The sequence below is a fragment of the Amblyomma mixtum genome, chromosome 6, assembly GCF_055824585.1.
Source record: "Amblyomma mixtum isolate Tamu chromosome 6, ASM5582458v1, whole genome shotgun sequence".
Taxonomy (NCBI): Eukaryota; Metazoa; Arthropoda; class Arachnida; order Ixodida; family Ixodidae; genus Amblyomma; species Amblyomma mixtum.
The window spans coordinates 48837373-48909461 of NC_143017.1; the positions used below are offsets into that span (position 1 = coordinate 48837373).

Below are 72089 nucleotides of genomic sequence, written 5' to 3' on the forward strand. Positions count from 1 at the left end.
GTATGTATGTATGTATGTATGTATGTATGTATGTATGTATGTATGTATGTATGTATGTATGTATGCGTGCATGTACATGTTTATATGTTTGTGTATGTGTGTATGTATGTATGTATATATGCATGTATGTATGCATGTATGTGTGTATGAATGTGTGTATGTGTGTGCGTGTGTGTGTGTGTGTCCATGTATGCATGCATCCATTGTTCTTAACTTTTCCATCGATACCAAAACCTGAGGTGACAAACACTGCATCTAGAAGTTTGTGATACCTAAAAGTCTTGACAAGTTTATATACTGGCTTTCCAATGTGTCCTCCTGTCATCTTTCTGCGCACTTGTTGCGTGCACTAGCAAACACCCTCAGAGCGTGTGGGAGAGCGGTCCCGGTCGCAAAGGAGATGCGCTGGACTCGGCGCGGCAAGCTCAGCCAGAGACCAAATACCAGGTGACAAGGAGTGTGGTCGTATGGTGCCCGGCTTTCGCCGGTCGCAAGCCAGAGAATGGGTCGGAGCCAAAGGTTCACAAAGAAAACAGTTTACACAACAAAGAGACGATACAGAGGATATAACAATCACTCGTACGAGCAGATACAAACTGATTTACAATACAGCGCAATTCGGGCAAAGTAGCATTCGCGAAAGATTGTTGGTACAACAGGGATACTACACCTAAAGTGCACTGATACAAGAGTGATAAACAAACAAGCGAACAAAAAATTTCTTCACCAGGTACTGCGATAGTCCGACGACCCGTCCCGCCGCAGGACTGTCCCGCAGGCTGGCTCACGTGTGCTGTGCTTTATGCACAGCACACGGGCGCCTCTTGCGTTTCGCCTCCATCGAAATGCGGCCGCCGCGGTCGGGTTCGAACCCGTGCACTCCGGCTCGGTAGACGAGCGCCTTAGCACTGAGCCACCGCGGCGGGTATTCCTGTAAGCGTCGAAACTTTCCGGTGCATACGCCGAAGACAATTTTTGAGTCTAGCTCTAGTAAGAGCAAGCTTTGAGTATTAATGCATTTGCGCACCATTTCACGACAAGTTTTTGTGTTCACTCAAAAAGATTTGAAAATACTCCCAATAACTAGTGAAGTGTTTGCCAATGTCAGCCTGCAGTACTCAAGCGGCACTAGACTTGTTCCACTAGCCATCTGGTGATTCCTTCCTTCTACCGCTAGGGCTGCTATAAATGCTTGGACACGTTAAAGATCATTGGTGACTTGCTGTTTGGATGATAACATTCCTTGTCTTGTTTCTCTCGATGAAGTCCAGTTAGCGGACGCAAGCCACGTAATGGCTTATGCCTATAAAGCGAATGCTTATGCCCCTAAGAGAAGGCAGGTGGCGTAGGAAAGCACTACGAGTGCGCCTAAATCTTATTCCTCCTATCAATAAGCTATGTATTACTGTGTTCTTATCGACATGACAAGCTTCAAAACAGTCTGTCTTTTACAGCCGTCAGGTTGCTCCGGTTGCCGATGTGCACGAGACGTTTCGAGTCAGGAGAGAGTTAAGAGACAGGGTGTGGCTGACGACAGCGGTAATTTGAAGTCATACGTTCCGTGACGTCGCGCTGAATTTCTCTGCACTCCTCTGGTGCAGCGAGGAGAAGCGCAAAATTCAATCGTCGTTTAAATCACTTTTTTTAAATGCCAGTGCAAAAACACTTGGCATGCTTTACCTACAGCCCATATAGATTTGAATCCTTGAGTATTGAGCAATCCTCAAAAAGGTGCCGCAGTTGCCCTTTAAAGTGCACACCCAGACGAGAGAGGCAAACAAACAAAACATAATTTGTTCACTGAAGTTGAAACGGCCGCTCGGGTGCTCAGCGCCCTCCTTATATAGGCTAGCTCCACGTCTGTCTGTTCTTCGCGCCAAAGCAGGGGTGCACGTACACAGTGTCGGCTGTGCAGACCCCTTCTCCTTCTCGCGCTGGGCGGGGGTCCTCATTGGTGGAAAGCCGGGAGTGGCTTCGAGGAGCATCTGGAACTTTCTGTCGTAGCGCCGCCGCCGCCGCATGAGTGAAGAGGTGGAGGATATCTCTTAGCGCACGCAAGGCTACGCCCTCTCAGTCAACATCACTTAGAAATGACTCGGAGAGTTTAGAACAATCGACGGCAATCCCCTGGCGCGCCATGTCCGCGAGCGGTGGGAGAGGGTGCAGCCACACACAAAAGGCTAGTCGCTCTCCAGGGGTTCCTTCTACCCCATTTTATCACGCGCGCCGGCGAGAGCTGTCCGAGCGGCGCTGTTTTTTTTTTCTGTTTCTTGCTAAGGAGGGGAGGAGGTTGCGCTTTTGCCCTCTCCAGGTTACAACGGACAACGGCGATGCCGCGAAACGCAGAAACGGGCGCCTAAGAGCTGCGCTCTAAAAAAAGGCAACAAGACTGTTTATTCAAAAACTAAAATAGGCCATTACTTATCTGGGCTGAGGAGAAAAAGTTTTACTGGCACATGATGTCCAACTGCTGTAGCACCGTCTAAGATGCTTTGTTGCAAACAGCTGCAACGAGGCCAACCACGGGTGTGAGCTGTTGTATTAATGCCACACAGGCATCTTTGAGTGCAACAAGACGTAACGTCTGCAATTTGGGTGCAAAGTCTAGAACGTGCCGATCCGCCAGCTCCTCTTCGGCGAAGTGCTAGGGCAAGGCAGGCTGTCGATCTCCTGGAGGGAATTGACCTACTGCGATAGGTTTCGAAGTATGGCCACGAAACAGGAATACCCTTGTTCTCAATCCCACAGCAGGCATTCAGCACTCTGGCACAAGGGCCCGTTCGCTTAGGTCTCACTTGCATCCAGCAAGACGCCCCTGGGTCGTACTTGCACAGATCTGCAAACAGCCCGATCAAAACGCACGACAGAATTTTTTGTCGCGTATCTGTCGCGCGACAAAATTTTGTGTCGCGCGACAAGCTCTTTTGTAGTGCATTGTGTCGTGCGACAGGGGCTCGTGTCGTGGGTTCTTTCTCGCGACAAAAGTGTTTGTAGTGGGTTCTGTCGCACGACAGTCATCATTCCTGTATTTTGTAGTGTGCAGAAGGTGCCTGTCGCAGGATTTGTCGCGCGACAGGTTTCTGTCGTAGGTGCTGTCGTGCTTCAGGGAGGGTCGTGCCGCGCGACAGGGCCTGCGTGCCTCGACAGAGTTGCCTGTCGCGGGTTCAGTCGCGCGACACTACAGCCTGTCGAGGTATCTGTCTTGCGACAGATACCTGTCGTGGGTCTGTCTTGCGACAGATACCTGTCGTGGGTTCTGTCTTGGGACAAATATCTGTCGTGGGTTCTGTCTTGGGACAAATATCTGTGGAGGCAATTGTCGTGTTAGAGGTTGCAGTCGATGGTAATTGTGGTTTTCTACAGAAATCTCGAATTTCTGTAGCGCCATCGTGGGATAGTGATAGGCGGACATTCACCAATTTCGTGTTAAATCGCTTGCACTTTGGCGAGCCACGAAGACGATGCGACTTGCTTTGATCGATTGGCGACGATCATCGAGGGAATTAAATGAAGTGTTAATTCACAAACGCGACTCGAGTTTGCAACTCGCTTCCCTACCTAGCTACCGGCCGCACGAAAATTGGCGGGGATGAGAGGCGCCGCTCGCAATCAATCTTCCCTTCAGTTCGCACATGACAGTGTGAGCGAAAGAAGACCATGCTCAAGAGAAAGCATATGCACCAGCGAGAATGCTAGCGGTGCCTGTGAATGAGGCAGTGCTTGCGCATGCTGCGAGCCACGCGAGCGTCTTCATTCCATCCGGCGCGAGCATGACGAATAGCGCTACTGAAGGTCAGTGTACTCGTGGCTGCTGTGACCTGTGCGTCTCGCAACATACTGTACCCACTACCACATGCGGAGAAAAGGCTAAGGTCACATATACGCGTCGCTTAACGTCACGTAATGAGAGTAACCTGATGGCGAAAAAGCTGGAAGATTACTCGCAGTAATCGTCCTGCTATCACAAAGGCAGCATGTATGTTACGCACGCATGACCTGTTGCCTGTATAAATGATCAAGGCGACTCCCATATCAAGTTTCCACGTTTCAGTTTTTAGCCGCGCATGCTGCAAGATCATCATAAAATATGAAAAAATATATATATTCTTACGTACGACTTCGTTCATTGCTTCCATTGAAAATTTCATGACAGTGACACAACCATCTCGCTAAATATAGAGACAGCGTACGAATCCTAAGGCCTAGTACAGCCATGAGCGTGTTTGAACACGGACGCCTAGAAAGGGCGCGCGCGTGGACCGTTGCGTCGCGCCTGCGCTGTAATTTCCCGGAGGAGCAAGAACCCGAATATTTGCCAGTCGACGTGGCGTTACCCCGCGACGCCAAGGATTGGGTGGCGAGTTCTGCGACATGAAGTCGCGCCGCAAGAATTCGGTCAGTGAGTGACTTCCCCATGAGGATGTATTAGTTCGGGGCTCCCCCTCCGTGACCAAGGGGCTTAATTAACTCGCGCGAACTCTGTGACTCCCTACTGTAAACGTGCGTTTAATGTCCATTCACACTCGCAATAGCAAAGGTCATGCGGCCAGCAGTCGCTTGCGATCGGGCAGCAGCTCCACGACACTTCCTCACACCTACAAGAGTGACCTGCAGCTCGCCTGCTCGTTTGATTCTCACGTGAAATGAGAAGTCTTGGGACTGACGTCAGTCGATCGCGCGCTTTGGTTCAGTCTCCTGCGCCCTCGCGCCTCGTCCTCTAGAGTGTTCTGGTCCCTCACGCTCGGTCCACTAAAGTGTTCTGGTCCCTCGCTATTAACAGTGTGCTACGACAACCTGAGCGAAGAGTAGAATGTCGGGGCGGTTTTGACGTGCGCCACTGCCATGCAAGCGTAAGGGCGCTCTTCTCGGGACCGGCCTGCCAGCCTGGAAGCCGGCGTCAGAAAAATTCACTGGTATTGTTTGTTCACGTCTATTTACTAAGCTCTGGGATAGAGTATCGTTAGCCAATATCGAGTTGTTGGTAGAAGCGGTAACAGCAAAACAAATTTTCTCCCACAGCCGCTTCTGCTGCCCATTGCAGCTCGCCTGGCTTCTGCTAGCTCTGCTCCTGAAGGGGTCGCGGAAACCGAGCTTATTTCACTATGACGCGGGGCTCACAGTAAAATGGTGGCGAGGGTAGCACCTCAGTGCTAGCCAGTTCCGAATCGCACTCAGCTTAGGCGTCGATGTGCAATCGGCTAAGCTTAGCGACGACAAGGGTAGCTAGAGAGCAGCGCGCAGTTCGTCGGCCGGCGCGCCCGCGGGCGGCGTCGTTGCCGAAAGCTCGGCTCGCTCAATGATTGGCTCAGTAGCTCGCGAACTGAGCAGGCAAGGCTGGAAAATCGAGCAGCGAGCGTCTGTCCTGCGACTGAGCGAGACTTTATTCTCACGTTTGCATGCAGCATAGGTGAACAAATTTAGCACACATATATGCATCGAATATCTGCTGCCTTACAGCGTTTATTAAACTCGTCCTCGACGTCACCGTTAGCGCGGAAACCGCGCATATCTTTATTTCACTACGAGACATGGTTCACAGTACAACGTACAGTGAAGAGAGTAGCACCTCAGCGCTAGCCAGTTCGAAAGCACTCTCAGCTCTGGCATCGATATGAAACCTGCCAGGCTTAGCGACGAATACGACATCCAGGGAGCAGTGCAAACTTGTCGCCCGGCGCGCTCGCGGGCAGTGTCATTTCTGAAAGCTCAGCTCCCGCAATGCTCAGCAGCCAGCGACTTGGGCTCGCAAGGCTGGAAAACTGAGCAGCTAGCGGCTGGACTGCGACTGAGCCCACGTTTGCAGCACAGGTAAACAACTTTTAGCTCACATACAGTAAAAGCTCGTTAATTCGACACTGATGGGACCGCGAAAAATTGTCGAATTATCCGAATGTCGAATTTTCGAATGAACAACAAAAAACAATGTTTGCCGCAACAGGACGTATACCTTTATTTGGCAAGGAAATCTGTAATCACCGTCTGCTTTTTCGAGCGAATTTGAGCGACTACGATAGCTCTAACAGCTGCCAGGTGCTCCGCGGCACACGCGCCGTCAGGGATTTGTTCACAGAAGTCCTCCCGCACAGACAAGGCTTCTGCGGCTCCTTTCACCGTGCACTTCGGCATTTGGGACAACTGCTCACAATCGTAAATCGTCGTCGTTGTCAGCGCCTGTCACTTTAATTATTTCATCCTCGGTCAGCTGACAGGACACAAAGGCGAGGCGCGCAGGCCCTGCGCGCTACCCACCCGAAAGCAGCGCGGGGAGGAGGTGGGGAGGAGGTGAAGGGAGCGCGGCTCCCCGCTTATCTGTTTTTTCAGCCAGCGTTCGCGGGGACGGCGTTGTTGCTGGGACGCGCGTCTTATCTTTTCTCTTTATCTTTCCTCTGATCTTTTAACTCTCCTCTATCTGCACATGGCAGCGGTGGTGGCTCGGCGGAGCCAGTAGGCAATCCCTTGCAATTTCCTTTCACCCTTCTCTCAGTCGCAACAAAACAGCAACAACAAGCAGCGCAGTAAACACGCTGACAAAGCGCGCATTTACCAAAAAAGGCGCCGTAAATAACCGCGATCGTAGCGACTGCTGCGACACAACAAAGCACAAAAAAAAGACGCCAGCCGCTTCGGCCGCCGCTAACTCGCTTCCTCGGATGGATGGATGGATGATAATATGACCATACGGATGGCCTATCAGCCGTACAGTAGCGCCGCTCATGGCAGTTTTTTTTTTCTTTATGCTCTCGGCAAACCGGCTTGGCGGGCTGCGGAGTGAAGTCGAATTAACCGACGCACGGCAAAATTTGTTCGAATTAACGAGAGTTTCGCCCCATAGACTCCTATGTATAATTGTAGGGACCTCGCGCGCGCGTCGAATTATCCGATTTTCCGAATTAACGGGGGTCGAATTAACGAGCTTTCACTGTATACGCTTGGGAAACCGGCTTCGTTGCGGCCACCTTAAGGTGATTCTTACGCTCGTCATCGAGGCCATCGTCACCGCTCGTGACGCACTGGCTGAGAACTACAATTCGAGTGCGTGCTAAAACAAGCTGCTCGTATTTCGCGGAACAATCTGAACTCGAAAACACAGTTGCTTCTATCGGCTTCCATGTGGGCTCTTGCTCAATTGTGAAAGTACACGCGAGCAAGATGCGGCGAGTGCGAGCCGCTGTTGCATATCAGCTAAAGTGTGACGCAACTATCGGCGTAGTTTCGCAAAGCAGTTGATATCAAAGTTATCCGCTTGTACGGGTCACAGTTAAGCCCTCAGTTTCGTGTAAATCTCCGTCGAGCATGCCCGCGTCAGTCAAAGTAATGCATCGCAGCTGCTCTCAGTCCTACCGCTCACGTCCAACATATCCTTGATATGCACCAGCTTGAGGTACGGTGCATTTCTTTGCCCGTTTTGTCGCAATTAAGAGATTTTAGCTGGCAGCAAACGAAATTTCATTCCGTCAACAGCGTCGTCTGCGCCGTCGTCTGCTCCATCGTCTGCTAGAACATCCGGGGCACCCTGGGTGATGGGATCACAGGATCGCAGCTTCTACAAAAGTATTTAAAAGCGCTTTAGTGTTCGCACTTAATAAAAAAATAAATTTAAAACAATTGAAATATTTTTCTTCTGAACATAATTCAAATATTAGTAGTAAAAAAGCGCATTTGAGTTGCAGTTTTTCAACGACGCAAAAACAAGGGCAAAGCCGCTGACGCCGGCGCCATGTCAGTGCGTGCGTTGCCTCACGTTTTGTGTTATTTGGATTTTCATGGCATTGTTTGAGTGCTTGTGCGGCGGACATGTGTGAAGAACAGAAGTGTGTTTTGGAAGCCAACGACGAGTATTACGCCCAGTCAACATCGGTGAGTTTGGACGGGCAAAGCCGTGAAGAAAGGCAGCGCTACGACGTCTTGTCATCTGGAAAGGCAATGAAGACGACGGCGCGGTTTTACTAAGCCTGGATGAGCTGCATGATTGGTGAGTACCGTCACCGCTTCTCTATTACTGATCTGTATTCACACGCGTTATTAGTGTGCGGCTATATAGGGATGGCAGTGGAGGCAGTCTGCGTGCGGTTGCCTCAGCTATAATGCGTTGCCTGAAAAGAACGGACGTATAGCCTGCGTGACAAGTCTTGCTTCATAGTCTGCGTTTAGTACTCAGGTGCCGTGGTAAATAAAAATGCCACCAGAGATCACAGCAGAGTTATGCGGTCGCTTGCTAGCGCTGCGAAAAACTACAATGTTTACTACATTCAACTGGCATGGATTTGTACTGCGTAGAAGACGACGATCAGTGCCGCGGGTGAGAGCGCTTTTGCGTGGACAGCTGAGAACAGGCGAGGGAACTGACAACGGGTGATTTTGCTCGCGGCTGGTACCCATCGGATGGATTTGTGCTATTTAGAAGATTATTATGAGCGGCAGTGCTGCGCGATGAAGCACTCGCGCTAGGCGAACTGCGAACAGACGACGGATGGTTTTGCTCGGTGTTGGTGCTCATCGGATCAGTGCTTACTTCTTAATATTCGTCATGCAAATTATTTTGAAGACAGTGATCGCATGTGGAAGGCTGGCGCATATGTACTAGTCATTTGTAAACTTTTTATCTGTGCTTCCCCATTGGAACAGAATTTGGCAATATTATGTCAGTTAGGTCGTTCTTGTGTCTTCCCTGAACTGTAGGCGTCCATGCTTCCTCTCCTTCAGGGCACTGAACTGTTGGGGATGCAACTGCACACTTATTTGGGATTTCAAGCTTTTTGCTGTATGCCTCGCTTATGCGGCCCGCTTTCAGGTCGTTCGCAATTGGTGATGGTTTGTTATTCATTTTCACTTTCTCTTATTTATTCTTGGTTGACTGCCGGCAGCAGTTCTCCGCGCTCGGAACTGTTCCCAGGCACGGAACCCTACCCACAGACCTCCCTGCACCTCACTCACCAGTGTTCTTCGGTATTTTTTTTTTGCTCTTGCCCCTACTTGCATTACCACTCGACAAATGTTTTGCTGTTTTTATTTGTGTGGAATTTGTTAAATGCACTACTAATTTTCGTATCATGCTCAGTTGTGACGTGAGATATCGGGCTCCTTGGTATTGAATGCATGTCTTTTGCATTTTCTCTTCTCATTTATGCAAGGTAAACTGGTCGACTGGGTGCTATGTTCAATTTAAGAATACATTAGACGCTGGTGCAAGGCACCCTAATAGTAATTAACTAAAGCCTGCGCATGCTATATTCGAATAGTTGGGCTCTTTTCATCATGCATAAGAATAAAGCGGTATTCCAGCCAGCTCATCTTTCAATGTGGTTATGACAGTCATGTAAATGTACTCAAAGAATGTGTATGGGTGTTTCACATACAATCTCCTTATTTATTTTGTCATGGGCCACCTCATTGCTTTTTGTGTTCCTATATTAATACCTCATTTTAGTTTCTGAAGCAGTCGACAGTTTGTTTTGTCGTCATTCATGACATTGTCACTGGCACTGACAGCTGTTGGTTGGGACGTATTTATCTGCAGTTGCCAGCTGCCAGCATCTGCTGGGCCATGCGTGCTTCCTGCCTTCAGCTGTGCCATCCCTCCAAGCCATTCATGGTAATTATCTTTTTCAGTTACGCATACCTTACCTGCCTGTTTTGAAAAATATTTTCAACATAGGCTCACTGCTGTGTTTAAAAATGCATGCAGAACTCTACATGCACTTTACAGCAGTACCTCAGCTTATTACATGAACTGCAAATTTGTACGAAATATAGCCGCACATGTAGCTCTTGACACTGCGCTGTTATTATAAAGTTGAGCCTGCTTCAGGTGCAGTGACTATTCCACACCTGTTGCCTTTTATGCATGTGTGTCCTCTAAAAGGGCCAAAATGTTCGTTTATCTTTTAAAAACGTTGTGCTGTACAATAATACTTTAATGGTATTTAGTGCTTGTACATTGAAATGTCAGTCAGTAAAGTAACATTGTATGATGACACCAAATCTTGTGTGGCATAGCATCCTTGCAGCGTACTTGGCAAGCTCCTGTCAGCGCAGATGTATTGCTGGTTTATTGCTGTGGCATGTGGTTATACTGTACAGTTTGTACCTCTACGTTCTTGACAGTATCCTTGAAAAATTTTAAATTGGTTTTTGAGCCAAGGAAGTGACAGAGTAACTGTCTCACATCTTGATAGGCACCTGAACAATGATGCAAGGGAAGGGATAAAGGAGGGAGTTAAAGAAGAAAAGAGGTGCCGTAGCAGAGGGCTGCAGAATAATTTTGGCCACCTGGGGATCTTTATCCTGCACTGACATCAAACAGCATGCAGTTTAGCCTGTGTTCACTTGGGCCTGCATAAAAAAAAACGAGCAGACCTTCTTAGAACTAACATTTCATTGCACCAGCTACTTTGTAGCTTTGACTGCAGTGACCTGAAATCAACTGTTGTTTACTTTGCACAACCCACATACCCTGAACAAGATGTGATGATGCTAGACGAGGTGACCCTCTCTGCATAGCAGCAGGTTGGTTCAGGAAATGCGAAGACTCATGGAGAACCGCTCAGTTATATTTGATTTCATGTTATTGTAGTATTAATGGTGAGTTGTAGTATAAGTGATGAATTCTTGCAAACGATTGAGGACATCAATACTCAGTGTGAAAATGAGAGCTAAATCAATACTTAATAATCAGGAAAGAGGCCTTTTTATGAAATGCAGTAAGGTACTGGAAGTCGAAACAGAATACACCTCGGCCAGGTCATGCACAGATATAGAGCATTTGAAAGAAATGGTTGGGAGAATAAGAAAGGGGTTTATTGCCTTAGGCATGCACTCAGAAGTTACGAGCAGCACCTTGCAGTATGCTCAAAAAGAAATTTTAAACTGCTTTGCCTTTGCTAAGCTGTCGGGAAAAGTGGGGTACTTTACAAAGGGCTTAAAATTGAGAACAGTGCGGTGAACCACTCAGGAAAATCATAGGGTTAATGATAAGAGATTGGGAGAGAACTGAGTTGGTTGGAAATAAATGCGAATTAAAATCTGAGCGGGAATCATAAATGGACATAGGCAGGACATACATTTTTTAAAGAAGCTAGCAATCCTTTTGGATAGTGGAGCGGTTACTCACAGCAGGAAATTGTGCTGTTCTTGCTTTCATTTTATGAACATATGCTTTGTGTCTTACATCTCTTGGCCTGCCATAGGCAGCATATGCTCATAATAAATTTTTACCTGTCTAATTATGTGGCACAGGGAGAATTGAACTATATAACCTCATCAATGCACACCCTCTCTGAAGTGAACTTTGTCAGCCCCGTCAGTCACCACATTGATGCATGTCACCCCAAATGGGAGCCGTCATGGTGGCTGAGTGGTTATTGTGCTTGGCTGCTGACCCGGAAGAGGCAGGTTCGATTCCAGCCAGTTTTGATTCCAGCTGTACTAGTCTCATTTCAATGGAGACGAAATGCTAGAGGCCCAGGTACCGTGTGATGTCAGCACACCTAAAGAATTTTCCAGTCCTCTACAATAGCGCCCTGTATAGCCTGCGCCGCTTTGTGGCATTAAACCCTTTAAAACCAAGTAAAGTAATGAATACATCATTTCCAAAAATTGTTTAAATTTATTATTTTCTAAACGTTAACAATTTTCTGCACCTGTTTTCCTTCGTCTTTCCCTCTTATTTCCTCCCTCATGCTGAGTAACAGGTCAGTGATTTTAAGTAAATATTTTGTTCATTTCATTAGCAAAGTTTCTCTGTCTCTCTCTATTGCTTTGCTTTTTGTATCTGCAGTATAGTATTATGCAGAAATATGTCAAGATTAGATCCAAGAGATATGGTCTAGATTTTAAGTTCTATAGTCAACCACACATTACTTATTACACTATCAAGGCTTTTTTTTGGCATGTGCTACCTGGTACAAAACTGATGTGGCCTACAGCGGTAAATATTGTTTGAATGTGCATAAATTGAATAGGAAGGCAAATTTCCCATTTGACTATGTAAATAGATTGGGCAATCATGTGCTCACAAAGCTCATAAACTTTTCTGTTTCCAAAACTTTCTGTAAAAGGCACTGACTCACTGAAATACACTACAGTTACTTTTGCCTAATCCTGATATTATTTACTGAAGATTGGTTTGAGGGAAAGTCCACTGAGCTCGAATGAGTGCACGGCAGCTTGTCTTTGTCCAAAGTATTTGGAGAATAATGAATTTTGTTACCTGGCAGAGATAAAGCAAGGATGGCAGTGTTTTGTAATGTCCACAGGGCATTCTTCCAAAGCCCAGTATGCATGTAATTCCTTCATTTTGTGCAACATAAAATGTCTTCCCTTTACACTCATGGTTGAAACAAAATGCTATTTGAATACTTCACCACTCAAAAAATGAAGGCCATTGTGCTGCTCTACAAAATATCAGGCTGCAGCGGTTGTTGCGAGGCAAATTCACCAGGTTGTCATCATCATCAGTCTAACACCCAATGCAGGGCAGAGGCCTCTCCCATGTCTCTCCAATTAACTCTGTCCTTCGCCAGTTGTGGCCACCGTATCCCCACAAACTTCTTAATCTCATCCGCCCGCCTAACTTTCTGCTGCCCCCTGCTACGTTTGCCTTCTCTTGGAATCCACTCTATCACTCTTAAGGACCACTGGTTATCTTGCCTTTGCATTACATCTCCTGCCCAAGCCCATTTCTTCCAAATAACCCACGTTTTTTTCACACCTATTTGTCAGGCTCCGCGTTTTTTTCTCACCTATTCGTCAAGCTGCAAGCCACTTGCACGCTCTACAAACCTATTTAAAGTACATTATCCAGCATTGTTGGCATGGAGTGTGTAGTGCTAAAACAAAAAATAATACAATAGCTGATGATCTGCTAGAGCAACAGAATTCCAAGAGTTTGAGAAGGGCAGTGGGAGAACTAGCAAGGCGGGATAGCGAAATTCGACAAGCAGTGGACAGGGATCCTGCAACTTGTAGAGGACAGGCAAATTGGAGACTTGTGGAAGGGGCTGTAGTCTTGAGTGCGCCTAGCCGGCCTTGTGATGCATTGTATAGGGCCCTTTGTTTTTGAGTAAAACTGGTTTCTCCTGATTGTTGCATTCCAGAAAGATTCATCAAGATTGGGTTAAACCCAAGTTTCACGTGCAAATGTGCCTGTAAGAAAGTGTAGATTGATAATGCATGAAGCTAAAGAACCACTGGAGAGTAGTGGATACGTCTCGTATTTCTTCGTAGCTATATTGTTTAAACAGTGCTGGCTATTTTAATTCCTTTTTAATGCTTATTGCTTGTCGAGTTGCATAAAATTTTAGGATAAATTGAAAACTGCAGGTAGGTTTAATTACAATAATTATACCCGTATTTCTGAAGCTCTGTTCGAAGAGAGGTCCACATTTTGTGTGCATGCTTTGAATTTGATTATTTTCACACTGCAAAATGGAGGACAGGTCTGCTGTGAGAGTTTTTTTGCAATGAAGCGAGAGCAAGTGGTGCGGAATGCTTGTTACTGTGTCGCCCTGCCAATATTTCTAGAACCCCTGGGACCACTGAGCTTGTGAGTATCTATGACTCAAAAGGTCGGAGCTGATTGCCCATTCCGTGGTTGTCTGTATTAACCGGTGCAAGGCCAAGGGCTCATAGCTAACAAGCATATGACACCATAGAACTAGATGCAGTCAGGCTGGGACTGTGCAGTATGTCAGTGTTAACGAGGTCGTGATAAACGAGGTTTACTCTGCGAAGCTAGTGTGAAATAATAATTGTTCTTATGGAAAATATCGTTTTTTCTTAGTCATTGCAGCAATACAAGCATATCAAATCTGATATCTCTCACTCATCCCTCTATGTTTCAGTTTCAAGGGACCAAGAGTTGCGTGGAAGTCGTGCAAGCCACAAAGTTGCGTGCGGCTTGAGCCAGCAATCGGGAGCAGGCTGGGAATTTGCGAATTGCCAGTGGTATTCGCTCAGTCAAGCAGGCTTTACTGTAAGTACAGTGTTTTCGCCATAGCATTTCTTTGAAAAGTACGCATTGAGCTTGAATAGGACAAGCTGTCGGTCTAGTTGGTCTGATCCTTTGTGGTTGACAGAGCTTAGAAACACAGACTGGGGTCAGAAAGAAAAAATGTGAGGGCACAGGTGCTGACTACAGATTTATTCCAGAATCACCGAAACACTGCATATATAACCAAAACACAGGCGCCAACAGGTGGCAATTTTATGCACTCGTGGCAACAATAAGTGATATGGCCAATAGTGGGAAAACAACACAAACTAGAAACAGAAACCAAGACTATAGAGCAGGGAAGGATGAAACCATAACAAGGTTAAAGGAATAGTTTTAAGCAAGTCATTTTTAAGACCACCAGCACGTGAAACAGTGGAACGGTTTGACCAAAATTTTCAAGTACTGGTCTGATAACACGGAACTAAAACACTACACGCAAACACAGATCAAGGGCAGTGAAATAAAAGTAAAATGGCAAGAAAAAACATGCCGTGAAAAGAAAATGGTGATTGGGCAAGCAAACAAGAATTGGTCTACAAAGGTGAAGTGAGCTAAAAAACTGAAAGAATAAAAGGGGAATAAATGCACATGAGCAACAAAGGTGAAGCCAAGAATTAACATGGCTACAGGAGGAAGATGAGCTACTGTAAAAACGAGAGATAAAATATCAATAAATGAAATGAAATTTAAGCGCACACGAAAAACGCACACAAGAGGAGATACACACAGGACAGGTGCTAACTTCATCTGATTTATTCGCAGGTAAGAGAGCGAAAATATATACATAAAACGAGGCATGCGCAGTAAAGAAACAGATCGTCATATCACAATGCGTGCTCAAGGTATCTGTATTCTGCCTGCAAAAGATTAACTGATGTATCACTCACACAGTCATGCCCCCTCTTCCTGATGTGAAATGCTTCTAATAATTCACGTGCCGTCTTATCACCGCTCCTGCCAAGAATCTTTATCTCCTTCAGCCGCGGCTCGGCTCTGCAGTTCGCACAATGGTCAGCCAAATGTGTCCCTCCACCCCTTAATGCCCGCAAATGTTCCCCCGCCCGGTCATTGACACACCGCCCAGTCTGGCCTATGTAAGCCCTACCGCAGGTCAAAGGTATCTCGTAAACGACACCGGAACAGCAGTCGACATACTTCTTTGAGTGCTTCTTCCTGCAGCCGCTCTTCTTTTTCGTGCATGAAATGCGTGAGCAAAGGTAGGCAAGTTTCTTCGGTGCGGAGAACACCACAGGAACGCCGTGTCGGCTTGCCACCTTCTTCACATGATGGGCAACCTTGTGGATATACGGAACCACTACTGGTTTAAACGAGTTCCTTTCTAGTACGTTCGCTTTGGCGAACATGACCTGCTTGGTTTTTCGAAGAAGGGCCTCGGCCACAGAAACAATGACCGCGCAGGGGAACCCAGCCATAAGTAGCCGGCGTACTTGCTTATTAAAGCTACACTGCATAGCACGCGGGCACGACTTCGAGAGAGCAGACCCCAGGCATAGGCCGGCAATAGACCTCTTAACTGTTTTGGAATGAGCGGAATCAAAAGGTAAAAGCTCTTTCTGTGCCCTCGGAGCGTACTCCCAACAAACATGATCAACTCCTATAGTAAAATTGACATCTAAAAACTGCAACGAACCTTGTAAAGGGAGTTCGTGCGTAAATCTCAATCCCCTCCCGTTCTGCTGAAAGCTCTCCAGGATGCTGCCAACTGCTTCGGTGTAAGAAATGTTGTTTAGTTTTTTCAAAACAATAAGAAAATCGTCTACGTACCTAAAAACTTTCAGCACTCCCTTCCCATTAAAGCTTTGCTCAAGGGCGCGGTCAATAAAAGCTAAAAACAGGTTACAAAGCACAGGGGCTACGCAGGACCCAATGCAGATCCCTTGTCTCTGACGATAAAATTTATTCTCAAAAGAGATAAAAGTGACACCTAAATAAAACTCAAGAACGCGCATAAAATTGTCCACTGTAAGACCGCATGAGTTCTGGAACTCCACCTCTCCGCTTTCTTCTATCGCGCTCCTAACATCACCGAACAAAACATCGTGGGGCACAGAATAAAACAGATCTTCCACATCTACCGAGAACATATACCCAACTGCAGAATTACCCTCGAGAAACTGTACAACCTGCAGCGAGTTTTTTACAGTAAAGGGGTCATGGACCTGTAGAGAGCCTAGGTGTTTCTGCAGGTACCTACTGAGGACGTGCCTATGTACCTGTGTCGGCGCGGTCATTGTTTCTGTGGCCGAGGCCCTTCTTCGAAAAACCAAGCAGGTCATGTTCGCCAAAGCGAACGTACTAGAAAGGAACTCGTTTAAACCAGTAGTGGTTCCGTATATCCACAAGGTTGCCCATCATGTGAAGAAGGTGGCAAGCCGACACGGCGTTCCTGTGGTGTTCTCCGCACCGAAGAAACTTGCCCACCTTTGCTCACGCATTTCGTGCACGGAAAAGAAGAGTGGCTGCAGGAAGAAGCACTCAAAGAAGTATGTCGACTGCTGTTCCGGTGTCGTTTACGAGATACCTTTGACCTGCGGTAGGGCTTACATAGGCCAGACTGGGCGGTGTGTCAATGACCGGGCGGGGGAACATTTGCGGGCATTAAGGGGTGGAGGGACACATTTGGCTGACCATTGTGCGAACTGCAGAGCCGAGCCGCAGCTGAAGGAGATAAAGATTCTTGGCAGGAGCGGTGATAAGACGGCACGTGAATTATTAGAAGCATTTCACATCAGGAAGAGGGGGCATGACTGTGTGAGTGATACATCAGTTAATCTTTTGCAGGCAGAATACAGATACCTTGAGCACGCATTGTGATATGACGATCTGTTTCTTTACTGCGCATGCCTCGTTTTATGTATATATTTTCGCTCTCTTACCTGCGAATAAATCAGATGAAGTTAGCGCCTGTCCTGTGTGTATCTCCTCTTGTGTGCGTTTTTCGTGTGCGCTTAAATTTCATTTCATTTATAGCTATGCACCATCTAGCCCAAACAGAAGTTTTGTTAAATTATAAAATATCAAAATGTGAAATTCAATTAGTATTAAAGATAAAAGCAAACAAAAACGCGAAAATAGAGGAGTTGGCAGAAAAGTCAAGGCATGCAAGATGTTTTTAAAACCAGGGCTAGGTCAAACATCCTGAAGAAAGGCAATCTTTTTTTCTGAGGGTGTTCTTGCCCATTAATCCTCGAGCCTCAGAATCCCGGCGGCTCCCACCAGTTCATGTCGGCTTATTCTGGTGCTTTTTTAACACAATGGCACTTTTTCGAACATGGGTGGCATGGCTTTTTTCGGTCACAGTTTTGGCAATGGACTTGCAGATTTAGGACGTGCTTGTAGGCCAGTTGGTTGGAAATCGTTAGAAAAACCGCAAAACAGAATGGGACAAAGGCAGGCAAAACACAAGGCGGTACGACAACTGAACATTTATTGAAGAAATGAGTGCTCATATGGATCAGTTGCGCATGTAATCTGCAAACAATCATTGCAAAAACAACCTAGGGAGGGAAACAAATTCCAATTCTTTCTGAAAAATGGACACAGAAGGCGTGCTATCCCACCTATCTGGCTTCGACCTCAGGATGGCAACAGCCTTGAGAATTTCTTTCCAACTGGCCCTTTATTCATCCAATAATAGTGTGCAGTTCAGTTTAGGTTAAGTCTTTACAACTGGGACAGTGGACAGGCAGGCAAGGTCGTCCGGGCCTACCCAAGGAATGCTAATACTCTTGCAAGGGAGTGTTTCACCATCTACCAATTTGGCCGGTATAAAATCGACCACAGCTGAGAGGAATCGTGTACACCACCCCCGTTGCACATGGCATGAGGCATTCAAAAAGTACCGCCAACGGGCATGTTGTACGAGATTCCCCTCACCTGTGGCCAGTTTTATATCGTCCAAAGTGGTAGATGTTTACACATTTGTTTGCAAGAGTATGCGTGTTCCTTGAGTAGACCCGGAGGCATTTGCCGTCCCACTCACTGTCTCATTGTAGACTGCTATCCCAAACTGAACTGCACACAGATTATTGGATGAAGAAAGAAGCAGTTGGAAAGAGAAATTGTCGAGGCTGTTGCCATCTTGAGGTCAGAGCCAGATAAGTGTGTCAGCACGCCTACTGTGTTCATTTTTCAGGAAAATTAGCGTTTCTGTCTGTTTCCCCCGGTTGTTTTTGTTTCGTTTTTGAGCAGGTGATTGTCATATTTGCTCAGCTCTATGGTTGCCATTGAATTTTTTTGCCTCTTTACGATTTTTTGCAGATTACACACGTGACTTGTCTATATAAGCACTGCTGTTCAATAAATTTTCAGTTGTCAGTACGGCCTTGTGTTGTCACCTGCCTCTGTGTGATAGTTTTGTGGTTTTGCTCTTTCCGACTGGCAGATTCCCGAGAAATGTACCCGATAAATCAATCTTATGCTCCCTTATCCTTTCATTGATGCCAATGTATACCTTGCCGCAAGACAAAAGGATTGATTAAATGCCCTCCGCGCATGGCGCTAAGGGTTTTCTGTGCTGCGTGGTGCAGCGTCTTTTTTTTTTCATTTAGGATTCCGCAACTGCAATAGGTGCTAGGGGGTCAGAAAAGGCAATGTCTACTCCTGCTTTCTCTCCGATTTTCTTAAGGTTCTGTGAAATTTACCTTTAGAAAATTCGAGAGATAGAGTAGATGCTTTTTTTGCTGCCGCCCCCCCCCCCATCACCTATCACACCTCTCTAGGATCGTCAATGAAAAAGAAAAAAGAAACAGGCTGCACTGCATTGCACAGAAACCCTTAGTGGCATGCACAAGTGCTTTCTCAATCCCTTTTTCTTGCTGCAAGGTATACATTGGCATCAATGGAAGGCTAAGAGAGCATTACACTGATTTATCGGGTACATCTCTTAGGTACCTGCAAGTCCACTGCTGATAATGGGACGCAAAAAAGCCATGCTGCCCAAAGTTCGAGAAAGCCACTGTGTTAATAGAGCCCCGTAATAAGCTGACGCAATGCAATGGTGGAAGCCGCAGAGATTTTCAGGCTCCGGGGTGAATGTAAAGAACACGCTTGGTTTCACTCGGAGGATTGCCTTTCTTTGTGGACGTACTTGATCTAGCCCTGGTTCTACATGTGTGTTACATGCCTTGCCTCTTCTGCCAACTTCCCTCTTTTGGTGTTTTTCCTTGATTTTTGCCTTCATACTGGTTATTGAATTTCACTTTTTTATATTTTATCTCTCGGCTTCACTGTACGTCATCTTCCACTTTTAACCATCTTAATTGTTGGCTTCACCTTTGTGGCTCATGCGCGTTTTTATTCCCCTTTTATCCTTTTAATTTTTAGCACACTTCACCTTCGCTTGTTGCTTAATTCTCGTTTGCTTACCCAATCGCCATTTTGCTTCTATTGCGTGTTTTTTCTTGCCATTTCTCCTTCATTTTTTTTTTCACTGGGCTTGGTCTGTGTTTGTGTATAAGGTTTTTTAGTTCCATTTTATCAGACCAGTTCTTAAATATTCTTTCGGTCAAACCTATCCACTGTTGGCAGTCTTTTAAAAATGACTTGCTTATAAATTTTTCTCTCACCTTGTTCTGGTTTTATCCTGTGCTGTGTCCTCTGGTTTTTGCTTCTAGCTTTTGTTGTTTTTCCACTACTTCTCATACCACTTCTTGTTACCACGAGTGCATAAATCGCTGCGTGTTGGTGCCTGTGGTGTGGGTATTTATGCAGTACGTCGGCAGTTCTGGGAAAAGTTTTAAGTTCAGTGCTTGTGCCATCATCTTTTTTGTTTCTGTCCCTTGTCTGTATGTCTGAGTGCTGTCAACCACAATCGGTGCATTGAGCTGACTGCTCTGCAGCTACCCATGTGTATGCAATGAAGTGGCTTCAAGAATAATGTACACAAAAAAATTGATTCCTTAAAATTTCTGGCATGTTTTTTAGGAAAACATTTGGCATTTAAAGGGCTAAGAGTGCTCTGAAAATCTAAAAATTATGTGCTTCTTGGGGCCTTTCCTCAAATTTCACATCACCTTGTAGCGTGATGCAAGACGTTCAAGTTGTTACCCACAGTTTACTTTTTTGTTGCCCACTTATTGGCTGCCACCTTCTTTGGGAGGCAGTGTCATGGGGTTTGGGAGACAATCTGATTCCTGTGTGTTGGCTGAAGCTGTCTAAGCTTTTGGATGTGGGGAGCAGGTTCACGGTGCCAACTTTTGGCTGTAACTACAGTTTGGCCATGACTGTTAGTCCTTTTCTGTGATGCAGTGTCATTTATGTAATGCATAATTTGATGATGAAGCAGTCTCAGGGGTTGCGGTGCTCAGCTGTTGACTTCAAAGACACAGGATCGATCCTGGCCGCGGCAGTCGCATTCTGATGGAGACAAAATGCTGGAAGCTTGTGTACTGTGCGATGTCAGTGCACGTGAAAGAACCCCATGTGGATGAAATTATCAGAGCCCTTCACTATGGCATCCCTCATAGCCTGAGTTACTTGGGACATTAAACCCCATAAATCCAAACCCATTTTGGTACTTCTCAGCTTCGCCGCTGGCCTGCAGCATCCCACAAGTTGACGAACGGCAGTTTTTACACCATTCGTAAATGCCTACATAGACGCTACATCATTGGTGGCAAAGGTTGCCAGATGTGCAAGCGTTTCCGGTAGTTTTTCTTTGTTGCTTTCGTCAGGCAGCTTGCAAAAGATGTTTTACTAGGCTAATAAACGGTGAGGTTCTTTGTGTTCTTAAGGTGGTGCAGCGTGATAAAACAGACACATAATAGCCATGCCATGCTTTTTTGTAGCCAAAGGCAATTTTTCGCCTTATTCTCATCATCATTTGCCTTTCATGCTTCCTCGAGGGACGGCAGTTGGAAGAAGGTCTCTAGAGCAGCTCCTTGTCTGAAGAAATGCCGAGTGGCATTCTTCAATCCTAACTGCCCATCAAATGGAAGAGCAGTTGTTTTCTCCACTCCACAGAGTGGAGACGGAGTATCGAGTTGAGGCGCACTTCTGAATTCGGCGGTTAGCCTTTCATAGGCAGCAGATATGCGCAATAAACTTTATTTGCTGTTAATCTTCCAGTTAAACACCAAATCCTCCTCATTCCTCATCAGTGCACACACTGTGTAAGGAACTTTGTCACTCCATTTGTCACCACTTTGATGTATGCCATCCCTAATTCAGGGGCTGTATAATTTTTGAAATTTTGTTGAAATTGCTTGAAAACCTTTGCAATTTCCTGCACCTCTCTTTTTCCCCCAAGTCCCAAACCTACGCAGAGTGCAAGTGGGTTTTTAAACTCCAGCTAAATTTTGTTATTCATCAAAGGGCTTTTCTCTCTACTGCTTTGCTGGATGTATCTGAAGTATAATATTATGCACCAGTGTGTGAAGCTTTGCTCCCAGAGCTATTAGCCCGAGGTAGTAATTTTAGAGCATTGCGTTGCGTTCTCAGCCTGGTTGCGTTTTGAGCCTGAGTTGTGCTGATTCCACGGATAGAACCCAAGTTGGCAGCCTCCAATGCAGCAGTGTATCCCAGTAGTTGCCATGGGAGCCGAGGTGGTTAGATAATGGAATAAAATAGTAGCAGGTGGCAGTGTGATGCTCGAGCACCACAGCTCGAAACTAAACTATATCGATCAGTATATGTATATCTGTCTGGCAGGCATTAAAGTCTGGCTGCTTAGTCACGACATTCCTGTAAAATTAGTGGGTGAACCGTTTGGCATGAATGTACCAGATGGTGTCATACGATTCAGCCTGTCGTGCAGCATAAACTTACTAGTTAAGTTAGAGCCTTTCTTGCAGCACGGATTCGAACTGACAACCTATGTTAGGTGTATTAATGCTCATTATTCGATCTGCTCATTTTTTATATTCAACCACACTAACATTACTTATTACCCCATCTGTGCAGATTCCTTCTGGCACTATTTGAAGTTGAAGGGTTGCTCGGCTGAGGATCTCCAAAAGTACCACAAGAAGGTGACGCGCTACCTGGCACAGAAGTGCTGTGGCCTGCGGCGGTAAATATCTGTTCAAGCCAATAGTCTCTTGTTATATGCATGAATAGATTGGGTAAGCTCATGTGCTTACAAAACTCGTAACTTGACTGTATTTCCTAACTGTCTGTATGGTACACTTAGGCACTGGAATAACCTGCAAATCGCACTGGAATTTGCCTACTATAGTGAGATACTGCTTTACCCAAGTTCTGCTTAAGGATAGTCTGCTACTGAGATGACGCACAGAAGATTATATTTATGAACCAGACTGTTAACAGCACTTATGGACCACATTAGCAGACTGTTCTGAGACCGCACACAGCCAGGCTTTTCAGCGTGGAAGAGGCGGCTTTAGACAAGGCAGGCGAGCGCTCTGTTGCTGCACATTAAGTAGCTGTCGGATGAATCTCGAAAAAATATGAACGACGCGCCAGGAATATGACTACTACAACCCTTCGGAGATGTGCAGTGCACAGTATACGGCCATGCCAGCGACATGTCTTTCTGTTCAAACTTTCTCTAAAACCGCTGTCACTACGCAGAAGCAGGTTGCAGTATCTGTACTAAGAATCTCTTAGTGAAGCAGCGCAACGGCACAAGGCCAAGGGAAGAAGGGGACAAAAACAGCGCTGAACTGACAACAAATGTTTATTCCGGATGCTAACAGCATATATATACTCTTTTGCACCTTAGAAAAAACAAAGAAACAGAGAGCAGCAGAAAGTATCAATCCCAGTCATTATGCGCATGCAGCTGTATCGCGTGTACATCGATCATTTGAAATCGGGAAGTTGTGCTCTTTCACCGAGATGGCAACGGAAGGAGTGCTGATACAATTCGCACCCAGCTTCGTGATCTCAGATGCCTCAATAATCTCTCGTGTAAGCTTATCCTTGTGTTTGGTAACAACTTGGCTGTTTTTGAATTCTGGGTAACATGAACAGTCACGACAGTGAGTACCTATGTGGCGGGCCGCGTTCTTGACATTGTTTGCGTGCTCTTCAAGTTTTTCATTAAGACACCGGCCAGTTTGGCCGATGTATGACCCACCACACTTCAACGGGACTGAGTACACCACGTTGTCTTGGCATGGCACATACTTCATCCTGTGGTTTTTCTTGCAATTATGACCAGATTCCGATCTTTTATCCGGGCGATTAACTCTCGCACACAAGCCACTCAGTCTGACAGGAGCCGAAAAAACAACATCTACTCCTGCCTTTTTGCCTATTCTCTTCAAATTGTGGGACACAACATGAACATAAGGTATTACTGCCAGATTTTTTTGCTTGGAATGGGGGACAGCTTTGCCCTCCTTCAGCTTTTTCAATATCCCTTCTGCTACTGATGCCAGAATATGAAGGGGGTATTTTGCGTCTGTTAGCCTATCAACCTGATTGGAGAAACTAAATTCAAACTTGTGTGGGCAGGATTTTTGCATGGCATTTTGAAAGCATGACGCCACAATGCCTCTTTTAACAAGCTTCGAATGGGCTGAGCTGTATGGAAGTAAGGGCTTTTTACCCCTAGGATCAAATGCCCAGCATACATGGAAATCAGTAAAATATAAGGTCAGATCAAGGAACTTAAAGCGATCATTCACAGCCACTTCATGCGTAATTTCCAGCGGCGAAAGCACTTCACAGAATATCGCGCACAGGTCATTCACTTCCGCAGCGAAGCTAGCCGGGTCACAATCTAGTAAAATTAGGTAATCATCTACATATCGGAACACTCTTGCAACTGTTGAGCTCATGAGTGATTGTTCGAGTGCCCTGTCAAGCTTAGCAAGGAACATGTCACTTAGCAATGGAGCGATGCAAGATCCTATGCAGATCCCATTCTTTTGAACTGTTTTTATTCAAAAGAATGGGATCTGCATAGGATCTTGCATCGCTCCATTGCTAAGTGACATGTTCCTTGCTAAGCTTGACAGGGCACTCGAACAATCACTCATGAGCTCAACAGTTGCAAGAGTGTTCCGATATGTAGATGATTACCTAATTTTACTAGATTGTGACCCGGCTAGCTTCGCTGCGGAAGTGAATGACCTGTGCGCGATATTCTGTGAAGTGCTTTTGCCGCTGGAAATTACGCATGAAGTGGCTGTGAATGATCGCTTTAAGTTCCTTGATCTGACCTTATATTTTACTGATTTCCATGTATGCTGGGCATTTGATCCTAGGGGTAAAAAGCCCTTACTTCCATACAGCTCAGCCCATTCGAAGCTTGTTAAAAGAGGCATTGTGGCGTCATGCTTTCAAAATGCCATGCAAAAATCCTGCCCACACAAGTTTGAATTTAGTTTCTCCAATCAGGTTGATAGGCTAACAGACGCAAAATACCCCCTTCATATTCTGGCATCAGTAGCAGAAGGGATATTGAAAAAGCTGAAGGAGGGCAAAGCTGTCCCCCATTCCAAGCAAAAAAATCTGGCAGTAATACCTTATGTTCATGTTGTGTCCCACAATTTGAAGAGAATAGGCAAAAAGGCAGGAGTAGATGTTGTTTTTTCGGCTCCTGTCAGACTGAGTGGCTTGTGTGCGAGAGTTAATCGCCCGGATAAAAGATCGGAATCTGGTCATAATTGCAAGAAAAACCACAGGATGAAGTATGTGCCATGCCAAGACAACGTGGTGTACTCAGTCCCGTTGAAGTGTGGTGGGTCATACATCGGCCAAACTGGCCGGTGTCTTAATGAAAAACTTGAAGAGCACGCAAACAATGTCAAGAACGCGGCCCGCCACATAGGTACTCACTGTCGTGACTGTTCATGTTACCCAGAATTCAAAAACAGCCAAGTTGTTACCAAACACAAGGATAAGCTTACACGAGAGATTATTGAGGCATCTGAGATCATGAAGCTGGGTGTGAATTGTATCAGCACTCCTTCCGTTGCCATCTCGGTGAAAGAGCACAACTTCCTGATTTCAAATGATCGATGTACACGCGATACAGCTGCATGCGCACAATGACTGGGATTGATACTTTCTGCTGCTCTCTGTTTCTTTGTTTTTTCTAAGGTGCAAAAGAGTATATATATGCTGTTAGCATCCGGAATAAACATTTGTTGTCAGTTCAGCGCTGTTTGTCCCCTTCTTCCCTTGGCCTTGTGCCGTTGCGCTGCTTCACTAAGATATGTCAGACCAACTCGCCCACCAGTTCATGTTGTACTAAGAATTCGTATCTTAAAGGAAAAAAGAAAGCGCAATGTCCACCTTTGGCACGATTTCTGCAGTGATGTGCGTTCTGCCGGCTGACAGTACACCGCTTGCTTGGTGTTGTAGGCCTAACATGTGCTTTACTCAAGGTGTAGCGAGAAGCGCTTTTGAACTAGCCACCAGCGATCACAGAAATGTCTACTCTTTTTACCGCCTCTACAATAACTTTATGGTGGTATGAACGTGCAGTTTTTATTCCCGCAACGTCTTCGTAAGTGAAGCGCGCGGAAAAACGGGCCAGGCGGACCGCCTCGCACTGATAGATGCGGGTTGCATGCACGGACTCATTCTGAGCCGTTGGCAGAACAGTCATTACAGGCCATGATGCACTTGGTCACACGTTGCATGCACGTCTGCATCTTGATTTCTATCTGGAAACAGCTTGGTTGACGTCACTTCTGTCAGTAAAGTGCTCTGCATGCCAATGTCTCTCCCATTCCGGACGGTTCCCGCCAGCCATCGTATGAAGCGGCGTGTGCATATTCTTCAGTTGTATAATTGAGGCTTTAATGCATTATTCCTATGGGTTTACGTCGGGCCCGTGCCAATTTGATGTTAAATGTGGATCGTTGCATGAAAGGGGAATGCATAATCAAGATTCCACTGTATGACTTTTGTAACATTTGCATGCATTTGTTGTGTATGCATACTATATATATCACTGTTCTTTTTCTTCACCTAGGACAGTCTGAACAAGAGAGACCTGCTGAAGAAAAATTCTGTATATATGTAAATAAATAGTCGATTTGCTCCAAGTGAGGCGTTTTTATACCTGGCTGTACTGCAGGAATGCATCGAATGTTCAGAGTCAGACTGCTGCTCTGTAGCTGCATATTAATTAACAAATAAAGCGTACTTGGTAATGACTACAGGAATACAACACACTACACAAATGCACTACAGAAGGCAGACTACAGAGATACGACACTACAGAATTACGTCACTACAGAAGACAGACTACAGAAATACTACACTACAGAAAGACTACAGAAATACTACACTGCAGAAGACAGACTACAGAAATACTACACTACAGAAGACAGACTACAGAAGTACGACACTACAGACTACAGAGGACAGACTACAGAAATACTACATGCCCAAAATACGACAGACTACAGAAGTTTTCTGTCGTAAATTCCTGTAGTGCGTTTTGACTGGGAGGATACTCAGCTTCCAGTTGTATCCCCCGAATATCTACCTCTCTTCACGATACACGAAGACAGTATGGCTGAAGCGTACCTCTCGGGCCATCCCTACGTGCGGGCAAATCCAGGTCGAGTTGTGTGTGTCCAGGTAAAACAGAGAGTTGTTGTAGGGCGTGCTGCCCCAAACGTAAATGAGGTTACCAATGGCACGGGCCGAGTCTAAATGCGGGCATATTGGAGCATTTCCAGTTGTTTGAACTCGATACCACTTGTAGGCATGCAGGTCAACGAGGTGGATATGTTGCACGGAACCCAGCGGTTGGCTACTAATGATGAACATACTGTGCCCCACCCAAACGCCGAATGACAGAGAATCCTCGGCTAATCACCGCACACCTCAGAACAGCTCTATGTCTTTTTGTTGGAATCGAAGCGGTAAAGGCTGCCGTCCTAGTCAGGTTTCCGGGCTTCCAAGCCACCGCACAGGTAATCACAGTCACCGCAGGGTACTACGATCAAGTCTAAAAACATCATTGGTCTACCACAGGGTAGCGGCTTCGTCCTCAGAATGTCACAGCAGTAGTATGCAGGGTAGAAAATGTGCTCGTCGATGAAGTGTCTTTCTTCGGAGCTGACGTCGAAGGAGTAGATCTTCCTCTTAATAGCGACAGCATGGCTATTGACAGTTCTTGGCGCATCTTTTAGCTTTAATGTCCACATTTCAGACAGACAAATATTTAGTCTAAGACTGGATCTCGGCCCTTGTTTTATGGCTTAAAGCAGGAGCGTACACATAATTCTGAGCTAGGTTTCACTTTCCAAGAAGCTGACAGACGTGACAAACAAAGTAAAAACTGGTGTTCTTATTACAAAACTTCACACTTAAATACTAGCCCGCCGCAAACATGCGCCATGCGCCAAAAGCATGCGCCATAACCTTGAAAACAAACATATCAAAACACATCGAAAGAAGCAGGCCCATTTTCCTAAAGGCTTTCACATTGATAAAAAAGCCTTATCTCGCATCCAGTCAGCGCTACAGAATCGCGGCCGATAATTATGTTTGCTAAAGTTGTGGTTTCCCTTTGCTGGTCTTGTTGCACGGCTAAAGAAAGCAGCGCGAAAAGAGGAGGACGAACACTAAAGCTAACAGGATAGGTGCCGAACTAGCAACAATTTATTGAGAGGAACGAGCAGCTTTTTAAACCTCAGCAAGGACTCACGTGACACCAGAAAACATGAACAGCGAACGAAGCAAAGAAATCGTCGCATCAAAACACCGTCCATCAATAGCCTTATCAAACCTTTGGCGGTGTACGTCAGGAATTCAACACGCAGCAGCCCCAGTGAGCCGAAACTAAGACCAGTTTAAAAGAAGAAAACAGTGACAATAGGCATAATATGAAAGCCACTATCCAGAGCAGCTAAAAACAAAACGTGAAGTCAAAAGCAAAAGTTAACAGGAACGAAAACGTATCATAAAGTCAAACGAAAAAGATAGCTAAACGAAAACATTCCTAAGAAGAATAACAAAACGAAGCGAAAGCTGAAACATACCTACGCAATCATAACAACGAACACGGGGCAGCTTGAGCCAAAACGAACAAGGAAAGGAATAACGGAAAGGCAAAGTGAATACATGAACGCAAACTTGTGAAAAAAATAAACTTTCGAGGAAACCGTTGTCCTTGTCTGTCAGTAAAATATAGGGTGTGTTGGCACACTGGTCCCGATATTTTATCCCACACTATGTCACAATCACACATTTATCTTAAAAGAATGACGTAAACGTGCGGATGAAATTGCGGACACATTTTGCTGACGCAACACTGCCATATAAAGCTCTCGGATTAATAATATCAGCCAAGCACAAAAAAGCAACTAGCTTGCTCAGTAATGAATTAAAATAGGCCATTTCGTGGCAAGACAGGTGAACAGAAGTTTTATTCACACATGATATGAATCTTGCAGAGGCACCGTCTAAATGGTTTTGTCACACACAGTTGCAACGTCTTCTCGTAGACAAACACAGGGCTTATCTGTTGTCTTCACCTGTCATGGCTTTATAAGTCTCCATTACGGTAGGCGCCACGTTGCCGATCTCCAAACGGGCATCTATGACCGCCGCAAGGCACAACGTCTCCAATGTGGGTGCAAAGTCTAGCGCGTGCAGATCAGTCAATGCCACTTGGGCGAACAGGTGGGGCGCGACGAGCTGCCGATCTCGTGGAGGCGACTGACCTTCTCTGATGCGCGTCGATGTGCGGCCGCGAAACAGAAACGCCCGGTCCCCAATCACACAGCAGGCCTGGAGCAATCTGGCACAAGGGCCCGACCGCCTTGGCCTCACTTGCGTCCAGCGAGACCTCCCAGGGTCGTACTTGTGCAGGTCTGCAAAGAGTGCCTGCTGCTGCAGATTGTAACCTCCAAAGACGTACATCTCTCCGTTGTACGCGAAGACGCTATGACTGATGCGCAGCGCTGGGGCTACGCCTTCTATGTGCGGGCGCACCCAGGTCAAGCTCACAGTGTCCAGGTAATACACAGAGTTGCTGCCAGGCGCGTTTCCAAAAACATAAATCCGGCTACCAATGGCACAGCCCGAATTAAAAGGCGGGCACGCTGGAACGTCTCCAGTTGTGTGAACTCGATGCCACTTGTAGGTATCCAGGTCAAGGAAGTGCAACGTACCTACCTGATCGCTGCCGATGATGTACATGCGGTTCCGCATCATGCACGCAACGTGGCACATATACCTCGGCTCATCACCGCACACCTCAGGACGGCTCCACGTCATTGTGCTGGTATCGAAGCGGTAAAGGTTGCCATGCGAGGCCAGTCGTTGGACCAGTCCCCCAAAACCATACACGTACGCACAGTCTCCGTAGGCTACAACGTTAAAGTCTAAAAACTGAACCGGCCTTTCGCGGGGTAGCGGCTGCGTCCTCTCAAGGCGCCAGCGGCAGCGCGCAGGGCAGAAAATGTGCACGGCGACGAAGTTCTTTTCAGAGCTGGTGATGTCGAAGGAGTAGATCTTGCCATTAATAGCGACAGCGTGGCTGTTGACAGCACTCGGAACACCTTGCAGTTTCAACGTCCACATTTTGGAGAAACAAACATTCACTCTGAAACGAGATCCAGCTATTTTTTTTTTTGCTTAAAGCAGGTGACTACTAAGCGTAATTCTGAAGTGGGTCTTAGTCTGAAAGTAGCTGATATACTTGCGCTCAACGGAGAACTGGCTTCCTTAATAGAAAACTTCGCAGTAAAATACTAATCCACGGGAGTGCACGCATGCGTCTTAAGTAACTAGAAAAGAAACGTCATATCAAAACAATCGAAAGAAACACGGTAACTTTGATACAGTTTTTCACATTGATATAGGAGTCTTACCTAGCGCGCAGTCAGCCCTAGAGAAGAATACCGCACAGTCATATCTGCTTCTTTGTAAATACGGATGGTTTGTACAACTTCCAGCACAATCAAGTTTGTGGGGATAAACTGTCTTGTCTGAATAGTAGCCAATTTAAAAGATTTCAGTATGCTGGCATAGTTCACAACGATGAGCGTTCCACTGATTTCGAAATTTCCTTCAAGGCGTTCTTTCACGCACATTCCCTTTTTGCACATGCCAATGAAGATATCACTTCCACGGTTTCCGATGCACTACGCTAAGTTTGTGCTGTGCGTATTCGGTGCTGTGGCATACGTCGCAGGCTCTCCTAATTGGGTGGTGTCTCCTGCTAGCTTGCTCCGTTTCTTTTTTTTGGCGGGGGGGGGGGGGGGGATGGGACGGGGGCGGGGGAGGGGGGCGAGGCAGAAAGCAATGACCTAGCTTTGATTTTCTTCGCTATCTCCTGTGCGAAATCCCGTACATACATGACACTTCAACCGAGTTCTTCGTCTCTTCCCAAACATTGTTTTCAATCACTTCTTACGCTGCCGCGGTGGCTCAGTGGCTGTGGTGCTGGGCTGCTCACCTGAAAGAAGCGGGTTCGGTTCCCGCCGCGGGGATTGAATTTCGACGGAGGCAAAAATTCTAGAGGCCTGTATACTTTGCGATATCAGTGCACTTAAGAAACCCCAGGTGGTCAAAATTTCCCGAGCGCTCCACTACGGCGTCTCTCATAGCCTCAGTCGCTTTGGGAACTTAAACCCCATAAACCAAACCAAACCAATGTATTCTTTCTCCGCAGACTTCATCCGCCGGAGCAGCCTCTTACAAGTAAAAACCAGCACACTTTAGGGGAATGCAGTTCTCAGCACCGAAACCATTGTGACTGGTAGCCTGTCAGGATTTTGTGCACTGCGTTTACGGTTGCAGTATTTACGGTGTCCGGACTAGACAGGTGTGCTGAACTGCGCATCGGTCACATGCCTTTTCGTTGCTTTGAGGTGGCGTCACTGGTGTCTGACACTTCTCGCCAGTTTCATCGCGTAGCTGACGCGCATGTCTAAAACAGACTTCTCCTACTGAAGTTTTACTGAAGAGGAATTTATTGTGGGCAAAAAGCATGACGGGAAAGACAGAGTCATGACAAAATAACGTTCATGCTTGCAGAGATTAGTAGATTCTGTGCCTTGATCTGATGCAGCGGCCGTGGCAAAACAGTGCTCTATTTTTCGATATTGAGGACTACGAATGCTATCACAACAACAGCACCACCATCCTGCACCATCGCATTAGTATATGCAAGATATTGTAACTGAATGCTGAATAAAATTATGTACGTGTGGTATGCGGCTTTGGATTTCAAAGCCAAATACAAAACTAAAGTAAATTACCAAAATAAGTGAAATAAAGACTCGTAGTAGAGTATCGCGGTATGCTGGCACTTTAGTAGGTCATTATTAAAAAAAATCGTTCGGAACAGGGGGCACGGGATTACAGACAGGCGGCCGATAATATAAGAGGGAGGTAGCTTGCCGGGCACAGTCAACTATATGTTAATAACGTTACTGTGAACCCTCCTTTCCATACTGATTCTCTTATCTAAACATGCCCATTCCCATATCTAATGCCGCGGAGCTTCAAAGTGAGGCAAGAAGTAAACTAAGTAGAAACTTCTGGTGAGTGATCGATGCGAAAATAGGACTAACGCAGAATGATTGAAGCTAAGAATGTAAAGTCATGGACAGAAGTTTGCGGGACACAGGTTCGCGAAAAAAAAATTAATTTCCACGTTGTCTCGCCTTCTAGTCAAATGATATTCTTCTACCAGAAATAATGCACATGCTTCTTCACGCTTCTATGCCTTTCACAGGCATTTTGCGCCTAATCACTCGGCTGTAAAGTTTTTCCGCGAATTCGCATCCCGCAAACTTTTGTCAATGACTCCACATGGAAAGGACGTATGCCATTCCAATTTTTTTTGTGGAAATGAACGAGTATTGACAACCGATTCGATAGGTCTCGTATCACGGAGCGCAACGCGGATTACGCGGGAATATGGACGTGTGAGCAAGGAGTAGTCCCGTCCAAAGTGCCCTTCCCTAGGCTGTTCCGGCCAAGGGGCACAACCTCTCTTGCAAGGGAGCCCGTTATCGCCTTCTGTTCTGATTTCTGAACGCCCTTCAGTAGAGATTAGAAAAAAAAACTCGTAACACTCCCTTTCCTTCTGTAGAAAAGTAGAGCGTGAAGTGATAAAATTAAATATTGCGATTAGATATCACTGCTATCGCGTTTCATAGTATATAACAACGTCTTTCGACCGCGTTTCATAGTATATAACAACGTCTTTCGACTGAACCCGTCCGGTCCAGGCGACTTACCGGGGTTTAGACAGCCTATTGCTTGCTCCACACCTCCTTAAATGTGCTAGCATCTACCGGATCGATGCGAAGAGCGCCTGATAATGCTCGAAAAAGGCCTGCTTTGATGCGATCGATGTCCGTTGTTAAAACACCTCTCCATTCTATTTCGTTAATGTCGTTTCTTTCAGCACGGGTGTTTTCTGAACCAAGCGCCCGTTTCGTTGGCGCTTCCCCTGCAACTGTGTCTTCTGCCTTTGCCCTCACCAGCGCTCCCCGATAGCGTTTTTCTTCGATTAGCTCTAGCTTTTGGATTCTACTTCCTCACGCGAAAGCGGATGGTCGCAGGATCATGGGCTCCCACGGAGCGGCGATAGCAGCCGTTGCTGGCCGCGAAAACAGGTTTACCAGCGACGAAGATATGGTATACAAGATCGTTCTGCCTCTCCTTGCCCACCGGTCGTGTCGTTTTAAATACGGTGTTCCTGCACGGTGACGTGCGTGTGAGACCCTACAGGTTCGAGGACTTCCGAGACGCCCTCGCCAACGTTGGTGAGCTCCCCGATGTTGTGGCGTTGGGGGCATACGAGATAAACCACGTGTGGGTGGTTACGTTCATTAGTGCGGATGCCGCAAAGAAACTGGCCGCCTTGAAGGAGCTCGAAGTGAAGGGACGCCTCTGCATCGTCTTCGACCCGGAAGACCACCAGGTAAAGTTGCGCCTGCACTGGATGCAACACGGCGTCACCGACGAGGACATGCGCACGGCATTCGCGGCGTTCGGCAACGTTACCGAGGCCACCCAGGAGCGTTGGCGCGTCGCCGGTATGAAGGAGAAGGGGTCCACCACGAGACCGTGCTCCTAAAGATAAATCCAGGCATGAAGGTGGGCGACCTGCCCCAGCAGGTTAGAGTCGCTTGCGAGTTGGCTGTCGTGGTGGTGCCTCGGGAGCCCGATGCAGTGTCTGCGCTGCGGCGGCACGGGGCACGTTCGCCGCGATTGCAAGGAGCCCAGGTGCTCGAAGTGCCGGCGCTATGGCCACTCGTAGGCTGACTGAGTTCGCACCTACGCGTCGGCTACCGGATGCGTAGCAGCGAGCGACTCGGCAGAACTCATGGACGTCGTCGAAGCGGTGGAAGCAGCGAGCGGTGCTGACGACGCGGGCAAAGTCGAGGAGGTGGTGGTTGAGCCAGCTGTTACGAGGAGCAACTCTGGCACGACGGTCACACAGGAGAGCGGGTCCCATCTCTGACGGCGCCAAAAGATTGAACGAGCCCGCCAGAGCCCGTGGGCGTGGAATCAAAGGCGGCCAGCGAGGACCAGGACGATAAGGCCGACGCCCGCATGACTACCGGCGACACTACCCCGGCGAAGCGTCCGCAGGCCGGGACCAAGCCCGACGGGGACAAGTCAGCAGAAACCAGCGTCGGGGAACCACCTGCAAAAGCGTCTCAAGCACGACGGACCAATCTGCGGCGGCGTCCAAAGGTTTTGTCCGAAAAGCGTGGCGGCGACAAGGCGCCTCCTGACCATAGGCAAGTGTTCGCACCGGATGACACCGGCGGCGACGGCAACGTCTAGCGACATGCTAGACGCAGGAGGTAAGAACCGTGCTTTTGGTCTCTTCCTATGTAAAAATGGCTTCTGCATCGCCGTTGAAAGTCGCCACCCTAAACGTTAGAGGTCTGGCAGGTAAAATAAAACAAAGCCAGCTGTACCGACTTATGACGGAGCAAGATATTGATGTACTGGCTGTTCAGGAGACTAAAGTTGACGGCGAAGAAGAGACCGGGAGCATGGTGTGACGCTTCACGTCTAGGTATATTGCAGTCGTTAGCCATGCTGTGGGCACATCGGCTCGTTGTGTTCTTTTTGCTAAGAAGTTGCCGGGGCTAGAGGTACACAGTCATCATTCGTGCATGTCGTGGTCGATACCTGTCACTTGCTTTTTCGCTGAGCAACACTGACTGGAGTATTGTTTGCTTGTACACGCCGAATGCGGTTGATGGCCGAGCCGCGTTTTTTGAAAATGTCGAAAACCGGCTAACACGGACAGAAAGCTCATTGTTATGGGTGATTACAACTGTGTCCTTAGCGGGCGCGATAAGACAAGCGTATACGGTTTTCGAGATAAAAGCACTGAAGTGTTGTTGCGAATGGTCGAGAAATGCAACCTATAGGATGTGGCAGAGTGGCTCCAAGGATCGCGTGCTGTAAAGTGCACATGATTCCAGGGCTCAAGTCACGCTCGGCTAGATCGCATTTATGCATCTGTGGCTATCGTACCTAAATGCAATAGTTATAGAGTTACGTCGGTATCATTTTCTGACCATTGTTTGGTTCAATGCAGCATAGGGATCGTTAAGAAGGGGAATAGTTTTTCGTGGGAAATGTGAAAATTAAATGACACGTTACTTCTGGACGAATTTTATAAGCGAACTGTGAAAGAAATATCAAAAATAGAACCCAGTGGAAACATGAGGATATGGCAGCAGCGGGAGCTCTCTAAAGCAACTTTAAAATTAAGAGGCGCCACCACGGTGGCTGAGTAGTTAGGGCGCTCGGCTACTGGCCCGAAAGACTCGGGTTCGATCCCGGCCGCGGCGGCCGAATTTCGATGGAGGCGAATTTCTAGAGGCCCGTGTACTGTGCGATGTCAGTGCACGTTAAAGGACCCCAGGTGGTCGAAATTTCCGGAGCCCTTCACTACGGCGTCCCTCATAGCCTGAGTTGCTTTGGGACGTTAGACCCTAATAAACCAATAAACATAAACCAAAATTAAAGTCAATAAAAATAGCTACCTGTATATCGCGTGTTGCGCAAATCAGAGGAAGTCGAAAAAAAATTCTGTCGGCCTAACCGCACGTTTGTTTGGGCTCAAATTTCGCACAGAGGTTGCATTTGGCGGTCAGTTTTCTTTTATACCACATTTATGTGGGGTACTTGCCTGATTCGGTCAGAATTATTTGGAAATCCCGATCGTCTGTGGCGACGGAGAACTAAAATCGAAAGACTTCGCAGCAATGGTACGCGTGGCGCCATCTCGTAGCCACCGGAGAAACGAGCCCTCTTTTTCGAGTACTCTTTTTCGTTGTCCTTTCGTTTAGGCTGTTTTTTCCAAGAAACATGTACCAACTAGCTCAACTCTCCGTTTTATTGAAGTACACGCTGTCTTCATAGCAATCTGGCGCGAAATGTTCCGAGCACAAGCGGGAATGCTTCCTCGGAGGCCAATTGACACGGCGGACAGTTCTCGCGCACTTGTCGCGAAGGTTCTATGGTAGTTCACGCCCGTTGTCACAGATGAAGATTTTGTGCATCCCACAGCACAACAGATGTTGCCGTGACCCATCACTCTGGCGTACACATCACATCAGGCACGTTCAGATGGCGCGAAATTGCACAGGCGGTCGAAATAATTCCGGAGACCTCCACTACGGTCCCTCTTTCTTCCTTTCTTCTTTCACTCCCCCTTACTTCGCGGTTCGGGCTGGAGTTCGGGTGTCCGTTACTGCGTCATTTACTTTCCTCAAAACCAATCTTCAGTTTTCCCCTGCACTGCCAACGCTAACGCGCGCCCGACCAGCCTGACACGCCGACTCGCCAGTGACGTCACAGTACAGGGGGCCTGTAGAAGTTGCTCGATCAATGGATGCCGCTCGCGTCGAGGAGCGCTTGTCTTCAAAATTCGCTGGCGGAAAAACTACGCCGCTTTCAGGTGCGAAATTTTACAGAAGACATCAGACTACCATATAGAATGCAGACTTAAAATTTCATTTCGATCGATGAATATCGAAAAGTCGTCGGAGTTGCCTTTTAAAGGACAACTGCAGCACTTTTTTGACAATTTAGCGATATTCAAGGATTCAAATGGTAAAGCATGCCAAGTATTTTTGCACTAGCATTTAAAATAATCGGTTATTGAATGTTGCGCTTCTCCTCAGCGCACCGGAGGAGTGCAGGGAAACTCAGCGTGACGTCACGGAAGGTATGATTTCAAATTATCGCTGTCGTCAGCCACACCTTGCCCTGACGTGTTAGACAATGGCAAACAACTCTCGGCGGGGTTTGCCTTCGGTGGCGTTGGTTTTTTTCCTTCAAAGCAGGCGTTTGTGTGTTGGAAATGTACCGATACCTTCCATGACGTCATCATGCGCCCCCCACTTGGTGTTGTGCGCTGCGGAGAAGCTTGAAGGGCGTCCGGATTTTAATCGGTGATTACTTCACTATTTAAAGCGCTAGCCCAAACAGTCTTCGCATGCTTTACCTGCAAGTTTCACACATTCGACTCTCTTAAGCTCGTTGATTTCTAAAACCTATGCTGTTTCCCTTTAAGGAGGTGTTTCTAGCCCACGTACCGCGTCTTGACGACGAAACAAAAGACAGATTAGAGCGGGAGATAACGCAAGGGGAAGTGGAGGAAGCAATAGACAGTTTAAACCCTGGAAAGTCGCCTGGACCGGACGGGTTCCGTGCGGCTTTCTATAAAGAATTCAAACATGTAATTTTCCCGGTCTTGAACGGAATCTTTAATGAAGCCTTTAAAGTAAAACCACTGCCTCCGTCATACAGGTCGTCCCACACTGTTCTGCTTCCCAAAACAGAAGGCACTGATAGATTACGATAGGTTACAGCATACCGACCAATAGCACTCACTAACGTCGAGTACAAAATTTTCATGAAGGTTTTGGCGCGAAGGTTGCAGACTGTCATTCATTCCTTAGTTGGTACCCATCAGACCTGCGGGATTAAAGGCCGGTCCAGTTTTACCAATATTCACGTAGCGCGCAGTCTTAGAATGCTGTGATGGCACTGATGGTCGGGTGGCTATTCTGCAAATTGATCTAGAAAAGGCATTTGACTGCATCGCCCATGAACTTTTGTTTGCTGTATTAGGCCACGTTAAGGTAGGTTCTGTTATCCGTGAGGGTGTTGTCATGGCATAACGGAACTGCACGACGAGATTGATTGTTAACTAGAGTTTGGGGGCCGCCATTCGCGCGAAGCGTTCGGTGCGCCAGGGCTGTTCCCTCATACCCCTGTTATTTTGTATTTATGTCGAGAGCCTTTTTTGAAAATACTGAAAAACGGGAGTATCAATGGATTCAATTTAAAAACAGCCGAAGTAAAGCTCTTGGCTTACGCAGATGGCATTGCTGTATCTGTGTCTGTCTTTTGCTCCTTCGTGTATAGCCCCGTTCCTTGCGCTGTTTTATTTCACCTCACTGTTTAATTTGCAGAAAGCCGGAAAGGATTGACCACGTGCTCTTCAATAGTGTGAGGCACGTGTTTGAGAAGGAAAGTCTCATCATCATCATTACCATGATCAGCCTGACTACGCCCATTACAGGCCAAAGGCCTCTCCCATGTCTGGAATTAATTAATCCTCTCTTTTGCCACCTGCGGCCACCGTATCCTCGGTAAATTCATAATCTCATCCGCCCACCTAACTTTCTGCCGCCTCCTGCCGCGCTTGCTTACTCTTAGAGTCCACTCCGTTGCCCTTAAGGACCTGCGGTTATCTTGCCTTCGCATTATACACCCTGCCCAAGTTCATTTCTTCCTCTTGATTTTGACTATAATTAACCCAGGCTTGTTCCCTCACCAACTCTGTCTGCTTCGGTCTCTTAATGTTACACTTTTCATTTTTCTTTCCATAACTCCCTGCGTTTTCCTTAACTTAAGCTGAGTCCTTTTCTTTAGCCTCCATGACTTAGCCCCTTAAGTGAGTGTCGGTAAGATACAGCCAGCAAGGAGACGATAACTGCGTGGCTCTTCATTTCCTGACTGTGCCAAAGTTCTGACACGGTTACCTAAAGCAATAAACTAGCAGAGGTTTATCGCTTGTTAAACCTAGTGATAAGAGCGAAAGCTCTGTTAAGCAAGGTTATGAATGGTTTGGCGCCGGAGTCGGTCCGGCGCACGCCTCATCCATGGCAAGACTGAGCGACCGAGTGCCAGTGAAGCAGCAGTTATAGCCCCCTAGTCACGTGATACAGCAGCGGTGAGGCTCCAGGGAAGCGCAGCTACGGTGCCTTACCACAGCGAGTGACGTGGTATGACGTCACTTGCCACACCTCCGCTCCGCCTGCTCAAGGTCAAACGCGCACCAAACTTGACTTTGAAAGTTGTAGTGCGAAGAGTAGAGCTTTCGCTCAAAAGCCATTTTGTACCTATGACGTACAGGATAATGTGCCATCTATAATATCTGGTCTCATGTGCAGACGGAAACAGGCATAGAGACTGTAAATATATTATTTATGATCATTTAACATTTTTTACAAGTGGCCACGCATACAGTGAACTACATCAGTCATTGAAACCGGCGTCAGCAGCGATCACAAGCTCTACACGCTGTCGAAACGACCGCAGGCAGTGCTGAGATGTGTCTACAGAACGTTAACAAAGACATCAACAACTTCTCCGAGTGCTACAATGGCGTTGTGTTGGTGCTTATTAGACTCCCTCTCAACCACACCCCATACGTAGTAGTCCATTGGGAGGCCACGTGTTCGGAGTAACATGGGCATGAAAATCAGTGTATAACGCGTGTGTCGGTCCACAGCCTTGCTGGCAAACATACGGCCTCCAACCTGCTACAGAGTAATCCAGGGCCTCACAGCCGTGTTTAATACATCAGTGCAAGAAACAGCATAGACTCTGGCACCTTGAAGAAAAAAAAAATATTGAGGCATCACGTAGCCTTCACAGGTCACGACCCCGAAGACTATCAGTGACACAAGAAATTTTGTGTGCATGACAGCTGGAACATCCTCAGGGTCTGCTCACAGCTACCGATGATTGTGGCGGTTCAGGTTGTGGTTCTGGACAAAGTTATTCTGATCGGAGGAAAACCACAACATTCCAGGCTCCTTCTAGATATTTCAATTGGTTCACGAGGCGCTTGGCTCTGGTCAGGTGGTTGTCCTTGTTTGTTTTTTTCAGACAAGAGCTGTCCTTGCCGCATAACGAGACTTGTACCGAAGATTATTATGAACGACACGACTGAGATTGGTTTCATAAATCCCTGCTTCTTTGGCGAGGGCCCTCATTGACTTCCATGGGTCCTCATAAATGAAACTTTGGATGCGACTAATGAATTCCCGTGTCTTAAGAATCTCAGGACGCCGATAATGTCGTTTCCTGCGGCAAACGTTGTCCACGTCACCCCTGGCAACCTCCTATTTTTTTCCGAACTTTGCACACGATTGCCCAGGCAACCTTAAAGCATGTAGCGATGGCTGGATAGCGGTAGCCTGCAGCCAAGGAGACGATAACTGCATGGCTCTTCATTTCCTGATTTCGCCGAAGTTTTGCCATGGTTACCTGGAACAAAAAGGACTTTGTAACTATGACGTACAGGATGATATGCCATCTATAATGTGTGTTCACAAATACCTTCTGTACACCTTCACAGTCCAAAACCGCTACTGGTACCACGTACTTGCATATGTTTTTTTGCCTGTAGCGGAAGCCTCAGATCTACAATGTCGTGATATTCCCTAAAGTAATGCAGCTTTAGTGCGAATGAACTCACCGCTTTCAGTTTCTCGGCTGGTTTGCGACGATGTCTTAGTAGTTTGAGCATCCGCTTTGTATGCGGGAACTCTGGGGTTCGATCGCCTGTGCTGCTGGGTACACAATGGTTACCTTTTTGCGGAGACACCGATGGTTTGTTGAGGCCCGATGTACATGAAATGAACATTAAGAGGGTTTCAAATTGGGCTAGCTGGTAGTTAGCATGGTGATACCCAATTGCGCTTTTGAAACGACTTGGGACAACACAAGGACGACACAAACACAGGTGCGCGAACTGTCAACTGAAGCTTTATTGTGATGTGCACACAAATATGCGTGTTAGCGTAGACACTGATTTTATGTTGAGGCACGATGTACACGAATGAGTGTTTCAAATTGGGCTCCTTGGTAGTTAACATGTTGACACATAACTGCGCTTTTGAAAACACTTGGGACAACACACGGAAGACACAAACACTGGTGCTCACACTGTTCTAACTGCTCACTTCGTGTACATCGGACCTCAACATACCATCAGTGTCTCCGCTAACCCGCATAGTGTGCACGTTGCAATAAAACTTCAGTCGACAGTTTTAGCACCAGTGTTTATGTCGTCCGTGTGTTGTCCCGAGTCTTTTCAAAAGCGCAGTTATGTGTGACCATGTTAACTACCAACTAGACCCATTTGAAACGCTCTTAATATTCATTTCGTGTACATTGGGCCTCAACATACCATTAGTGTCTCCGGAAACACGCATATATGTGTGCGCATCGCAATAGCCTCCTGTATGGCACAAACTTTTCCCCTTCCTGGTAATAGGTTTCTGTGAACTGAAATATGCTTAGGAAGAAAGATGAAACACTGTACCCGTGGCGTCCCTTGGCCAGGATGCTCTAACGCCAGTAAAGATCAATCAGCAGCAGCATTCGGCACAACTATGCTCAAAGAGTGGAGTAAAAGGAAATATGCCTTGCCTGCACCGCTACCTTGACAGGCTTAACTTTTTCAACCACCGCTGACCAATTAGATTCGATTGAAACAGGGCATTTTTAGGTCTGAATAATATATTAAGGCTTCAAAGAAGTCAATACCTTCATTTCTGAGCGGTGGACCTCAACGGTTTATTTTTTTAATCACTTGCACAAAATTTCATGCAAATTGTCAAAGTGGTGTTGAAAAGTGCAACACTGAACTACCAGTATTTGTGAAATGAACTCCTCAGGGAGCGTGGAATCATTTTATGTTCCAAAGGTGCATATAACTCTAAACAAAAAAATTGATGTAAATGCTGTTGGCACAACTTGTATGCGGAAAAATGGCGGAGGATATACACGGCTTCCTTCGCTGCTTCGTGAAGGACAGCGCATTCAGCTTCTCTCGCTGCTTAAGCTGTTTAAGGCGCCATGGTTCTCTCTCGCACTTAACGCACTTAATCAGCCTTATCGACGCGTTTGGCGGCCTTCTCACATAAGTTGGACGCGTGTTGGGTTTTCCAGGGGCCCCGGAAATCAGAACACTGTGCGCAAAAAAAATTCTCCCCTTTTCCCGGCATTCGAGCTGCCTGTTTACACTGACGAATCAAGCTGTTTACGGCGCTGTTTAAGGCATGCTCCCCCTTTGTTGGCTTCAGCGCAGTGTGTGGGAGGGAAAGAGACGTGCTTAACCAATGGCAGCCCTGGTTTTTTTCTTCCTTTCATTTGTGTCTATTCTCGAGCGGCAGCCCCATCCGCGACTTGACGTCACACAACTTGCAGTTTTTCGGCATGTGCCGATATGCATGTTCAATGCGTGTATTTATTTTCAATCTGCAACTGCCGCGGTCCTGAACTTCGAGGCTCCGTCTCGGGGAGGCGGAGAGAAGCTCGAGTAGGAGCTGAGCGACCAGCCGAAGATCGCACGGGCCGTTGCCTCGTTTCAGGGATTCAACGCCCATTTCTATAATAAAAGTTCTATCAGTTTGAAATGTCTAAAATTTCTTAGTCCACCTGTGCACTTCATATTTCTTATGATATGGTACCACTCCTGTAGCGAAACCGCATCGCCTCCCAGTGGTCTTGTCTGGAACCAGGGAACGAGGAATGGAAGAGGCCTGTCGACTGGCACTATAACTACACCATTTACTCATTTCTGTGGGCATAAAGAAAGCGAAAAGGGCAAGGACAGATAAGACACCCGGCGCAGCCACCATATCGAAGACTGCAACTGCACCCGAGCCTTCCAACCAGAAGTGGAAGCCTCCAAAGTGCGTCAGCTTCGTGCATTCTCTTGGCGGCCATGTGGTAGCGGCTAATCCTTTCGGTTGTCTATAGACTGGCAGTGATTCCAGACTTGTGGCACTTTGCCTACTCCGGTCATGGTCGTCAGGCAGTTGCGCTTAGCTGTCTTCGAAGCGGAATAAAGCAGTGACGTACAGCGGCCTACAGATGACAGTCCCTAGAAAAAACCTTGAAACTTGGGGCCCAGAAAGGAAATAAACATTGGAGGGGAACTTAAGCTGCGCGTTAAGGGTATTACTCGATAGCGTTGATCGGTTAATGCCCATATATGCAGAATTGGTCCTCCACTAATCATTCATAGGTCCATGAGAGTCCTCGGACCAATCCTGGTGCAGCGGTTCAGTCATGAGCCACTCACTGCCCTGCTATGGCAACAAAGACCAATAAATGAATGAATGAATGAATGAATGAATGAATGAATGAATGAATGAATGAATGAATGAATGAATGAATTCTGCTACCCGGGTTGCTCTTCCCGAGAAACCTCTCGCCGCCAATTGTCAATTTAACTGCCACCTGCAAACGGTGGTTAGTTTATTCACAATCCGGTGGGCAGATTGTGAAGAAGTCACAAGGTCAGGTGAACGGTCAGTTGCTCCGGTGGGTCCGGCTGCGAGGATTGAAACGGCCGGCGCTGATGCCGGACGAATTTTTCCGACATGTGGTGTACTAACGCTCTCACGTTTAAAAGCTGGCAAAATTTCCCAACGGAGTTGTCTGCACAGTGTCATCTCACTACGCATTGTAAAAGTTCTACGTCCTCCCTTACTGATTCAGGCTCCCTCTCTCCGTTAAAAACATATTCAAAAATATTACAACATTCGCGCCTTGAAAGGCAGACACTCCCGAGGCCCGCTAAGGGTCTAAGTAAATCAGAAGAATGTCACCTTCGCAGGCCAGAAACCATGTCTTTCAATAATGCAGCTACGCTTCACGCCATTGAGCCCGAGTCCTTTTCGGCACAGTGCACAATTTTGTGGCCAGAAGGCAAACATGTCCCATATAGCATGAGATTGTCAGGCAAATAACAGTATTGAAATCATAAATCAGCCAATGAGGGAGGGCTGGGAGGCGGCCCTGTTTAGCTCGGACCTCGAGAACAACGGCCCTCGTCGCCAGAGCACGGGCAGCGGCTTTTGCCAACGGCGTCCCGGACTACCGACCCGATCAGCCTTCCCTTCAACTAAGGCAATGTGGCTTTAATAAACGTTTTCATCATCATCATCATCTGAATAAACTGTTTTAGAGTCTGCCAAGCATCTGGAGCCGTCCACGTGGTGTTGAGGTCTTTGTAGCAACCAACTGCTGACGTCAGTCCCATGTCGGCTACTCCTAAATCCGCCATAGTCTACTACTTCAGAGATCAAGGCCCCCAAGCGACAGCACCCCACCTGTGCCAGAAGGGAGCCTTCCTCTTCAAAGACTCTATAAATAAAGTTTATTCTCTATCTCTCTCGGGTGAAAGAAACTAGTCGAAGTTCGGTAACGTGCATATGAAGCTGCGCAACATGCATTGCGGGTAAGCGCGAAAAAACTTTTTTGCACGCACACGAGCCTCAACGCCCTAAAAGGCGAATAAGGTAGCCTTTTCCGAGAAAGCAGTGATGAGTCATACTGATGCATTGCTTTGCGTCGATTATTTTGTATCCACGATGCCACCATCTTTTCCTGAAAAGCTTTGCAGCATGTATGTCCGGGCGCAAAAATGTAATTCAGTTAGTCAAATGTTTAGGGGAATCCCCCAAGGTGGAGTAATTTTCTAATAAGGGAGTAATTACTCATTGGCATCCACCCAAGCGCAGCCATACGGCTACAAAGGAAAGCTATACAGCTTTCTCAGAAACTTCGTAGTTAAAGAAAAATTCGTCCCCGGACCCCGGACCAGGACGAATTTTTCTTTAACTACGAAGTTTCTGAGAAAGCTGTATAGCTTTCCTTTGTAGCCGTATGGCTGCGCTTGGGTGGATGCCAATGAGTAATTACTCCCTTATTATGTAATTCAGTTACTTATCTCTGAGTTAAAAACTAAATACACTTAATTAAATGCGTTCTGGTTTATTACCAAAACTTCGTATCTTTGGCGAAAAAAATTTTTTCAGAGGTTGAAACGTTTCTTAACATTTTACGCCTCTAGCAGCCTCAAAATACGATGCATTGGGAGTATTTTTTCGGGGTGCCTGCTTCAACGGCACAGTACAGGGTATGCACTGTCCCTTACGAATGTCCTGAGGTAAAGAAGACGTATGATACATATAATAATGAACGCTGTGGTTGCAATTTCTGTGCAACCGCACCGCTTTACTGAATACTGCTGCTTTGACAAGCTTAAGCCAGAAACTGCTGCTGTCGCCTGTCACTACCCCACTTTTCATTCCCTTCCTGGGGCTGCCCTGTCGGGCTTAGCCCCGAGCGACAAGCAATCGCTGATCGAGAAGGCTAGCCGGATGGCGTCATCCATCAGCGTCTTAGACTGAGGACTCCACCCATCAGTAAAGGCTATGATTAAGCCTATATATATCCTGTCGCCACAACCGTTATACTCTGTTTTATGGACCCGCGCACTTGTTCATACCTCTTCGACCATCCCAAAATGGCGTTTGCCATCCAACTCCTCGTTGTGCGCGCAAGACAACGTCCGAAAGTATATCAAAGCGAGTGTAAGCGCAGCCCCTCAATGTGGCACCACGACTGATATGCCAAATCATAACCGGATGCAACTCAAGAACGAAGTGGCTTTTCCTCGTCAAAGCACCCCCTTCCAGCCAATGGCGTCAGCCAATCATCATGACCCTGCTAGCGTTACAGTGCAGGGAGCGGCCTGATAAAACAGGGAGGGGTCTATCCTCGGCAAGGAGGAAGGTGACTATCCCCTTTCACCTACCACTTCCTGCATTGTCACGAAGCAGGGTTATAATATTCGGTCGACGCCATTTTCTGGAAGGGGGTCCTTTGTCGGGGAAAACGCATTTCGTTCTTGAGATGTATACGACTGCAGCATGTTATCGAAATTAGGTGAGCCTGACTAGCCTTCTGCACTATATCAAGGGCTAACAATTCACGTACTAAAATCTCGTCACGTGACTGTCAGCCACTACGCGGTCAACACAGAAGTTCAGCGGAACAGACAGCGACCAAAACGTCTGCGCAACATCAGCGGTTTGCGTGCACAAAGAGTCTTCTTTGCACAGACTCTGCTGCTTGCATTCAATGACTGCATATCTCACCCGACAGCCACGGATAGTCTGTGCAGAAAGACAATCTGGGCCACTAAAAGCACGCAATTCCGTTTTTGGGCGCTCCTGGTCGATCTTGGTCGCTTGGACGCTCTTACCAGCCAGCTTGACGCCTTCGCGTTTTTGTCACGGCGTCCTTGGTCGAGGTTGCCTTCCCACCGTGGCTGCTAGGCGCCTTCATGCTCCCCGGAGCTTCAACCATACGTGTGGCAACACGCCTCAACCAGGGCTGTTTGCTGGTGCCACCACCGTGTCCAAAGCAGCTCTGACCGCAAGTGCACTCGCCCGTGCCTCTGCACGAGAAGTGCTGTGACCGGCCACACTGACGGCGCACAAGTGGTGGTTCTTTATTGCGACCGTGTTTCTGCTGGCATACAGTATTATGTACAAATGCAGATACACACTGGATTCTCCAAGTACAGTAACCAGCACCTAATCCTGTCGAGCCTTTTGGGTGCCAAAAACCAACAGGCGCACTTTAAAATACGTAAAAACATTGAATGCATAGATTGGTGCTAAATTTCCTTCAAGAACACAGAAATGTCCATCACTGCCTTATCAGATTCTTGAAACTGATACCCTGGAGGTAGCAGCGCAGAACTAGAGGAATGAATATTTTTATCAAACAACACGTGCATTCTGTACCGAAAAATGGGGACAGGAATGTCTAACTGCTTTCTGGTTGTTCTACTCGAGTAGCATTTGAAAGACTGCGGCCGTGTCAGCGCAGCTTCCACGCATCAGGTTTCTGAAATCCACGGCACGTTAATGGACCAGGAAGACTACTATCGTTGATCAATGGGATAAAATTAAAGGAAGATTACTCTCACACGCGATTGGAAATGGGCTCCATACATTCATGTACGGACTCATTCTCATTCAAGCCAGCAAAGCTGCAAATGAAGCTAGCCGCTTGCAAGCGCTACATTTTATAAGACGCGGCATCCGAACATTCGCCTATACTATACATTTCTGTCTTAACGTTCATAAGATAACATTTAAGCACCAATAGTGAATGCTCTCTGCAACTGCGCAAGTGTCGGTACTCCCTGAGAAGTGTAAACTTTCACTTCTAACAGGCAAGTGCACTTTGAATATAGCTGCTTTCTGAATCTTCGTGAAGCGATTAGTCCAAAATACACGCACGCGCCTCAAAATGCTGCTGCATTTTAAGTTCGTTCATGATGCAGTCTGAAGGCCGATGAGCTACTTCCGAGAATTGTCAATCTGCACACGTAGGCGCCATCACACCAGAGTTCATCAGAGATAAATACTTTCAGAAGTCCCGTTAATTTCATTTACACATACACGCACTTATAGGCTTAGGCAGGCAAAAACTGGATGCGATTGTAGAAGAAAAGAAAACTATGGAATTCTCCGCCAATGTTTCGCATGAAACGGTGTCCAAGAAAATGTTTTTCAGTGTAACAAATGTTATTGTCATAAAAACATCCTATTTGCCGCGGTCGAAGAAAAACTTCGCTCGACAGTCGCCAGTGCCTAAGCATTGCACTTTTGATGCGACGACATGAACGAGCCCGGCGGACAGTTGAACACCTGGACGAAAGCAGGGTTCTCGGCCAGTGGCCAGATGCACTTGTGGCGCGCGCTAACTGCTGTGGCGGTCGACGACTCGCAGGCCGTGAGGCAGAAGCGCAGGAAGAACTGCCTCTGCACCGCCGTCCATGACTGGTCTTTGGGGATCGAGTCGGAAAAGTCGTTCCTCAGTGCGTCGTACGCCACCCGAGCACTCGTCAACCAGAGAAAGAGCTCCAACTTGAATTCGGTCGCGTTCCCCACTTGCTGGGAGACGCCGGTACCCACGTAGCAAGCCATGTTCTTCAAGAACGACTGCGTGGCTTCTTGGGACCACAGCGGCTCGTCTTGGTTGAAACGGGCGGCAGGAGAGACGGATTTCACCAGCTCCCTGGCCAGCAGAGCCCCGAGGGTGCCGTAGTTGAGCAGATGCTGTGGTTCTTCCCTGTAGAAGACGTGGGGGATCTGAAGCGCCGTGGAAATGTACAGAGAAGAGGTTTCATCCCTGTAGGAGGCACTCGCTTCGATCTCCAGAACCGAGGCTATGTCCCAGAAGACGTTCGGCGGCCATATCAGCGACAGGGATCGGGTTTGGTGGCGGAGGGCTACGTAGTTCCGGATGAACTTCTCGGTGGGCGATGACAAAGAACCGCTCTTCAACATGAGGCTGAGCTGACGTTCTAAGAGCTTCCCATTGGACACGAATGAAATACCGCCGAGGGCCTCCTGTATCCTGTAAAAGGTGCTGTTGTCCACGAAGTTTATGAAGTAGCTCTGATCGGAAGCGAGCGTTGATTTGATGATCTCGAAGATGTCAGAGACGTAGTCGTGGCTCGTTTTGTTCAGCATCAGCTGCTTCCCCAGGGAGGACCACACATTGGTCACCGCCTTGTTCACGGCCCCAGACCAGGCGCGCATCACATTCCACTTGTCGTTCAGCTCAAACCTCGTTATGTAGTCGAAGAGTAGAAGGTCAGCCAGCATTTGAACGACGAGGTACCACGAGACATCCGCATGCGCCGCGCTTTCGAAGAACCGAATCACCGCCAGTGTGTTCTCATAGTCGCGGACGAGCAGGAAGCCACTGGTCAGGGTAGACATGGCAGTCAGGCGCTTCATCGGCACATCAGTGAGCGACCACAGCGCCGGCGCTTCTTGCTGAAGGTCTGCTGCGGGGATCTTTCTGTGCGCTGACTTCTGGCGATGCTTATGCGCGACAACGATGCCATCAAGGGCCACTACAGCGGTCGCTAGGGTCGGAGCCGCTGGCGCGCTGGCGGCCTCAAGGATGATCCTGACATAGAGCTGCAAATCGGCCACAGCCGGGAACGACCTCTGCAGAGCGCTGCCCTTGAATGCGTACACCACTGCGGCTGCGTCGAGCCGCTGAGGGCGCAGCGTCAGCAATCCGTTGAGGCCGAACGTGAACGATGTCTCCGCGCCCACCTTCATAGAATCGTGTGTCGTCCTGCTGTCGGTTATTCTACTCACGAGGAACTTGTGCAAAAAGAAAAACATGTCTTCCTCCAGGGTGAGCGCCCTGATCTCCATCGCAGCCAGACATTGCGAGTAGAGGCCGCCGCCGGCCCGCAGGCCACCAGCGAGCTCCGCTCCCGCGGCGTTGGCGCTGGGACTGTCGAAGATGGCGCGCATCTGGACCAGGTAGTTGTCCAGGGACTCCTGAAGGAATCCCAGGTGCTCCCAGTTCCAGGTCCAGCGACTGCACACGTGTTCGTAGATGTCGTCGCATGGTTTTACGGTGTGGTTCAGAAGGCTTTCCAGAGCTTCGTACGGGTCGCTGCAAGCCAGGCCCTCACAGCGACGGACTGTTACCGGCGGTTTGCCTGCCAACTTGGTCGCGAGCAAATATATGACACCGCACGCGAGCAAAATGGTGACGACGGCTACTGGCAGCGTCGATTTGCACAATGCGTCGATTCTAGTGTCATAGCCGCTGGTCATGAAACCTGCGCGAAAAAGAAAAGAGGATTGACTTCCACTGTTTTTCGATCAGAATACGGCCGGGTCACTGCGAAACTGCAATATTCTCAGAGACTTTTAACTTTAGCTTTTTTAAATAACGTGCTATGTATCTCCGCCAGGGTTCGGTAAAAATTGGTAAGTTGGTTTTTGAGGAAAGGAAATGGCGCAGTATCTGTCTCACATATCTCGGCGGACACCTGAACCGCGCCATAAGGGAAGGCAGGAAGGTGGGATTGAAAGAAGAAAGAGAGGAAGAGGTGCCGAAGTGGAGGTCTCCGGAATAATTTCGACCACCTGGAGATCTTTAACGTGCACTGACATCGCACAGCACACGGGCTCCTCTTGCGTTTCGCCTCCATCGAAACGCGGCCTCATTATTATTGCGAAAGCAATACTACTTGCCCTTTCACTCCTTTGCCGTGCCGCGGCGGTGACCACCATCGTGCCGCGGCGGTGACCACCATTGACCTTCGTTTCACCTTGATTGTATTAGATTGGATGAGATTAGATTGAATTGGACTGGACTGGACTGGATTGGATTGGATTAGATTACATTAGATTACAGTAGATTAGATTACATCGGATTGGATTGGAGTGGATTGAATTGAATTGGATTGGATTGTATAACCGATGCATCACCACAAGTCTAACCACAAGCACCACCACCAGCTACACTACCAGCTGTACCATGGCGCAGGTACGGATATTGCTTTCGCAATTACCGGGCTCAACCAAGCTAAGCCAATGCGAATTTTTTTCTTTCTCACGCGAGGCAGGCTGTCTACTGTAAGGTCTTTAAACCTCAGGCCGGCCAAGGCCGGAAGCTAACGGCAAGCAAGCCCAGAAGACACAAGGTGGATGACATAGATCTGCTGCCCGCCGCTTTGAGTGAAAGCAATTTTTTTTATGTATTAAAGCGCTGTACTTTCCAACCAAACACACTAGAACATTTTATAAACCATTAATTAAAATTGTTTTTTAAATGGTTACAAATCACAAATATATCATTATCATCAGCAGCAGCCTGACTACGCCCACTGCAGGCCAAAGGTCTCTGCATATATTTCAAATTAACCCTGTCCCGTGCAGCTGCGGCTGCCTTATCCCTGCATATTTCTTAACGTGACCTTCCCACCTAACTTTTTAATGCCTGAACCCATCAACTAATGTTGATAATTCTGCAGGGCGCCGCCCTGGTGAGCTGGCTGCCTATCGTGCTCTGCTTTAACCTGTCCCTGGCCTGGTCCAGGGCCTCGCCCGCCGCTGGATTTACACTCCATCGTTTCAGGAAGGCTTCCGAAGCCGTGAAAACCATCGGCATCACGGCCCGCTGCCGAACAGGACCTCCAAGCATCTCCAAAACTGTGAAGCGGCGCGCCGCCTCGCTAACCCTAACGCGCCGCGCCTGCACCGCCGCAATGTAGCGTCTGACCGAGACCCTGCAGCCCAGACCCACCGATGCCGCCACCGCGGGGCCTGCTCCAACCACGCCGACAGCTGTCTCTTAAACGGCTACGTTCAATGCTGCCCACGCCACCGAGCACATTCTTGCCGCATTCAACGCCGTGAGCGACCGACGGCCGCGGCGCAGCCGGCAGCGTTCGTCGTCGGCGCAGCGCCCACTGCTACCCGGGACGCCAAGAGCTTCGGGGCCATAGACGCGTCGCAGCAGGCTGCGTTCGTCGCCGCCGCTGGAGCCGCTGCACCTACTACAGCCACATGTTTATTTATTTATTTATTTATTTATACAGAATACCCCTAAAGGCCCTCGAGAGGGTATTACATAGGGGGGGGGGGGGGCACAGGCAATTGAACAGAATAAAAAAAACCACAAATATAAAACAAACAACAAAAGCACAAATAAGACACACTGGATGAAATAAGTAAGCAAAAGAATCAATCAAAAGCACAAACAAGACACTTTGCATGACATATAAGTAAGCAAAAGAATCAAAAGAATGGCAGCGCGGCAAAGAACGAAGATTACTGCATTATTAATATTATACAAACAGAACACTAATACAATGAATCTTTTTAGTAACAAACCCTGCAAAAAAGGAAGCCATGAACAAATAAAATAACAATGTATGCGAAGAGTTAAGCAGTAGTTATTGAAGATATAAGTTTAAAATATTTATCAAGATCAGTGGTGGTTGCGATATGTGAAGGCAGAGTGTTCCAGTCAGATATTGTGCGTGGTAAGAATGAATGCGCATAGATAAATGTCCTGCACGTGAAACGTCTAACTTTAAAGGGATGATCGCGGCGGTCAAAAATCGAAGTAGGCAAAGAAAAAAAGTCGTTATGAAGTGATGGATGATGATAAAGTTTATGAAAAAGTGACAGTCGTGCAATTTTACGGCGGAGACATAAATCCTGGAGACCTGCGCGTTTCTTTAAGGCTGTGACGCTGGTGTTACGTGAATAATCGGAGTAAATAAAACGAAGGGCGCGGTTCTGCAATGATTCAATGTTATATATTAGGTAAGATTGGTAAGGGTCCCAAATAGCCGAGGCATATTCAATGGCCCACTGACACCGAGACCTGCAGCCCCGCACCCGCGTCGCAGATTGAGACTCCGGCCTAGGACTCAGACTTGGACCTTACGGCGTCCCCTGTAGACGACACTCCATCCCCGGAAATCGGCTGGAGCACCATCTGTACCAACCGTAACCCTCCCTCCGTAACCCGACCCCGCGCCGAGCTCATCACAGTTGCCATCCAGCTGCCCCCTGGGACCCTCACCCCTAAGCTACCTCTCTACGACGCACTCGCCGCAGTCACCTGCGCTGCTCAACTCTCCGCCAAGAGCAGCGCAGAGATCACCCTGAAGGCGAAGCCAGCCCAAAGCCTTGTTTTTAAAAACCCATTCTCCTCTCACCACCCACCTCCTACTTTCTACCACGCATCTTCAGCTTCATGGTAATTCTATCACCCTAAAACATATGCCCCTAGTCCTCGCATCTCATGCATCGGCGTCATCCATAACGTCGGTGGCCACTTCACCCCTGATGACTTCATGCATGATATCGAATAATTCAAAACCGATATTCTTTCTGCTCGCATGATGGGCACCACTCAGTCGGTACTCATAACTTTCGCTGGAACCGTCATACCCCACTCTGTGTATTTTAAACGCGTTGCCTTCCGGTGCCGCCCCCATCAGCTAAAGCCTCCCTCCTGCAACCGTTGTCTCGCTCTTGGACACCGCGCCCACCAATGCCCCCAGCACAGCGTTCCAGCAAAGTGCCGTCGCTGTGCTGCTCCTCTACCCGCCGACCCTTCCGCTCATGTATGTGCCCAGCCCTAGTGCGTTCTTTGCCAGGTAATCACCCACCATCCCTCGACCCCGCTTGCCTCTTCCTCCTCGCTAAACAACGCGAGTGCGCCAAAGCTACAGATGCAACGCCACTAGGCGCAACGAGAGCAGACGCACCTTACTTCGGCTCCCGCGATCTTCGCCCGGAACGCAGAAATTTTTGGCGGAACCTTGGATTATTCAGCTCCATCGTGTGCCGCAAACCATCAGGACCAAGTAGACACCAAGTGTGCTCAGGTGGGATCATGTTTCGGCATTCTATGCCGATTATTGATTTCCCCCCGAGCAGCTGTTGCACTAAGCCTAACGCGTCGCCGCTGCATCGGGAATCCCCGAGCCACCGCCCAGCATGGCGACCTCCGCTTGTCGGGGATATGACCCGTTAACTGCGTCGTGCACTGAAATAATCCCTAAAGAACCTCTAGAAAACGACCTGCCTGCAGAAGAAAGTAGTGATGAGCATCTTGCAGCGTGGATCACTCTTCACAAGGGTGGCCACCGCTCCAAGCGAGACGCCGCCTCGAACGCTAACGTGACGGCAAGAAAATAGCTGCAGACCGGCGGCGTCCGGTCATCACCTCCAGCCAAACTTTCCTGGCGACCCAGCCGAACACCGAAATTCCAAAAACAAGACATCATTATTGCGGTGAAGCCACGCATATCCATCGACCTACGGGCAGCATTCCCACCGGGCGAACTTGGCCACGCCTTGACCGCGTATGCTGGCATCGACGCGGCTCAGCAGGCCTCGTTCGTGAACTGGCCCCTGTGGGACCAAAACCTCTTCATTTGCGCAAGCCAAGACACCACCATCGCTATCAAATTGGCCAGGGAATTCATCCTTTCTTCCAGCAAAGGTCAGGTTTACGTGCAAGGACAGGTAAAATTGAACGGTGAAGTGTGCCGTGGCATTATTACCGTCAACGAGCGGGAGACCACGGCAACGCTCAAAGGCAAGATTGTGTGGAGGGACGGGGACACTGCTTTCGTCCGAAAACTGGGTAAATCTTCGATAGCGCTCATAACCTTCGTGGGTAGAAGAGTGCCGCGCTTCGTCCGCTATAACACGACTATCACACCGGTGCGAGAATACAAGCGCACTATTCCCGCCTGCTACCGGTGTGGTACCATTGGCCATCGTGCGAACATCTGCCCCAGGCCAGTGGAAGAAAGACGCGGCCATTGTGCACAGAATGTGGGGACAACGGCCGAGGGTATGAAACCTCATGAGTGCAAGCCATCGTGCCTCGTGTGCGGGGAAGCCCACCTTACGGGCTCCCAGGCATGCAAGGGCAAGTTCCGTCGTCTCCAGGCGGCGCAGCAACCCCCCGTGGTACGCCCGCCCAAGGACACTCCGGTGCAACGTCAAAAGTTTTCGCCAGGCACCGTGCCAGGAGGTGCTTCCGGCGGCCCAGCTGCGGGATCGCGGCGAGAAGGCGGCGACGCCCGGCCCCCGCCAGCCAACCCGAAGACGCCACAGCAGCCGCAGAAGACGCCGCCGCAGCAAAACCGACAAACGTCAGATCAGGGCGCTCCGGCCTTCCAGCCTGAGGACACCCCGGATCTCGGAGGGGCTACCCAGCAGAAGGCCTCCAAGAAATCACAGGGCAAGGGTGGTGGTTGACCTAGGGTCGTTTCTAAGTCCCCTCCTCCCCTCCTCATCCCTCTCCCGAACTCATCCAGATGCGCCGCGAAACGGCGGCGCTACGCGAGCAAGCGCTTGTTCCCGTGTTTTCTTCGTCTCGTCCCCGTTTGTTCGCGCTGCTTTTTCGCATAAGTTAAACAGCTCACGGCTGAAAACGAAATTCGCAGCACGGAAAATCCACATCGTCGCCACTGGCACGCGAAGGTGCGCCCGCCTACGAGAACCCGGAGCCCATGAGCGAAGGGTCTGTTCCCCAATCCAATGTGAGTCGTCTGGACGCTCTATAAGAGAGCGTAGCTGAAATTTATATTGAGCTTAGCGGTCTCGGCCAGCTAATTTCCGAAATTATCAACAAAACTATTGCCGAAACCACCCAGAAGATGACCCTAGCGGTCACATGTAACATTAAAACCTGGATCAACGATTCCAACCACCTGGGGCGTCGCATTAGCCACACTAAGGAGCGTTCATCCAAATTCAACCGCCACATTGATATCAGCGAAATTAGCGAGGACCCCATTGAACCTTCTTTGGCTCAGGGCGCCGGACAGGCTGCGATGGCTGCTGGCCCAGCTCACCCCGAAAGTCATCATGGCACAGGGCACTAAGCGACCCCGCCGCCCCCCAAAACAGCAGGCTTTTTCAGTTATTCAATGGAATTGCAGAGGTCTCAAAGACCAAAAAAAACGAGCTCATCTTCGCCTCTATCTCGAGAAGTTTAATCACCCAACTGCGGTAGTCGCCCTACAGGAATCTGGGGCGGCAGTGAAGCTGTCGGGATATAATACGTACCAGCGTGACCCCTCCACCTGTCTGCTTGTCCACAAAAGCTACACAGCGCAAGAGGTCGGTCTCGAATTAAATCTGCCCTACTCGGATGTAATGGTCTCCGTCCTCCCCCTGAACAGGACTGACCCCCCCCCCCGTACACATTCTTAATGCGTTGCAGAAGAACTTGCTTTGGGGCTAGTTGGTTCATGATTGAAGTTCTGCCGATTGTGTTTCTAAGTGTGAATTCAAACCATGAATATGTGTTTTTTCTGCTTCCGGTTCGTGGTTTATATGGCTTGCCTTATAAAAGAGGGTGTTTCCGCAGTAAACTCAGTTGGTAGTTGGCGCTCTTTCTGTCATCCCCTATTTTCCCTGTGTGTGTGTCTTTTGCGCCATTCTTAACTTCAAACATTCTTAATATTTACTGTCCCCCTAACCCTGTGAACATAATTTTTCGACATCTTCAGTAAGGCACTGAAGGTGGCACGCCGCGACTCCCTTCTGACTGTGGGTGATTTCAACGCCCCCAGTCGGATGTGGGGTTATCGCAAGGAGGAAACGCGTGGCAGAAAGCTGACGGAGCTTATCTCCACGCTGGGCATCGCCCTCCAAACCGACCCTGCAGTCTCAACCAGAGTGGGTAACACCGTCAATCGGGACACGTGCCCTGATCTTACCCTTACTCGGAACATTCAACACGCAGAATGGATCAACACCGAGACCACCCTCGGCAACGACCACTGCCTCATCAACATCATTCTCTACAGCCGTCCCCTCAAGCTACCCCTAAACCAGGCACGACTCCCAGACTGGACGGCTTTCCGGCAGTCCTTGCCCCGTACAGTCTGGTACAAAACGGCTATCCCTCTTGGGCCCACACCCTTATACAAAATATTCGCAAACACGACAAGCAAATTCAGCTTACAGATAGGGTAACGGATGTGGATAACCTTCTCCATCTCTGGGAGGCGCGTTGCAGTCTCACAAAGAGATGGCGTCGCCAGAAACACAATCGGAAGCTCCAACTTCGAATTCTCGATATCACCCAGCAGGCGGCGGACTACGCTGCCCAGCTTGCCGATTCCAACTGGGTGGATCGCTGCAATCTGGCCGCCAGGCAAATGTCTAGTCGCAACACATGGAGACTTTTCCGCAGTCTGATCGATCCCAACCAAACACGCACCGAAACCCAAAAAACACCTTCAAAGAGCTGGCACAGACATTGCGGGATCGATATCTGTGCCAGACACAGGACCTCCGGGGGCCGGAGCATCTCTATGCAGGCAGAGAAAATCCTGATCTCTATCGGCGATTTCAACTCCATGACCTACGGGCGGCTCTTGCCAAAATGAAACGAGGCACGGCTCCGGGTCGGGACAAGGTAACGGTCAAACTTTTGGCCAACCTACCGGATCCGGCGTATGAAGCACTCTTAGAATACATATATGCCGTCTGGGAAGGGTAGCGTCCTCTACCTGCAGAGTGGAAAACTGCGCTAGTCACATTCATCCCGAAGGCCGGCAAACCAATCAATACAGGCAACCTCCGACCCATTTCCTTAACATCTTGTGAGGGCAAACTCATGGAAACTATGGTTCGAGATCGATTCTCAGAATACTTAGAAAATCGCAACACCTTCGCGGATACCATGTTCGGTTTTAGGCCGTATAGGTCATCTCAAGACATACTCCTCCAACAAAAACATGAAGTGCTTACTCCTGTCGAGCGCCGCCATAACGACAAGACAGTCCTGGCCTTGGACCTTAAAGGAGCATTTGACAATGTTAAGCACAGCGTCATTCTCGCCCACCTGAGCGAGACTGACTGCGGCACCAACACCTTCAATTATATTAAATACTTTCTCACGGATCGGTAGGCCTTCGTCCGCATCCAGGACGAAGAGCACGGCCCGTACAGTATGGGAAGCAGGGGTACACCACAAGGCGCTGTACTGTCCCCTCTGCTCTATAACTTAGCAATGCTTCACCTACCCTCTAAATTGGCCGATTTCGAAGGCATCCAGTATGCGCTGTATGGGGTTTAACGTCCCAAAGCGACTAAGGCTATGAGAGACGCCGTAGTGGAGGGCTCCGGAAATTTCGACCACCTGGGGTTCTTTAACGTGCACTGACATCGCACAGTACACGGGCCTCTAGAATTTCTCCTCCAAAGAAATTCGACCGCCACGGCCGGGATCGAACCCGCAAGGTAATGTGGGTCACATGGAGGAATGCCTGCAAGCAGCCGCTGACATAGTAGACAACTATGCGGCGTACTGCGGCCTCCAGTGCTCCCCACAGAAATCAGAATTCGTGAATATTCGGCCATCGCCGAAGTGTGCAATCCCCATTTCCCTCTCCCTCGCCAGCGGCCCCATCCGTGAGGCATCGGAGATCAGAGTTCTCGGACTCTTGTTAAAGAACCCCAGGTGGTCGAAATTTCCGGAGCCCTTCACTACGGCGTCTCTCATAGCCTTAGTCGCTTTGGGACGTTAAACCCCACAAAACCAAAACCAAACCAAATCTTTATTAGTAGAACACGTCGCGCAGACACAACACTGGCCAAGCTGCGTAAGGATGGAGACCAGGTTGGCCGCATGGTCCGTCGGGTCTCCAACAAACGCGGAGGTCTACGAAGCACACATGCGTTGCGATTCGCACATGCTTTCGTCACGAGTCGAATACTCTATTCGACCCCTACCTTCACTTACGCAAGCAGGACGAAGATGTCTTGGAGGTTACCCTCCGTAAGATCATCAAAAGGACGCTCGACCTTCCGATCTCCACCTCCAACGCGAGACTCCTCGCGCTGGGTGTGGTGAACACCTATCGGGAGCTGCAAGAAGCGCACCTCACCAACCAATACACGCGTCTTGCCCAGACACTGTCCGGTCGTCACCTTTTGAACCGACTACACATTGAACACAACCATTACACAGAGAAAAAGGTACGAGTGCCCGAAATGTGGAGATGCGCCATCCACGTTCGACCCCTTCCTACGAAAATGTCCAAAGAAGACCATAATGTCCGGCGGCAGGCGCGGGCGGATGCCCTCCACCGCTATTATGGCAACAAATACGGTGTAGTTTATACGGACATGGCCGGCCCGCATCGCTCTAGGGGGGGATGGTACACGGTCCCGGTCATACACCAACAAATACAGGTGGACGGGCTCACTTTCAAAGCTCCCAGCGCAACTCACGCTGAGGAGGTAGCCATCGCCCTGGCGGCCTCTCACCCTCAGGCGCAATATATCCTCTCAGACTCGCAAGGAGCTTGTCGAAATTACGAGCTCGGTTGGGTCTCCCTCACAGCTTATAGAATAATTCGGAACGCGGCACGGGACCGAGACCCTACGCTCCGCTACATAGTCTGGACTCCGGGCCACCAAGGCCTACCAGGTAACGAGGCTGCAGACGCAGCCGCCCGCGCACTCACTTCCCGGGCCCCTGGCGATGACCTTACCGATTCGGGTCTGGACAACGAACCCCTTTTAAAATTTAAAGATATAGTAAATCACTATCAAGACTCCCACCGCAAGTACCCGACCCCCCTCAATGGGATGGGAAAAGCAGGTGAGCGTCTTCTGATAAGACTTTTCACAAATACATTGCTGTGCCCGGCAGTCATGAAACACTTCGACCCCTCCTTTTCTGGCCTCTGCCTATACTGTACGGAGGTGGCTGACACCTACCATATGGTGTGGGCATGCCAGAAAAATCCTTCCCTCACCCTCCACCCCAACCAACCCGAGAGGGCTGGGAGGCGGCCCTGCTGGGCTGCCACGACCTTCCGGCCCAACAGGCCATGGTCCGGCGTACTCGAGCGGCGGTGGAGTCAAATGGGGTCCCGGAATAGGGGTCCCACCTAGTATTGTGAGGGGGGTGGCGCACTAGGGGCCACCTCCCAAACTACCTCTCTATGTGTAACCTGTAATAAATGCTTTTCACCTCCGACGCCTAGCTTTGCGCCGGGCCGTGCAACCCGCCCTCTCCTCCTCCTCTACTCATGAACCTCCATCAGCTCCAAACACGTCACCACCAGGCTCCTATGCCGCCATAGTTAAAAGATACTCGGTTCCAGCGTCCCTCTCTTCCCCTACACCACCCTCTACATCCCTGACTGACGAGAGCCGCTCGTTCGACCTCCGGATCGCTATGCTGGAACGCCAGCAGCGAGAGCAGCAGCACATTTCCCACGCCCTACAACAGCAGATCCATGCCTTGACCCAAACCCTCTAGACAACCATCGCCTCTCTTACCTCCCAGCTTACAAAGCTAAATGAGCACCTTGCCACATTCACCACTCCCTCCTCCACCGCCCAGGTCGGCCCTTTGGCTGATCTTGTCGAAACCACCACACAGGCACACCACACTCGCTTGGTTCAGCTAGAGACATCGGTTCTCCAAATTCTTACCACCCTCCAAGACAAATCAAAGCAATTGGAATCCTTCACTACTAGGCTCCACTCCCTGCATGAGTCACTGCCCCCGGCCAAAAAGAAGGAACGCGAACCCTCACGAGCCTCCACATCTACACTATCACAATGGCTTTTGGCGAGGACCTCGAGATTGTGCAGTGGAACTGCCGAAATCTGTGCCATAATAAGACCCCCCTCCACCAGTATCTCCTCACCCGCCCCTCCTTGCCCCATTTTCTCCTCCTCCAGGAGACTCGGACAGCCCGCACTGTCCCAGGCTACCGCGCCTACCATGCCACTACGTCCACACCACTTGCGTCCATTTATATACGCAGCGACGTGCTCGTGGAGCCACTTGACATCCCTCCACCCTCCTTAAATATTTGGTTCGTGTGTTCTATTACCACCCTTCTTCCCGAGCCTCACTCACCCTTTTGTCTTTCTACAACCCCCCTGTCACCTCCTCTTTATTCTCTGCCCAGGGCAAGTTCCTTCACTTTCTTCCCTCTAACTCCCATCTCCTCTTTGGTGGTGACTTCAATGCCCCTCATACACTCTGGGGCTACCCCCAAACCCGGCCGCCTCCTACACTGTCTGGCCCAGGAACGCCACCTCACTTTTCTAAATACTTCTGGCTCCCCTACTCGAGCGGGCAATGCCTCACAGCGCCCCATGACACCTCACCTCACTTTCTCACGGGGTTCACTTTCCTTTCACCGGCAGGTGACAGCCGAAACTCTTCTCAGTGATCACTTTCTCGTTCATATTCACACCTCTCTTTCCCACATCCCTCGATGTCATGCGGTCATTCACACTGATTGGCACGCCTTCCGTACTAATCTCGCCTCCGACGCCTTTCAATCCTACGACTGGACGTCGCGCATCACTGCAGCGCTCACGTCCAGTAGCCGTCGCGTACGCACTCATCACACAGTCCCAGACAAATATCCTCATTTTCACCGTGTATGGCATCGCCGTAAACGTCTTCAACGCTCCTTTCGCTCCCAACCCCACAATGTCCAACTATCCTCCCGGCTCACTGCTCTGCGGGCCGAGATCGTCACCCACTGCGCCTCACTCGAGCAGTCTCGTTGGAGTGCTCTTTGTGACCGTCTTGACTCTGCTTTGCATTCGCGATCCACATGGTCTCTCTTCAAATCCCTCCTTGGCACTAAGCCTGCCCTTGCTCCCACTCTAGCTAAAGCCCTCACTCAGGGGACTCCCTCGGATGTTTTTGATCAGCTCGCCTCTACCTCCCTCCCCTTCTGGCACCCTCCTACCCGATGTACTCGGGCGGACCTAACCCCGATCTGGACCACTCCTTCACTCTCCGAGAGCTCGAATCGGCTCTGGCTGCTAATTATCCACGCTCGGCTCCCGGTGAGGATGCCATTACATATACCACACTTCGCAACCTTCCTGACTGCGCCAAAGAATTCCTCCTTCAAACCTACAAGGAGGCCTGGAACAGCGGCTGCCTGTCGAGCTCCTGGACCTCCTCCCTCATTTCTATGATTCCAAAGCCGGGCAAACCTCCCTCTCTCTCTAACCTCCGCCAAATCTCCCTGACATCGTGTGTTGGTAAGACCCTTGAGCGAATGGCCCTGACTCGCCTCTATAATTTTCTCGAGGCGAGGGAGTTCTTCCCCGTCCCTCATCGGCTTCCGACGGCGCGTCTGTGCACAGGACTTGTTTCTGATTCTCCAGCCCAACTTTCTGTCACCTACCCCCCTAAAATTCGCCCACTTGTGACCGTCGATGTTCGCAAGGCCTTCGACAGTGTTTGCCACGACCACATCCTTCCCCAACTCGACTCCCTAGACTGTGGCCCCCGCATGTACTCTTATATCCGTTAATTCCTCACTAAACGTGTGCCTCGCTTTCGAGTAGACACCAATCTATCCGACCCCCACCACCTCACCCGTGGCACTCCTCAAGGTGCTGTTCTCTCTTCTACCCTTTTCAATCTTACTATGGCCCCTCTCGCCTCCCAGCTAGCTGAAATTCCCGATCTGCATCATATAATTTACGCCGATGACATCACTCTCTGGTGCTCGTCGGGCTCTCCCGGTCACGTACAGGACACCCTGCAACGTGGCCTAGATCTCACTGACTCGTTTCTCGCCACCACTGGCCTCTCTCCTGCTCCTGAAAAATCCGAGCTTCTCCTTCTCAACCATTCCTCATACCAACGCAGCGCTCACACAACCACTTCGTCTCTCTTCACCTTTCTGGCTCTCCCATTCCTGTCGTCACGCAGTGCAAAGTTCTTGGCTTCCCTTTGCATGCGGCCAAGAACGTGCAAGCCCTCCACCACGCTGTCACCACCTGCCACTCGGTAACTAACCTCCTGCGGCGCGTGGTCACTCGCCGCTCAAGTCTCCACGAGGCTCATGCCCGCCGAGTTGCCTAAGCGCTGGCCCTCAATAAGGTCTTGTACTTTGCAACCTACATTTCCTTCAATCAGACTCAACTTAACACTCTCGAGACTGCCCTTGTGGGCCTCTACAAGGCAGCTCTCAACCTCCCTATCACTACCTATACCGCTAAGACCTTTGCCATAGGTCTCTTTCATCCTCTCCGTTCTCTTCTCTCGCTCCATCGTGACTCGCAGCTTGCCCGGCTTTCCCTAACCCGTCAGGGTCAGTGGTTACTGACTCAAGCGGGTATATCGCCCATTCCCATCGCCCCTTTTACCTCTCCTATTCCAACCCGGCTCCCAATCTTCGTATCCTCCCCCTCCCGACAACATGTCTTCCGTCCTGCACGGCTTCCGCCGTCATGCGGCCGCGCAGCACCATTCACCTCTCTTTGATACCCAGGGTGTAGCCTACACTGATGCCTCCTTCGTGGCTCCTCGAGGTTCCTGCGGCTACGCCCTGTACCATCCCCACCTCCCCGCTCCTGAAACCCACACCAGCGGGTCGTATCTACACCCTACGGATGCATTGTCCCTCGAGAGCCCCGCCATTGCGCATGCCCTCCAGTCATTTGCTCTCCTTCCCTCTCTTGAAAAGTACACAGTCTACTCAGACTCACAAGCCGCTATACACCACCTACAGAAACGCACCCTAACCCCTTCTCTCCAACAGGAGGTCGAACGAGCGGTCTCCGCATTGCAACCTTCCATCGTTTTCCTCCGCTGGGTAACTGGGCATTTAGGGATTGACGGCAATGAGCTAGCCCATCAGCTCGCCCGCGACACACTTTTCCGGCCACCGTTGATCCCCTAGCCCAAGCCCTCGGAGGACGGTGAGAGACTCACCCTTCGCCGCACCATAAAAGAGGTCTACCTCGAGCTCCGTCTAGACAAACGCCTTTTCCCTCCCCCTCATCCATCACTCACGGTGCCGGAGGCTCGCCTTCTTCGACACATCCAAATGAATGCAGTTATCCCCCCGTCTCGCCTCTTTCTCTATCGCTATCGATCGGACCCTTCCTGGCCCAACTGCCCCTGTATCTATGCGGACCTGGCCCATCACCTCTTCTATTGCCCGGCTGCTCAGCAGTCGGGTTCCTACCTCCCACCCTCTCTATCCATCACCACCTAGCTCGACTGGCTTGGCTCTGAAGGTGAGGAAGAACAGCGACTTCTGGTCGCCCAGGTGGTCGACACGCTCGGCCTGTAAATTATGGTCGAATAAAAGTCTTGTACTACTGCTACTGGACGCACGCATCATATGTCCAAACAGCGCTCACAATCGGACGAGAGAAAAGAAAGTATTACGGCGGTGTTCCCTTGTCGCGTCTTTTGCGCTGCATGTAAAGAAAGAAATAGGTCGAAATTGTTGTGACGTCACAGTGCGCGAATTTGAAACGGTGCCCATTGTACTTAGGCTGGTAACCATGCAACGAATTAAAGGGGTCGTATAGTGATGCTCTAACTAAGTGGGACTGATTTTAGTTAATTAACCAATTAGCCTAACTAAGCTTTCTTGTCAGACCAGATAAATAAATAAAACCGAAAAAGGAATTTCGTCGACTTCGGGAATCGAACCATGGTATCCGGAGTGCGAGACGAGCATGGTCACCACTCCACCATGCGAGCTCTTTTTTTTTGTCTTTATTGCTCCACCCTGCGAGCTCGATGGTTCGGAATGAATAAAGGCGCGTCTAGTGAATACAGTGCCTTCGTTCACTCCCATCTTCCTCCCTTCCCTTAAGGCGAGGTTCAGGTGTCCAGCGAGATATGCGAGACAAATACATTTCCTTTCCTCAAAAACTAATTTACCGACAATCAAGACGTAGAGTCGAACGGGCGATGGCGTTCTGTGGACTCTCTGGTAGCGTTGCAAGACGCTGTCGCGTTCCACTCTTAGAGGCGAAGCTTAACATCGTAACCACACTTAAGTGACACTAGCAGCAACACCGCGTTTGGCTTTCGCCTCTCCGCGCTTTAGGTCAACAAAGTGCCCCCCTGAATTTTTGAGTTGGTCACTTATAAAGCCGTTTCAAATCATATATATCAAATATTTTACGTCGTTCAAATCATACATTCTACGTGCCGATACCTTCATGCAAGAAGCACTTATTACTTTTAGAGGTGCTACAGAGAGGTTTCATAGCATGAATGGGTAGAGCCGTAGAGCTGAAAAGAAGCACTTGTACATTCGCGGACGAAACTCTCTGGAAAGCGTGCCCCGTAACCTTAGCTCTATTAGGAACTGCCGCCGTGCGAGCGCACTTGTGGAACTGAAAGGACAAAATTTTTACTTTGTCCTCCACGAGTGTAGTCTACAGCCGCCGCTGCCGGCTTCGATTGCAGAAGACGTTACCCTGAGATTTCGTTCCCGACAGTACCTTTCAGCTGCACTTTCAACGGCCGGAGTGAACAAAATCGTGAGAAAAAAATTGAGGGGGCACTGTGACAATCTAAGGTGCGTATAGAGGCGAAAGCGTTTTCTGCACTGACTGCCTCTGGGGCACTGGTGATGTCACCACTGGATGAGGTCACACATAATGAATGAGCATTTTCTCGACAGTTTTCTAACAAACTTCGATCAACGTTCAGTCAACATTAATTGGTGTTTGTTTAGGGATAAACTGCATGAACTTATAGATTTACACATCCCACAGATAAACATCAGAACGAACCTTCATTCTTCGTGGTATAACCGGCAATTGAAACGTATCGGTAATAGGAAGAGACGAATCTTTAGGAAAGCGAAGTCCTCCGGTAAACCGGAGCTTTGGTCGAAGCTAAAAGAAATTAGCAAAAGCTACAAAATAACATTGAAGGAAACGAAAGAGAACTTTTTAATGTGATATTGCCTTCAATGTTGACTAGCAATCCGAAAAAATTCTGGAGCATCATAAATAAGCAAGACCAATGAGATATTTCACTTCACAACTCCCAATCAAATCCTGCTCCAGCTACTAATTGTGCTAATATTCGAAATGAATCTTTTGGTAAAGGCTTTTCACGCACTTCTAATGCAACGTTCCCTGATTATGAATCATTGACTTTCCAATGGATCCGATAAGGTTTGATTCTTTTGGTATCATTAAGACCATTGACAACCTAAAACTGAGTTCATCTTGTGACGCTGACAATATTAACACTAAAATATTGAAGAACACTAAAGTTTACACCGCTATCATATTATCTAAAATATTCGAACAGTCGATTGAGCTCGGCAGGTTACCAGAAGACTGGAAGATAGCTAAAGTGGTTCCACTCCACAAATCTGGTGACAAGCACTCATCAGCTAACTACCGCCCAATATCGCTAACCAGCATTTGCTGCAAAATCATGGAGCATGTCATATATTCTCACTTGGTAAAGTTTCTTGAAAACAACTCATTTTTCACCCCTATGCAACATGGCTTTCGTAAATTTTTTTCTTGCGAAACACAGCTTCTCACTTTAACTAATGACATTCAATGTTTTCTTGACCGCGGTTGTGAAGTCGACTGTATCTTTCTAGATTTTTGTAAAGCATTCGACAAAGTATCCCATAGCTTGCTTCTTTATAAACTCAGGAAACTGAATATTGACCCTAACGTACTAGCGTGGATTAAATCCTTTCTAACGAACCGATCACAATTCGTGCACGCTAACAATCACAACTCTTCGTTAATTGCAGTAACATCTGGTGTGCCGCAGGGATCGGTGCTCGGTTTCTTACTTTTTCTTGTTTATATTAACGATCTACCTTCCAACCTTTTCTGTTCTATGAAACTTTTTGCTGATGACTGTGCTGTTTATCAGGTGATTAAGAATTTTAACGACGTTGAATTGCAACAAACTGTCCTGGACGCAGTCTCTATCTGGTGCTCTAAATGGCGAATGACCCTTAATGAAACTAAATGCAAAGTTATGCGCTTCTCACGTCGTAAAATGGTTAATACTCCAGTCTATTTTATTAACAATACATCTTTAGCACCAGTTACATCGTTTAAATATCTTGGTGTGTATCTAACCCCAAACCTCACTTGGAATGATCATGTCAGCCACATTGTCGCCAACACTAATCGCATGAAGGGATACATAAAAAGAAATTTTTCTCTTGCTTCTTCTTCTGTGAAACTAACACTCTATAAATCTTTGGTGCGTGCTAAGGTAGAATATGCTTCTTCAATTTGGGACCCGCAAACTAAATCATTGATAACAGCTCTTGAAGCTGTACAAAATCGAGCAGCCCGTTTTATTTTTTCGGACTATAATCGTTCACATAGCGTGACACACATGAAAAATGTATTGTCATTACCACCCCTTCAGACGCGCAGAAAAGTGTCACGACTGAGCCTTTTCTTTAAAATTTTTCACACGAACAAAAACCTAAAAAGAGCACTGTTCATTCCACCTACATACATTTCATCACGCGTTGATCATCCGCACAAGGTCGGCATCCCACTTTGCCGCACTACTGCTTGCTTGGCATCTTTCATTCCCAGGACGTCATCGGAGTGGAACCACCTACCTGCAGCCTTACTTACTACTAACAACATTTAAGAATTTAAAAAACGGTTGCGGGATCATTTTGTAGTAGATTAGATAAAATGGTCATTTTATTTATTTTCACGTTGCTATCCTGTATACAGCGATTTCTCACATTTTAAACATGCATTTTCTTTATTTTTGCCGCTTACTGTTGCTGTGTTGTCATTGCTTTGTATTATAGCTTGTGTTATGAGTATTTCTAAATGACCTTATGCCTTAACACTACTTTGTATACTTTTGTTTCTCAAACCTAAAGTTTTTTCGCGCTTCATACTTTTTTGCAATATTGTTTACTTGTATTCTCTTCACTTCGAAATCTTGTGTAATGATGCTGCTAAATACGCGCATTAGCTATTGTTTTAAATAACCAGTTGTGTATATATTCTGTACGTATTTGTAACCGCTCACTGCCTTCTCTAATGCCCTCCAAGGGCAATGAAGGAACCTGAAATAAATAAATAAATAAAATAAATAAATAAATTACTGATTAATGACTAAATAGTAATTAACTGCTAATTAATGACGCTTAAGCTTCGACTTTAGCAGTGGAACGCGACAGCGTGTTGTAGCGCTGCCAGGGAGTGCACGGAACGCCTCCATCGGTTTGGCGCGATGCCTTGCCCTTTGAACGCAACGCTTTTTGAGGAAAGGAAATGGCGCAGCAATTCTCTGCCATCTCGGTATGCACCTGAACCGCACCGTAAAGGTAGGCAGGAAGTGGCAGTGAAAGAAGAAAGAGAAAGAGGGGCCGTAATGAAGAAAGTGAAAATTGTATTTGAGGAAAGGAAATTACGCAGTAACTGTCTCGCATATCTCGGTGGACACCCGTCACAAGCGTGACACCTCTGCTGACAAGTTTCTGTCACAACCTTCTGTGGACAACGATGAGGCATTAAATTCGTTCGCCTTAAAATTTCCTTCGAGGCGGTTTTAAAGCGGAAGCCTTTAATGCCTCATCACTGTAAGCACCAGTTGTCGACAAAAATTTCACGCTTTTCAATTGGTCGAAACGGTCGTGACGTTACAGTGCGCGAATTTCAAACGGGGCCAATTGTACTTTGGCTAGCAACCATGCAACCAATTAAAGGGATCCTATAGTGATGCTCCAAGTAAGTGGGACTGAGTTTAGTTAATTGCTTAATTACCCAATTAGCCTAATTACACTTTATAGCAAAGGCACATAAATAAATAAAACCGAGTAGGAAATTGGTCGAGCTAATCGAACCCCGGTCTCCGGAGTGCGAGACGAGCACGCTACCACTCAGCCATGCCAGCTCGATGGTTTCGAATGAACAAAGGCGCGTCTAGTGAGTACGGTGTCTTCGTTCACCCCCATCTTCCTCCCTTCCCTAACGTTAGGTTCAGGTGTCCACCGAGATGTGCGAGACACATTTCCTTTCCTCAAAAACCAATTTACCGTCGAGCAAGGCGTAGAGCCGAACGGGGGATGGCGTTCTGTGATCTCCCTGGCAGCGTTGCAAGACGCTGTCGCGTTCCACTCTTAGAGGGGAAGCTTAACATCTTAACAACACATCAGTGACACAAGCAGCAACACCGCGCTTAAGGCTTTCGCCTCACCGCACTTTAGGTCAACAAAGTGCCCCCCTGAATTTTTTTGCGCCCCCATGGGCAAGAAGCGAGTGATAGAGATGCTCCCGTGCCTCACCTCATAATCCCGGGAGCGAGAGCTCACACACTAAGGGTCGCCGAGGCCACAACACGCAAGGTGGCACACTTTCGAGAGCCCAACTCCGAGTGCCTTGTCTGCGTTAGGACTAAGGCCCACCATGGTGGCGCGTGCAGCTGACGCCTACTAGTTAATAGACTGCTAAGTAATTTCCAGGTGCACCCGTGCCGACACTCCCAGTACTCCAGAGGACGTAAGGTACTTCAGACCCGAACTATACGCTGCCCTGAAGCGTCGTCTCCCACTGCGCACCTCCGTTGAGAGTATATGGCTTGCACAGCTTACCCGAGATTATGTGCCCAGGGCTGGCTCCGAATCTTCGGCTCCTGCTTCCTCGGCTGGCGGCAGAAGCGAGGCGGGCGTTCATTGTGCCTGCCTTGTGCCGGGCGTAGCTTCTTCTCGGTGTCCGATCTTCCTTGTGCGTACTGAAGGCTCGAGCGGGCGCGCGCCCTGTGATCACAAGCTATAGTTCGAGGAAAAGAAGTTTGAAGCCCTATTTTATTGCCATGCGGTTCGAAACACTAGAAACAAGAAAAAGGTGAAAATGTCAGTGGAAATACGCTTTTTTGCTCAATAGCTAAAAAAATTGGCTGTGGTTGAGCTCTGGTTAAACCTGGTTGGAAGCGGTAGCTTCCTACTACTGGCTAGCCTAGTTTCGCTATGGCCGAGCTTTTAGTGGCAAGTTTTGTTTACCTTGGCTGACCCTGGCCTTTCTTAGGTTCTCTTGGCTGACCACGGCCTTTCATAGTTTATACAAATTGGCAGTTATTTAGCTCTGGTTAAACCTGGAGGATTGCGAAGGCAACGAGGAGAGAGAAAGAGATGATGGAGAGCGCGCGGCAGCGGCGGCGGCCCCGGCACGCTAGCTATGCGCCGCTACTGCGCATGCGCAACTGGCAAGCGCGGCGGCAGCACCTCTGAGAACCGCGCAGCGACGGCGGCGGCGCGCCTGCTGTGCGCCATGTGACGCAACTGCTCCTCGCGCATGCGCAGTATGGCCTTCCGTCAGCTCCACGAAATGTCTCGACGACTCGCGTTGTGTTGCTTTCGCAACAAAATAAAAGGTCGAAACTTCTCTTGTAGCTACCGATGAGGGGGCGTGTTCGTGCAAGCGCGTTTGGCAGAAGATGGCGGCAGCGTATCGCAAGAAGAGGATGGCCCGTTCGTTAGTTGTTGCCTCTGAAGCGATGGCACATACTCATGGTGGGGACTGGCCAGGGTTAGGTGCAGATCCAGACAGGATAAAAATTCATCCATGCTTTTCTCGAGCTGTTTATAAATAAAAATTGAGGAATCTCAGACAAACCCCACATTAGTGCATGGTGCCGCACATTCCACACCTTCACTTCAGGTCCTTGCACGACTGCTTTCTCATGGCACATCATTCATATTGCCTAAGCTGAAAGGCCACGGATCGAGCAGTGTATTATGTACTCTGAAAATCTCAAGAACGGTAGCTATGAGCACGTGCAACTTTTTGTACCTTCTAATTTTTATGTAATCAATTTCTCACCCTGTGCAGCGGTTTATTTTTATTTTGCTTGTAATATTTTTCTCTTACCAGCATATTTAACCAAAGAAATTTTGAAAAGTTCCTTCGGAAGTATAATTCAGAAGCTACAGTTTGACGCATTAAAGTGCTCATTGCGTTTGTCACTTCATGAAGAAATAATTTTCATTTTAATACACTCATAATCGGCCATCTTTTTCGCGGCCGGGAAAAAGTTAACAAGGCATTCTCGAAGCCTTGAGCTGGAGATGTCATCTGCGCATTTCCATCTGCTACCTTAATCTGCCTGTGACTGCCTGCTATGGACTTTGATTACTTGCCTGCTGAGTGACAGCGATGGTGGACCTATATGCCGCCAGTGTATAACGCTTTCCAGGTCTCCTTAATCCTACTCGCATTTTCCAGTGCTTAAATTTATTTGCTCACACATAGATGGATATATGCACCTTCCTCGGTGATCAGCTAGGTTTGCTGGCGCACTTATCCTTTTTCGTTAGTTGTGTGGTCATGCCAGCACCCTTCCTGCGCACATTCAAAAGCTGCAATAACATGACTTATTTCAATTTTTGAAATGTGCAGAGCGATGTCGCATGGCGGTTGGCTCTGCGGTGCCGACGTTGACCCGTTTTTGAAAGCGTTGTGGTATCAATGGAACCATTAATCTGACCAGTAACATAACACGTTTAAATTCAACCTATTCCCTTACGGCTTAGCTTGAATGAAATGAATGAATGAATGAATGAATGAATGAATGAATGAATGAATGAATGAATGAATGAATGAATGAATGAATGAATGAATGAACTTTATTTCCTGGGGCCTCACGGTCGGGGCGCCGCAGTTAGGAGGAGGCGCCTCCCAGCCGGCTCTCAGCACCGGAGACCGCGGAGAGAGTCTTGTGGTAAGCTGTCTCCGCCTGACGGATGATGAGTCTTTGCTGATCCGGGTCGTGCCTTCGGATCAGCGCTTCCCAGGTGGCACGGTCTGGGATGATTTGTGATTTAGCCCCAGGAGAATCCTGACACTCGCAAATTAAGTGATTTGGCGAAGTTTTTCTGTGGCAGCTACGGCAGAGCTCAGGCTCCCCAGTGTCTTCATCGTGTAGTATAAAGTAGGGAAAAAATCTGTTGACCTGAAGCCTCCTCCAGGCCCTGAAATCCTGGCTATTGCTGCTTGAATTCTCAGATTTCCCGCTGTGAACCGGTGCCAAGCTCTGTTCCTGCACGCCATTAACGCATGAAACCGGAGCATTTCATTTTTCTATTCTTCTGCAGTGCACTGTATCTAAAGAATGCTAATTTGGCATTGTGGGCTGCGGAGAGGAATCTGTGAGTTTAAAAAGGTGACTATGTAAACAAGCGGTTCTCTTCGTATATTTTTAAGCGGCTAAATTCATTTTTTGCAATTAGCAATTGGCGAAAAAAATTCGTTTTTTGCAATTAGCAATCTGCCCCACGATGTGAGTCGCCGAGCCCCGACAGTGAATTTGACACCAGAAAGAGAGCCGCTTTGGCAACCAGAAAGTGTGTGAGCAAGAGGATTCGGTGTGCCTGGCAGTTCCCGGGTTAACACGAAACTCTCAGCACACAGTGCGGCCCGCAGTACAATGGCAATTCCAGCCAAGATTTAGATGGGGACGGCACTGAGATGGAGCGCGCAGGTAGTAAGCAGGAAACGTCCTCTCCTCCATTTGTGCGGCAGGTGCTAGGGGCTCTGGCAGGTATGCCACTTCATCTATTTCATGCATTGTTGGAAGAAGAAGCGCGCAGGGCTGCCGCGAAGGTGTAAGACATGAAGAGGCCCCTGCCACGAGCACCGTCGAGTCCCAAAGCACACAAAGGGGCACAGACCTACCCGGTGAATGACAATACCAGCTAAGAAAGCGGATAGCTAAATCGGACTAGTGGAATCTGCCAAGTCGAGTCGGGAAATGGATAGCTCTGTATCATATTACAACTAATAACAATGTTCATCTTCATGAGCTCAGACACTGCAGTTGCCAGTTATATCTTTGTTACAATGAAGTAGTACCTTCACCGGAGAGCATGCCCTTTCTATCACATACTTGGCTTCCTGTCGCTATGCCCCCTTTTTCGTTTATTTAGAAATATCCGAAATTCGAAATACCCCGTTCGACTGCCCGGTATCTTGTGCTCGAAGCTCCAAATTTCACGTTTTCTCCGGAGAAAAAAGTGGCGGCTTAGCTGCTGGGTCAATGCTCTGGCTTAGAGCGGTAGCGTCTTTTCATTAGAAGCCAGGAAAATAATTGGAGCAGACACTTAAGATCCGTCTTAACGGTATGACGCGATAGCGTAGTAGGTTAATTCCCACATATGCATAATGTCAGTCTCTACTTTACGTTCATAGGTCGATGGGAGTCCTCATATCACTCCTGGCGCAGTGTTGCAGCGGCTATGAGATGCACCAATGACCTGCGATGGGAGGTGCTCCCAGCGGTGGGGCTTGTGCGGCCCAAGTTGCTTTTCCCGAGCTACCAGTCATTAATTTAATTTTCACCTGCCACAGGGGCCAGTTTGCTCACTATCCGGTTAGCAGGTTGTGAACACGACGCAAGGTCACGTGACCTAGGCGGCCCAGCCGCCTCCTAGGTTGCTCTCCGGGGGCCACATGTCAGAGCCACGCCCGTGATTTTTCCCTCACAACGCCGACAACCCCGACGCTCAATTTTCTGTGTAACAAGGCCTTTGACGCTGCCGCGTTTATACGCCGAATCGGCTCCGGGTTTCTTACGCAGCTCCAGCCGCGAACACGTGCCGGTCTCTGGTGTGGCTTGAAGATACTGATACCAAGAAAGCAGGTGTTTGACGGGCAGTCTCCGTGCGTTTCATAATGCGGAGGCCACGAGGACGGCGCGTGGTCCGAAATCTTCTAACCCTGCTGCTGCAGACGTGTAGTTCGCCCATTTTTAACCATCCACTAATGAACGGATAACCATCTTGTTGCGAAGTGTAGCAGTGCGCTGCTTCACCGCTGCCGACTTGCTGTGCCGAACGCGCGTGCACCCACATGCCCTTTGATATGCACTTACAACAAAAGTTTCGTCTTTTCATTTTCCAGCTACTCAGCAAATAATTCATTTCCCGTGACGGTTTCACCTTTCC

At 48.4% G+C, this 72089-nt stretch overlaps 2 protein-coding genes across 4 annotated transcripts; one reads left to right on the top strand and one right to left on the bottom strand.

The window, feature by feature from the left end:
- The first annotated feature begins 6742 nt into the window (after positions 1–6742).
- On the top strand, positions 6743–25980 carry LOC149339025 (uncharacterized). 3 transcript variants are annotated; one of them, XM_089547856.1, is made up of 6 exons: positions 6743–7972; positions 8865–8946; positions 9518–9592; positions 13842–13972; positions 21917–22025; positions 25908–25980. In XM_089547856.1, exons 1-6 carry the CDS (start codon positions 7957–7959, stop codon positions 25915–25917), a joined length of 423 nt encoding a protein of 140 aa, XP_089403982.1. In that variant the 5' UTR covers positions 6743–7956; the 3' UTR covers positions 25918–25980. The 3 variants fall into 3 exon arrangements, with proteins under 3 accessions (XP_089403982.1, XP_089403979.1, XP_089403981.1); XM_089547853.1 differs by having other exon boundaries at positions 25913–25980; XM_089547855.1 differs by having other exon boundaries at positions 8868–8946; positions 25913–25980.
- Positions 25981–28408: 2428 nt separating this feature from the next.
- On the bottom strand, positions 28409–29476 carry LOC149339026 (kelch domain-containing protein 3-like). Its single transcript, XM_089550858.1, has one exon. The coding sequence runs from the start codon at positions 29474–29476 to the stop codon at positions 28409–28411; it is 1068 nt and encodes a 355-aa protein (XP_089406984.1).
- Positions 29477–72089: the final 42613 nt, after the last annotated feature.

Excerpts from the sequence above, each read along its gene's own strand:
- LOC149339025 (XM_089547853.1), top strand. Across the intron at positions 13,973-21,916 it reads TCAGTCAAGCAGGCTTTACT|ATTCCTTCTGGCACTATTTG; the intron begins GTAAGTACAGTG and ends CCATCTGTGCAG. Across the intron at positions 22,026-25,912 it reads AAGTGCTGTGGCCTGCGGCG|TCTGAACAAGAGAGACCTGC; the intron begins GTAAATATCTGT and ends CACCTAGGACAG.
- LOC149339026 (XM_089550858.1), bottom strand. The coding sequence starts at position 29,476 with ATGTGGACGTTGAAACTGCAAGGTGTTCCGAGTGCTGTCAACAGCCAC.